Raw genomic sequence first — 72,089 nt, 5'->3', positions numbered from 1 at the left:
GTGGATTTTGCTAATATTCATTCTTTACCACCTTGATAACCAATCACTAAGACATTCCTCATTGGAATTCTCTTCCATAACAGTTGTAACATAATACCTTATTCATACACAACATATTCATATAACTGAATTTAACAAGTTCTCAAACAACAATAGAAACCTCATGCAAGACCGAACACCCTGTGAATGTTGGAGACCAAACGAAACCTCGCTACCCAAGAGATAGACCGCACAGTCAATGATGGGTACGACTTAGGAGATAACCGAACACTATTAAGGATTGACCACTAGAGAATACCGAATACTAATGTAGACCGAACCCTAGTAGATGGCCGAGAACTAGTATAAGACCGAGTGCTAGTACAAGACCGAGCACTACTAAGAGACCGAGTGCTAGTATAAGACCGAGAACTACTAAGAGACTGAGTGATAGTACAAGACCGAGCACTACTANGAGCACTACTAAGAGACCGAGTGCTAGTATAAGACCGAGAACTACTAAGAGACTGAGTGATAGTACAAGACCGAGCACTACTAAGAGACCGAGTGTTAGTACAAGACCGAACACTACTAAGAGATCGAGTGCTAGTACAAGACCGAACACTACTAAGACCACCCACCACCCAAGACCGAACGATCATGAATGGGTAAGACTCTAAAGAGAATGAACCCAGTTAATGACCGAGTACCTGGACATGACCGAGCGGTCAATAGTGCATGCTCAACTTTCTACATAATTCTGTAGAATTTTTGCAGAATGATGAACACGCTAGACTTTACCATAACTAAACATTTTTCCCAACTTTTAATCCTCCATACATTAATCATATACCACTTTACATATATCCAAGGGTACATAAACCTCTCTAACATCATTCCAAATAATCCCATACCAGATTTCACTCCAAATTTTGCATAATCAACAACTCATTGACCAAAAATCCATTTTCCTACTTTTTACACATTTTAGAGCGACCTAAAGGTTCTAATAGGTCCAATTACGCTTGCTCAAAATCTCCCTAATGACCAATTTCACTCCCAACCCTAAACTCTCATTTTCACTTACTCACTTCCTCAAGACCAGAATAGACCGAACACTTATAGAGAGAAACCCCAACTAGTTCACAGGTTCCGGCACTCACCAATTCAACACAATTCAATCAAACATTCAAGTTAACACATGCAACCATCCAAAAACAGTAATTTAATATATGAAAAAATCACAATTAAATTAACCAGCTTCCCTTACCTTACCTCTTAGCCGAACTGAACAACTCTACCCTTTCAGAAATTTGATCACAACTCCAGAAAATCCTAAGAACACCTATGGACCACTGATTTATGAAAAGAGAACAACCATAGCACCAAAATGAACTCAGAAAGAGGAAAGGAAGATTGTTGAACACATGCAAACAGAGATGTTCTTGCATAAAATTATCAGTGTAATGGAAAGCTCTTGACACCAGGATTGCTTAGACACTTTCATATTGTTGAACAAATGAATTGAGATTGAAGGAATATAGAGAGAAGGGAAAACAAGAGTAGGAAACAAAGGTTTTAGAGAGATAGACAGTTTAAAAATAATGAACCAAGTGTTATAATTTCTATTTATACGGCTAGCTTATTTTAACACAAGTGTTTAGTCTCATTATTTTAATACATTTATTTGTTCTTAACCGTCTATTTTTTTATTTCTTACACATTGTTTCATGCAAGAAAAATGTGTGTTGGGTTTTACGGTTTTGAAGTTCAAAAATGATTTTGCTCTGTTTTTCAGTATTCTATTGCGGACAAGATTTAGGATTTTAGGATTTTTACTTCAAAAGTAGGAGGTGTATAAAATTAAAAGCATGCATGTAGATTAGAATTAGGTCCTGGTGTAATTGTGGTTTCTCTGGAAAAGTTCAGTCTTTTTTTTCATTATTCTAAAATGGAATCATTAAAATTAACAGTGTATCCAATGTTAAATTTTGAATGGTACCTTATATAACCATCAAAGTTGTTTTTGATGCAGGAAAAACTAGAGATAGTTAAGGTCTGTGACGTAGTGAAGAATCAATTGGTGATGTCAATTGGTGAAAATTAGTGAAAATTGGTGATGTCAATTGGTGAAGAATCAATTTTCTAGGCTGATTCTCTTAATATGGTCATTTGACATTGATTTATGTACTCTGAAACGTTATTATAAAATTAGAAAAATGATTTTTTGATAAATATATTCATTTAACATTGTTATTTTTTTATAAAATAAAAAAACTTCATTTCTTATGACCATTATTGTATTATGTATCAAATAAATATAAAAATATTTTACTTTATTATTACTCTTATAATTAATATCAAGAAATGTAATCATATGTTGCTTTTTTTACAACACATGTATATTTTTTTATTGAATTTAGAATAAGTGAGTACAATAATAAATAAATAATAAATTAATAAGAAAATAATTATATCAAAATATTAAAAAAAATTGTGTTAAAATATTATTTTTTTCATCCAAAAAAGATTTAGATAAATTTGATATAGGATGAGTCATGTGGATGTCTGTTTTTTTATTTAGTTATAAAGTGATGCTTGTTACAGTGTTTTATCTAAAAATATCATAAACGTAAAATAAAAAAGTAATATATAAAATTAAATGTCACAATTTACACGAATTTTATCTTCGTTTATATTTTGTAATTGCATTGCGTTACGACATCTCTCAAATTAATTTATATAGGAAGAATATTAAACAATGAAAACAATTTTTTCGATAATATAAATAGGAAAAATTTTATAAAAAAATGTTAATTTTATTAGCCAATGAATATCTAAACTCTATTCCTAATTTTTCTATTTTGTTTTATCAATTTAAAATTTATCTTTTAAGAAAAACCTCGCAGAATTACACTTTGTTATAGTGTAGTTACTCAATTATTATTTGGAAACTACTATACCTCATTTCCTATTAAAAATTGCTGTATAAGTATAAAAAGAAAAGTAAAATTTATACAATTTCGCAAAACCTAGAAAACAATTAGTGTAATTTGTTCAATACAAACAATTATTATTTTTTCATTAATGTAGTTAATTTAATTTGACATGCATGTATAAAAAATAATACTTATAGTCACAGCACATAAACAAACTAAATTAATATGAATAAACATTATCAGAAAAGCTTATCATTATATGAATATGTTTTAAACATGGAGGAATTTATTTATGCATCATAAACATTACATTCACGTCAGTAATGGCGGTTAGTGGTGAGAAGAAAGACGAAGACATTCTGACAACCTCAGTATTGAAGTGTGGAAGTTGCGTGGAGAAGATCTAACTGGTGGAAGAAACAAGGAAGGTGCAGTGTCAACTCTAACACTAACCTCACGCACTTCAATTCATATTCGGTGGGTCTCTGTCAAATTCAAACCTTACTTCTTACTTTTTTTTCTTTCCAGCTTCTTCTAAACTTTTCAATCTTGATTCATGTGATGTTGCTTGGAAGTAGATTCGTTCAAGTCAACTTCAATTAAATTAACTAAAAATGGAAAGAAAAAAATCACAAACTTTTAAGTAATGGTTGAAAGTCATACATCGATTAAAGATAAAGTTAAGTTATAGTATATAAGTAGGTGTAAATCTCATTTTACAAACTAATTTTATGAAGTTGAGTTAAGTTTAAAATTCATTTCTAACATCATATCAGAGTCATCATTAAAGTCTATCAAAGAATTATTATTATATAAATAAAATAATAAAAATGAAGTTGTTAGGCTAAATTAATCTGAAAGGTATGGTATATTTCAAAGATTTTAATGTGATTCTATTTTTTTTTTTTAATTGGGTCCTTAAATTGGTAGTTGTTTTAAAATTAGGTGTTTTTGGTTCATTGTGATTACCAATATTAGTTATGCAAGTTAGTTACGAGGTTGAAAGAGGGAAAATATTAAAATATTTTGAGTATCTTAGATGATCTAGAATTGTTTTATATTTTATTTTTCTTTTCTTATTTAATTGGAATATTTATAGTATATAGAAATATGTTAAAATATGAGACATATTATGTTATGTATTTAGTATCATTATTTTATATAAAATATGGAGTCGAAGTGTTGTCTATAGAGACAGTTTTGAATATTGTGAAAAGAATATCACGAGATAATAAAAGAATTTGTTTGAATGTGAAAATGCATGATAGAAACTCGTATTACATTACAAGAAACATAATTTAAAAAGATAATTATTTAGTTGTTTTTCTGTTCCTGTGTTACACTATGCTGTAATAACATAAGGGCTAGTTCTCTTCTATTCATGGGAGTCATCTTTTCTTCTTTTCGTTGAAGTCATTTTCTCTTCTCCCCGTAAATTAAAATCAAATTTGTAGTGTGTTAGGTTTTGGGGTTAATTTTTTCGTAACAAAATTAGACAAAAAAAAAACTCAATTAAAAAAAAAATAAAACTTTAAAGTTGTAATTGAAAAACATTTCAAAGATCATACTAAAATTGTCAAAATTGATAGAAACTAAATAATTCTAGTTATCTAGAATCAAAAGTTTTACGCGGTTACAAATTGATTTTCTTGAACTTTATATCTAGGTCTTGATAAAAAATGGGTAGTATGTCATATTAATTAGAAACTTGATTTATACATGCTTGGTTGGAAAGAATATGAATGAGAAACATCCATCATTTTAGATTTGATTAGGAATGGTGGTAAAAATGAATTTTTATTGAAAGATAAATGTTAGAGGGATGAAGAATAAAAACATCATAAATAGATATGTTACATGTTTACTTTTTTTATTATAATTAAAATTTTGTTTCTTTAATAATAATTTTTCCTTCGAACACTTGTTAAGTTTATAGAAAATTTTGACTATTGCTTTGTTGTCAGAATGTAATGTTCAGAAGGTATTCATATAAGTAGTAAAGTAAAACAATCAAAAGTATAATATTTGAAGTGGTTCAATTCTTATACAAGATTATGCATGTTTTTTTTTTATTGTCTTTGGGTGGCTAGGTAAAGGAAAATGATGTTGTAGAGATTAAAAGTTTGGATAGTTTATCTCAAAATTTGTGGATTTTTAAAGATGTTCGAAGAAACTTCCGTTCATAAACATGTTTCTAAGTAAACAGAATTAATATTTGCATCTAATCAAGGTAATGAGTTAATGAGTCTTTCATCTTTATATGCGGTTTTATTTTCTCATTTCTATCCAATGTATGATTTTAACTTACTTGGATTCTCAACAATATGTAGTGTAAATTTTATTATTGTGAGAGATTATATATATATATATATATATATATATATATATATATATATATATGTATATATATAACTTTGATTGTGATTTTTTGATATAGTGAAGTGTAGGAGTTGTCAAAGAATTGGAAGTTTATAAATAATGTTTTGAATGCAATGGAGTAGGATTTGAATGATATTTTAATGGTTGTTTTTTTCATAAAATTGTAAATTTGCTTTTGGATGAAATGGATCAAGAAACAATTTTAAAGACATTGTCGATTAACATAAAGTGTGACACATTGATAGCTATTAAGTAATTTTTACGCTAAGAGGTAGTTTTTATTTTTGAAATATTAACTGTCATTTAATATTATAAATAAATAGGACATCGTGGACACTTTGAAAGACAATAATATATTTGTAAGACATTCACTTCTATAAGAAAAACCTTGATGTTATGGCTATCAAGGAAATGAATTGTCTTGAAATCTCTTCAACCTTCTATTCCTTCTCTCTCTACATAAGGTTCTCTCTTTCTTTTTAATTTTCTTTATTCTCTCCCTTCGTTACTACTCATTTCTATTAATTATATTACATATAATAAAAGTTTAATTTTACATAACACTTTTCATTATAAAATGTGTTTGTTATTTATAATTTTAATTAGAGATCAAATTATTTATGTCAATACGAGTGTAACATATTGAATATACAAATAATATATATATATTATTTTGAGGACTTTATGTCTATGATTGTGTAATCTATACAATATAAAAATATTAGTATATGTGTGTGTGTTTTGATATTACTGACATTTAGATGAATAGTAGTAAATCAGGACATTATAATGGAAAGACTTTAGTATAAAGGCCTCATTCCTTTTCATTCTTTTATTTTTTTCTCTTATTTCATTTTTCTCTCATGCTCTCTACACCATTTTCGTTACCTATTCTCTTTGTTTAAGTTATTTCTCATGTTTTCCATCGATGCATCTTACCTAAGGTAGTTGAATACAAAACGTTTTTATTTGATCACGGTTAAATTTAGAGTAAATTCTTTTTTATAACTTTTCCTTATCATTACTATTTTAGCTCTATTTATGACTTTCTCGTAATTTCATCAGTTATTACTTGTGAGTGTTTTGGCAATGTTCTTTTAGTTCCAAGACATTTGGTATTTTTTGTGCTTTTTTTTACTATTGCTTGGGACCATAAACATCATCTAAGTAAACGGAGCTAATTAAATTACATTTACTTATTTATGTATTAAATTTGTTTTGTTAAAATACATTTTACATAAAGCTGATTATAAGTATAAATGAAATGATTTAGTTCATGTAGAAGTTAACATGTCAAGCATATTGCTTTGAGTATTTGAAATAAGATTAGAATTAGTAAAAATTAATTGTTGAATCTATTTTGCTTTATTACAAATTTTAATAGTTTACATTTTTTTCCAAGCAAAACATTATGGCTTTATCTAGAGAGATGTTGAAGTAATTCTCTTTCATTTGGAGTTTATTTCGGATAAGAGGATACTAAAGCACATAATTCTTTTCTTGTTTAGATAAAATAAGTAGCTCAAGTGAGTGACATGTGAGCGGGTCGGCTGAAGGCCCAAGCAAGTAAAACTATTGCTTTAGGCCTTCACGGAAAAAAGCCTTACAAAAAATACTACTAATATATCTTTATTAAATTAATTATAAAACTATGCATGAGAATAAAATTTTATTAAATTATTATGAGTGTTTGTATGTGTGTGTGTCTTTATGTTTGTGTATTTTTGTTTGTGTGTGTGTGGGCGGGTAGGTGTGTGTGTCTATCTTTATCTCTGTGTTTGTGTGTGTGTGTCTTTTTCTGTGTCTATGTGTGTGTCTGTTTGTGTGTTTACATGTGTGAGTACGTGTGTGCATGTATATGTGTTTGTGTTCCTCTGTGTTTGTGTTTGTGTTTATGTATGTGTGTGAATGTTTATGTGTATGTGTTTGTCTGTGTCTGTGTGTTTGTGTGTGTGTGTGTGCTTTTGTTTGTGTTTGTGTGTGTGTCTCTATGTGTGTGTGTGTGTGTGTGTGATTATTTGACTATGTTTGTCTGTGTGTGTGTGTCTTTGTGTGTGTATGTGTGTGTTTTGTGTATGTGTCTGTGCATGGGCATGTCTCTGTGTGTATCTATGTATGTGTTTGTTTCTATGTGTGTGTCTCTATCTATATCGGTATGTGTGTTTACGTCTATCTGCGTGTGTGTTTATTTGTTTGTGTGTTTGATTGTGCTATGTGTGTGTTTATTTGTTTGTGTGTTTGATTGTGCATATATGTGTGTGTGTGTGTGTGTGTGTGTGTTTTTGGAAATGTTCTCTTAGTTCCGCGACATTTGATACTTTTGTGCTTGTTTTTTTTACTATTTCCTGGGACATAAACATCATCTAGGTAAACGGAGCAAATTAAATTACATTTACTTATTTGTGTATTAAATTTGTTTTGTTAGAACACATTTTATATAAAGTTTATTATAAGTATAAATGAAATTATTTAGTTCATGTAGTAGTTAACATGTCAAGCATATTGATTTGAGTATTTGAAATAAGATTAGAATTAGTAAAAATTAATTGTTGAATCTATTTTGCTTCGTTACAAATTTTAATATTTTACATTTTTTCCCAAGCAAAACATTATGGTTTTATCTAGAGAGATATTGAAGTAATTCTCTTTCATTTGGAGTTTATTTAGGACAAGAGGATACTAAATCACAAAATTCTTTCCTTGTTTAGATAAAATAAGTAGCTCAAGTGAGTAACATGTGAGTGGGTTGACTCAAGGCCTAAGCAAGTAAAACTATTGCTTCAGGCCTTCATGGAAAAAAGCCCTACAAAAAAGTAGTACTAATATATCTTTATTAAATTAATTATAAAACTATGTATGAGAAGAAAATTATATTAAATTATTATGAATGTTTGTATGTGTGTGTGTGTGTCTCTGTCTGTGTGCGTTTGTATATGTGTGTCTGTATGTGTGTGTATGTTTGTTGGTGTGTGTGTGTGGATGTTTGTATTTGTGTGGGTGCGGGTAGGTGGGTGGGTTTGTGTGTAGGTGTCTATGTTTGTCTTTGTGTTTGTGTGTGTGTGTCTTTTTATATGTCTATGTGTGTGTTTGCTTATGTGTTTATGTGTGTGTACGTGTGTGCATGTATATGTGTTTGTGTTTCTGTGTGTCTGTGTTAATGTCTATGTATGTGTGTGTGTGTCTGTCTGTGTTTGTGTGTTTCTCTGTGTTTGTATGTGTATGTGTGTGTGTATGTTTGTGTGTGTGTGTGTTTGTTTGTGTTTGTGTGTGTCTCTCTCTCTATGTGTGTGTGTGTGTGATTATGTGTTTATGTTTGTCTTCGTGTGTGCGTGTGTGTGTTTTTGTGGATGTGTCTGTGCATGGGCGTGTCTCTATGTGTGTCTATGTTTGTATGTGTCTCTATCTATATTAGTATGTGTGTTTATGTCTATCTGCGTGTGTTTGTTTATTTGTGTATGTCTGTGTGTTTGTGTATGCGTAATGATACCAGTTGAATTTATCATTATGTGTGATGTAATTTTGATACTAAATCAACTCTCTGTGACTTAGAAACTTGTTTAAACTCTTGTTTTTAGCTTAATTTTGTGATTAAGTGAATAGAGGTTATACTTAATTATTTTATCATTAAATTCCCTCAATTTTATAGGTTATGGGTGTGTTTTGGAAGGGAAGCAAAAGTATAAAGGACTCAGAACTAAAGAGGGATAGCAAAAGCATCAAAGAAGAAGGCTGAGAAGGTGCAAGGCGCCTGATTGCCCTTTTCTGGGGCCCTCAGTGCCACTGGTCATGCATGGGCGCCTGCTTGCCCTCTAAGGGGCGCCTACTTACCTTCTAAGGGGCACTGAGCGCTAGAAGTTACACTACACCACGCCTTCTTTCCCTCCAAGTGCTCTGAGCGCCAGCAAAAAGGATCGCAGTTTGCCTGCTTGGCCCCACTTAGGGCGCTAAGCGCTGGCGGTTAAGGTTTTTTTGTTGATTTTTTCTATTTAAACCTAATTGTGAAGGGTTAAGGTCTTTGGTTGTTTAGAGATGTGATTTTACTCAGAGGAGAGCTTGGAGGGCCTAGGGTTGTGGGAAACCTCCCTTCTTCCTCTTTGGGTTCTTCGTCTTCTTCCATGGTCATTTTGTAAGCTTTAATGCTCTCCATGATAGTGGAGAGCCAAACCCATCCTGTTGGGATTAGTTGTAACCTCTAAACTTTCATCTATTTGAATATGATTTGAATTATTTTATGCTTCTTTCATTAATTGTTAGTGATTTTCTTCTTTACTCAATGTTTGTTATGTTTTGATCACTTATAGCATGATGTTTTGGATTTCTTTGTTATTGGGAAATACCAAAGAACCATGATCTGGAGAATTTCAGCCAAAAGAAATATTGCTTAGGGATAGGGATATGATGTTTGGTTGTCTTAATGATGGCAAATCCCCTAGCCATGGTCAAGAACTTTCAAGAGAGTGGAAGTCATCCATGAAGATGACATTAACTCTACCTTATGGACCACCTTTGGAGCCACCATGGAGCATGGATTGAAGAGTAGTGTAGGTTTATTTAGGCCTTGTATTTGGCCATGTAGTGTAGGTTTGATTAAGGCTTGTATTAAGGCCTAAAGAGCATATGATTAAGGCTATGTCGTGTAGTTTTGATTAAAGTTAGACATCCAAACAAAGTGAAAAGTATGTCCCATGTGTCATGCTTTCATTGGAGAGGATTTACTTTTTAAAAGGTAGCCACATGGCACTCTAGGAATGGAGAGGATTGTGTTTTGTGAGTGGCCACATGTCCTCCCATCATTGAAGAGGTTAGAAGACCTCATTTTTGGCCAATGAGAGCAAAGGTGGGAGATCATGGTTTTAGGGTTAGAAGGAGACACCCTTGGCCTATAAACAGAGGTGTCTTCACCCTTGTATTTCATCTTTGATGTTGAGTAATGTTATGCTGCCCATTTTTGGCCATACTACTCATCTTTGATCAAGACTAAAGTAACCCATGAGGCCCCTTTAGTCACCTTCCTCCTTGAGTTGGCCTAACCTCTCTTAGAGAACCATTAAATACATTTTCCCTCACCATACAACTCACCAAAAACATGAGCTATCTACACCTTTCACCACCACCAAATTCCGCAATCTTCATCCATGAACTTATGGCTTGTCCTAGCTAGAGCACTATTTGGTATCAAGAGCTTTGGTTCTTCAAGAGTTAAGTCTTTTGGTCCTTATCTATCCTTTATTGTTCCATATTGTTGATGCTATTTCCCTACTTCTCTTGTTGTGTTTTGTTTTCCATCTATCATTTGTTCTAGCAGGAAACTGTGACGATTTTGAAACTAAAACTGCATCTAGCTCAGTTGTCCAAAAAATACCTAAAAATATTCAAATGAAATCCCTTTGAGTCTAATTTCCAACAAAAAAAAAAGAATCACTTTATTTGGAGTTCTGTTCAGAAAGTTATAAGTAAAACACTCAGCAAAGGTCAAAGTTGTCAGGATGTTGTCATTAGAGTTTTTCAAGTTCATTTTTGGTAGTTTTTGCTACTTTTTTGTGCTATTTCTTTTTTTCGATTCATTCCTTACTGTTTTATTTGGTCAATATATGTTTTCTTGAGTCATTTTAAGTTTGAAATCAATCTATGTTGTCTAGAGTCATGTTTAGTCCTTTTGATGTCTCTATTTCCTAGTTGAAACTTTGAAAAATCATCAAAATTATATGTTGAGGTCACCTCTAAAATCTGATTTGTATTTGTGTCTTTGAGTGCTTTTTATTTTCAGATTTGAGTTCATACTAGTTGTTAGATCATCAACAAGTTCTTAGAGTTAGGTTTCCATTATGTCCCTTTTTGTGTTTCATGTTATATTTGATTCTAGTAGGTTTTCTTCATTTTTGTGCTATAAGCTTGTATGAACATGAAACTCCTTGTAACATTCCATATTTGAGATCTGATTTGGTGTGTGTTTGTGCTAAAAATTTCAAAAAAAAAGAAGAGACAAAAGGTACAAAAGAAAAACTAGACAAAAAGTACAAAAAGCAAAAGCAAAAAGTAAAAATAAAAGCACATGCATGTACCATCTTTAACAAACTTTGTGTGAGCACTTTGATGTTGATTTGGAGCTGATTTTTATGTCCCCAAGTTTCTGTTCCAGCAGCCATGATGATCTAAAAAAGGTTGCCTTAGTGCACCATTTGATCTAGCTTGCTAAAGGACAAAAGCACCTTATGATTTTTAGTAGTTTTTTTTTGTGATCTATTCTAGTGCCTTTCTTTAGGTAACTCCTTTTGTTGTGCTAACCTTTCTTTCTTACCATTTAATTGTTTGATTTTCTTCTAAACATTCATGGTTTTTTCAAAGTAAAACTCCTTTTGAAGAGCATTTGTTCATTTTAGACCCTTTCTTGCTTTTTCCTTGTACTCCTTTTGGTTTTAGTGGTGTTAACTTGTGGTGTAGCTCTTTGAATGGTTAAAAACGTGAGAATAATTGGGATAACAGCCCAAAACAGTGAGTAACATCCAAAGGTGAAGGAAGCCTTGAAGGGAAGCTTGAAGTCTTGGTCTAAAACACAAAAAAGGAGAGTATACACTTGGTGAGAAAGAGAAATTTGTGTGTATTTCTTTGAATTGTAAAATTGTAGTTGTTTTCTCTTTTTGGACTTGTATTTTTGGCTTGTTAGGAGTTTGTCCTAACAAGAACATTGGACATTTATTATTTAAGCGAAATTTGTAGTTGGTAAGTGTGAGGGAACCAAAGTTCCTTCTAACTTCACCATTAGGCCGCATAGACTAGCTTTAATTGTGATAGTCTAGTGTGTGTCAACTTTTATTTCAAGTTTAAATCCCTTTGAGAAGTTTGGTACAAGAGAACTTGAGGTAAGCTTTGGCTAGGAAAGACTTGGTTTTTAAGAAATCCATAGTGATTCACTTCTCTTTCCTGGAAGTGAACTTAAGCTTCTCTTGTCTCCTTAACTCTCTTAAGGAATTTTATTTGAAATACAAAGTTTGTTTGCATAAGCCATTTTGAAAATCTTAAAAATGTATAGCATTATTTATGAAAATTGTTTTTCAAAATTCTTTTAAAACAAATGAGTTTTTATAGTAACTTGCATTTAAGTCATGGTGAGGATGAGCTACATTATAAAGTTAAGAGTGACCTTCCATTCTTTGGTGAGAACACTAGTGCATTATCATACCTAGCATGGGAGAAAATAATAGAAGAACTTCATCCATTCCTAGTTAGGCATGGTAATTATCATATACTTAGTTTATNCATCTCTAGGCTTGTAGGACATGCAAGTAAATGGTGGAATCAAAGACAATCTAAGGTTGAGAAAGGTAGAAAATCTCCAATTAAAGATTGGTGTGACTTGAGAGCATGCATGAGATGAAAATTTGTTCCTTCTTCCCTTGTAATAAACCAAGAGCAAATATGTGAGATGAGAGAGATAGAAAAGAAAGAAAGAGTTGAAAGAAAACAATATCTTGCTACCTTAGAAGAAGAACTTAGAATCCTTAATGAAAAACAAGAAAAAGTCCAAAAGGATTTAAGGAAGATTAAGAGAAGAAGAGAGGAAGAAAAAAGAAGGAAGAAACAACAAATAGAGAATGAGGAGAATCACAAAAGAGAGAAAGAACAAAGAGAGAAAAAGGAGGATGTAAGAAGAGAGAAAAAGGAGGAGGAAAGAAGAAGAGAGTACAAAGAGAAAGAGGTAAAAGAATGGATGAGAAAGAAAAAAGAGTAAAAGAAGAGATTGAGATGAGACAAGAAGAGGAAAAGTTACTTGAGCCCCCTACCACTCCCACAATTAAGATGGAGACTAAGATGATGAAGGGAGTTTTCCAATCCTTGAACTTTTCTCAATACATCCAACCATCTTTCATAACTCCAACTTTTACTTTTGAAAAATTTTCAACTTCTTTTTCACCTCCCACTATTTTTAACTCCTCGAATTTTTCCAAATCAAACTTTGAGTTGATGTTACCTTTTAGGATACAATTAACTCAAAGTAAAGACAAACAATTTTGTGGAGTAGAGCTTCATAAATTTCAAGTAAATTCTTTTAAAATTAGCATAAGGTCTTCTTTAAATATTTCATCTCGATACATGTTGTTTGTGGCTCATAAGATTATTGGTGTTGTGTTTGATGACACTTGCATATGGATCTTTGATCCTGGTGGAAAGATACATAAATTAACCAATAATAAGAAAAATGTTTTTGTCATAAAAGAACAAGAAGATTTGAGGACAAATCCTTTTCAAAAGGGAGGGTATGATGGCATGCCCCTAAAAATTAACTCTTGTGTTGGAATGAATAGTCTTTCAAAAATATACATCCAACATAAGGCAAATAAAAACTTCAAAGATGCTCTTACTCTTCAAGACCTTGATCATTCATTTGATTTAAGGTGTATCATTGTATGGAGCTATATTCTTCATTTACTCACTATTATAACATTTGTTCTAACTTGTGTTATAAAATGGGTATTTGACCTTGGTGGAGAAGAACAAAAAAACTCCATAGAAGATAAGAAAGTTTGCCTCGTTCCATGTTAAAGATTTGAGGGCAAATCCTTTTCAAGAGGGAGGGAATGATGGCAAATCCCCTATCCATGGTCAAACACTTTCAAGAGAGTGGAAGCCATCCATGAAGATGACATCAACTCTACCTTATGGACCACCTTTGGAGCCATTATGGAGCATAGATTGAACGGTAGTGTAGGTTTATTTAGGCCTTGTATTTGGCCATGTAGTGTAGGTTTGATTAAGGCTTGTGTTAAGGCCTAAGTAGCATATGATTTTCCTTAAAGTTAGACATCCAAACCAAGTGAAAAGTGTGTGCCATGTGTCATGCTTCCATTGGAGAGGATTTACTTTTTAAAAGGTAGCCACATGGCACCTTAGGAGTGGAGAGTTTTTGCTTTTAGTAGTGCCCACATGGCACTCTTGGAATGGAGAGGATTGTGTTTTGTGAGTGGCCACATGTCCTCCCATCATTGGAGAGGTTAGAAGGCCTCATTTTCGGCCAATGAGAGCAAAGATGGGAGATCATGCTTTTATGGTTAGAAGGAGACACCATTGGCCTATAAATAGAGGTGTCTCCACCCTTGTATTTCATCTTTGATGTTGAGTAATGTTATGCTGCCCACTTTTGGCCATACTACTTATCTTAGATCAAGACTAGAGCAACCCATAAGGCCCCTCTAGTCACTTTCCTCCTTGAGTTGGCCTAACCTCTCTTGGAGCCACCAAACACTACACCACCACCATCATATCTCCTAGAGGCTTTGAGCTTCTACACCATTCACACATTAGCTCATCATCCTTGGACCATTTACCACCACATTTCCACACCATTCATTAAGGGAAACACCCCTCCATGCACATCTCCTAGCTTTGGCCCAACCTAGCCAAGGAGGTTGCCATCACTTAAGCTTTTAATCTTACCATATTATATTACTTGAACGATTCGGTACACTTGTCGAGAACTTAACACGTATGTGTGTGTCTCTATGTTTGGGTGTATGTTTGGGTGTCTATTTTTGTGTGTGTGTGTGTGTGTGTGTGTTTGTGTGTGTGTGTGTATGTGTGTGTGTGTGTATGTTTGTGTGCGTGTGTATGTGTATGTGCGTTTCTATGTGTACGAATTCTAGACCCATTAGGAAGTGTCTAATGAAGATTGATGAAGGATTAAGAGGATTAAGCACATAAAAGGAAACTCTAAAACGAAAAACACCTATGAATTTTAGACCTATTAGAAATAATGGTTCACTAATAAGGAGGTATAACATCTATCGAATTATTACAGAATTTATTGTTTGAGGTATTGCTAACTTAAGCATCAATGTGACTTTGCATGTTTGCCAACTGAAAACTCTCTAAATCAATATTTATAAATATATTCATATAAAAGGACACAAAGATACATCAAATAGAAAGGAACAAGCTGAAGATAATGGACACATGTGAAGCACGAGCAAATCTTGATCGTACATCTAAAAATATTTATGGTTAAATTTTTCAAAATATAATCATAAAAAATAATTATAATTATAGGAGGATCGTTGTAATAATGATTTCATTTAAAGGAATTAATAGTCTATATGTTAGAGAAGTGGGGCTTTGATAACGGAAGTTAAGAACACTGCCTTCAACCTAATACCTATTGAATAACACCCTTATTCAGTTTTTTTTTTTTTTCACACTATAATTAGAAACTCAAACCAAAATAACATGTGTTTTCTATATTGTAGTCAAAAGAGATGTCTACCCTATCATTAGTGTTACTTATGTAATGTAACAAAAGTGAACGTCTTTGATAACGAATTATACCTTCAACCTAACACCTCTTCAATGACCCTTATTCATTTTGTTCATACTATAATTAGAAACTCAAACCACAATACGAATGCATGTGTTTTCTATATTTTAACCAAAGCAAAAAATGTCTAATTAATTTCATTACATGTTACTTAAGACTAAGATATGATCTAGAAAGTATGATAAATAATACTATGAATAATTCAAGGTGAATAATATAGCAATATGATTCACACACTCAAAAAAAAATATAGTTTATGATAATTTTATTTTACCAATGTGAAATGCATTATAGATTTCATATTGAATATATATATATATATATATATATATATATATATATATATATATATATATATATATATATATTTTGCATACATAAATACTCGCCAAAAATTTTATTAAAAAAAATCGCACGAAACATTGATGTAACAACAACATCATAATATATATCACTTTATCCATTGAAAATGAAGCAAATTTGAAGTTAATTCAAACCACTTGGAAGATTAGTGGCAAATTTCAATTGTCCTTGACGGAATCTAGTTTTAAGCCAAGATAACACTTATGATTAGTGTAAACACCATATTTAAATTAATAGTTATGCTTCCTTTGCCTGTACGATAAAGACATAACACTAATAGAAAATATTAAGGGTATAAAGTCTAAGTCTGTAATGAATATTAATGATGTGCAAGTGGAGAGTAGTCACTGTTTGAAATTTAAGTTTAGGTTAATAATTAGTATCAACATGCTAATTAAGAGTTCCATTTATATGCTATTTGACTAAGAACTAAAGTATTAGGTGAAGATTTAGAAAGATTTGTGACTATTGATAACGATTATTCTTTCCAATCTCCTTACTCATAATAGACTGTTCATTTCAAAGGCACATTCCATGTTTACCAGCCAAAACATTAACTACTTCTATAATAACAACACTATAAAAATAGTACTGATAATAAAACATGTTGCTGAGGTAACAATGATATTATAACTTTTCAATATAATATATATATATATATTACTGAATGAATGAGAAAAAAGGGAGACAACAAAAGAAATTCAAAAAAAAAAGAGAGAAGATTCATGAAAGATAGTTATGTACCAAATGGAAAAAATTGAGCATTTTAGTTTTACTATAGCTCATTTCGTCAAAAATTACATATATAAAAGTTTTCGTTGACAAAATAATTAACAACTATGTAATTAATGCATGATTGCAAGTTTATGTGATGTGGTGACAAATTTTCAATAAATATTTTGAGATTATTAAATTTTTTATATAGATGTATAAAAAAATTGAGTGCCAAACATATAAAATATTTTAAAAATAATTAAAGTTTTAAGAAAATGTATTTTAAATTATATACTAATTTATATATATATATATATATATATATATATATATATATATATATATATAATTAATTAATTTGAGGGAGTTAGTCAACTAAGGTTTGTTATATATATTAAGCATAATTGTCATGAAGATGTTATTAAAATATAAAAAATAAAAATATTGAAAGTTCACAAATCCATGATAAGATTACATCGTATAAATAAATAAAAAAAATCTATTGTGAAAAAAACTAATAGATAATAGTAAACCCGTTATTTTTAAAAAAATTATGACATATTTTAAACTTATATATAAGAAAAAAGACATTCTTTATAATTTTAAAAAATTTTATCAGTATTCAATTCTCATTCCAAAAAATAGTTCCTTCTTTAAAAGATTTAATATTTTTTTCTTATCCGTACTAGGTTTTATTATAGTTTAAACTGGATCATCTTTTTCTTCGTATTAAAATCTTTCTCTTACCAAATATATTAGCTCATTTAGAAGTTATTTTTAATTCTTCTGCCAAATAAGCTTAATTAGACATCAAAGAATTAGGAATTTCCTTAAAACTATTATGAGTTGAATCTAATTGTTATAAATCCTACAATCTATTTACAATGAGAGTGACATCCTTCAAAAAGATATATCAGCCAAGGAATCAAATTCCATTAGCACACCACTATCTAGATTCTTAACAAGAGAAAAGATTCATTCACAACACAAAGATTATCATGATTAACTACAATTGGCTCAGGCTGTGATTGAACAACAAGTTGTACCACAACATGTTGCACCACAAAAGACTAAACCATAAATTCGACCACAAGCTCTACCACTTGAGCTAAAGAGTCATTAGCCTCATCCTATGTACCAACCACCTTAGGATAATAATTTTGTTGTATTTTTGGGAGAACTATTTTCTCCTCACCTGATATAACATTGATATCATGTTGTAAGTGTCTACAATTAGATAGATTATGACTAAGAATTTTGCAATTTGAATAAAATAAAGGCCATTTCTCATACTCTGCATCAACAATAAACACAAATAATGGCATTTCCACCAAAATTTAATTAGGCAAATCAGATAACAAATCAACATTAACCATAACACGTGCAAAGAAATCTCAAGACTTATTTTTAATAGAATAATCTAAAGATAAAGTTGTGTCAATTCCATGTGCTATTTAAGAAATTGCTTTTAGTTGCTAATGCAAACTCAACATTGATTTTTCATAAGTTTCATTGAAATGGGGACAAAATCTTTTGTCCCAGAAAAATCATGAAGAATACCATGAGATAAATTCCAAGTTCCAAAAGCCAAAACCTTTTGTATGTTTTTAAAGAAGAAAAAGCAAATTCATAGAATCCTTTGCCTAGTGGAATTACCTTCCATTTACCTAAATTCTTCCAACACATAAAGTTTTTTATAAGGTCTAAATGTGTAACTCGCTTATCTCCTTTTGTTAATAATGCTCATACAAATGATTTTTACACTCCTTCAAACCAACAAGATAAACTTCTTTGAGAATCTACACATATACCATATATCCCTTTATACAAGGAGAAGGTAATTAAGCAAATGAATATCACACACATTATAAAGATATAGACAAATTTATGTTTTTGTGACCACACATTTGAAGAAGAATTAGAGAAAGATAATTTTTATTAGTCTTGATCCTATAAACAATCCTAAGGAATACAAAATCTCTAAGAAAAAGTCATATATATGCCTCACCAAGCGACAATTTTAAATCTAGCCAGCCACCTACACCAAAAGTACCAAATTTGCACGTTGTTCTAGCCATATAAGAGAACTTGTTCCAATTATCCTCAAGCCACATATGTAGACATGAAAGAAATGCTCATTTGATGCTTGATTAAACTAATACACCAATTTATAAAAATATATTTAATTAAGATTGATTTTTTCTTGTATAATTACATTAAATATTATAGTTTATAAATTATTTTATCATAAGTATAAAATGATATAATGGATAAGTATATATGTAGTTTTTATATCTTTAACTTTAGGTTATTAGAAATTATAAATTCTTTTTATCCCAAGTCAATCAAGATTCCTTTTAAGGCTAGATCATCGTCATGGTTTTATATTTATAAGGTGCCTTAGAGGGTATAAGGAAAAAAGAGTATTTAAACTGCCCATGGTTCATCTTTAAAACATAGTTTTCGACCCCACAATAGGCATCAATGTTTCTATCACATGTTCGTATAGACATCTTTAAGGTCAATCATCACGTTCCTAAGGTATCACCGCGTTCTTGAGGTATTGTCTGCTTTGGTAACTTTAAGCATGGAAGGAGTATGTAAATTTTGTTTGATCTTGACTCTTAAATTATGTGAGACTATTGGGTGTACCAAAACAAGTCCCTCAATTAAGGGCAATGAGAGCTTTCGTCCCTATAGGCAACATCTACAAAAAAGAAGGGATTTACCCACGACCTAAATCCCTCGGTAATGACAAAAAGTCGTCGGTAATTACCATTTACCGACGACCTTGTGACGGCTAAAAAGTCGTCAATAATATCGTTGTCAAAAACATTACCGACAGCTTTTTGGCCTTCGATACTACCGATGAGCAGAAAGCCCTCAGTAATACCGATGGCCAAAAAGCTCTCGGTAATACCGAAGGCCATAAATCTGTTGGTATTACCGAGGGGCAAAAGCTCTCGGTAATGCAGGGCGAAAGTGGAAGGCATTAGAAATGGCTTTGGCCATTGGTAAGGCCATCTGTAATGTACATTGTATTTTCCAGTGCAGTTGTTTTGTGCATTATACCCAATAAAAGGAAAGATGCAAATAAGCAATAATCCCAAACATCAATTCAGCCAGCCAATTCATCTAGGCAATTCATCAAATGCAATCATTCAACATTCATCAAGAATACTTCAATGTTTTTAAATATAATTCTAAGTTCAATGGTCTTCAAAAGTTCCTAAATGAAAACAAAGTTTGAAAATAAAAAACCTAAGTTCAATATTTGAAAATATAATTCTAAGTTCTATTGTCTTGAAAAGTTCCTAATGGCAAAACAAAGTTTGAAAATAAAAAACCTAACTTCAATGTTTTCAAAAGTTCTTAAATGTATAATAATCATCATAATCATTAGAATCATCATGATCTTCTTCTTGCACAGGTGTGGTTTGGGAAGGCTACTGAGGTGGGCATGGCTGCTTGGATGATGATAGGGCAGACTGTCCTTACTGAGGTATCAATGTCCTGACCAGATTTTCAAGATTGTCAAATCTGGCTAGAAGTGAATCAGAAGCCTCTTTACTAATGACATTGTTGTGGTCAAATGTGCCGGATGTAGATGGTTGATGTCTCAATATCCCTCATCTTCCAATATTGTAATTGGAGGCAAGTTCCTACCCCCATACAGTTGTCCTTTCTTCTTCCCCCCGACGACCTTAACTCGGCATTAGGTCCTGATGATTTCATCGTCAGTATTTACTCTAGAGTCAGCATCAGGAGCAGATCCCACCTTTGATCTCGCCTGTGTCAATCTCGCAAAAAAGTCTTCCTGTTAAATAAGATAAAAAAAACTTCAGTAACATGAATTTGAAGTGTGAAACAAAAAAAAAAGTACAAAATTGAATGTTGTTAAAAAGTTTACTTATAATGGTCTTGCAGACCTCTCATCAACATATGTGTCAGTCCCCTTGTGAAGATGAGTTTGTGTAAACACCTCATCAACATGAATAGCCCATCCAAGCTCTACTACCTGTAAAATTTCAAAACATACGAATGACATATATATTAATTTCAAAGTACACAATGTTATAGAGTTATTGATAATAAATGACTGAAGATTTTTACCATACGAATCACATGCTCATGTGTAGTGATTGATCCTCTAGTATGCAGTACACCACCTTTTTCTGAAGCCCTATTTTTCTAGGCGATAACACATTTAATGTGGTACTGTGGTGAATTCCAATGTGCCAGCAATGGATTCCATATGTGCTCCACCACCTAATAAGGGTGTTGTCCTGCGATCCTTGCATCTCTAAACATTTTTGACAGTCGGTGAGATGCTTTCATGTTAAAGTTTTTTCTTAATTTGAGCTTCATGCTCAACTGCCCACTACACCTTTTGCTATTACAATAGATAATGTTAAAATAAATCAGATGAAATTCCTATTTGAAATTAATAAAAGATGATTAAGTAACATGATATTTTACCTTAAACCTTTGCCAAAACAGTTCTTTGTCGTCTTTAGGGATTACTACCCATGATGCCCAAGGCTGAAGAAATTGTTGCTTAATAGACCTAGTGATGGCCTGTGAAGCAATTCTAGAAGGAAGAAACCTAAAATATGAATGTAAGAATGTTATGAATCTAAAACCATAGTAGGACCAACAATTTAATGCAAAATACTCACGGATTACTGTGAAAGACCAACTTTATTACCTAAGTCTTTCCACTACTTTGCTTTTATTTATTTATTTGGATCTGATATGATTCACTGCATCATTTTTTTTTACTTTATAAAGAAAACAAACATTTACTTGTCAACAACAATTATCCACACCTAACCAATACCTTATGATCCCATGATGTGATACTACAATCAAGGGTCATCTACTTTTATATTAGGTATATTTTGGTTTCACAGTAGTCTTTCTTATCTCAATTTTTTTCTTTTTTATTTATCTATCAGAAAAAAAAAATATTACAAGGTACTAGATGTATGGAAAAATATAACTTTACTGGTTAGGTTTGACCTGTCATGCAATCAACTTGAAGGGCTTATTCCAACTTCTTTGGGAAGTATGACTTGTCTAATTGTACTTGATTTGTCACATAATCAACTTGCTAATAAAAACAGACTACACAAAAATTACAAGAAATGAAATTTACAAAACTGCACAATTTACATTACTGTTTCAGCATATAACTAAGATGAAAAGCAAAAAATCAGTCCAAATTATCAAAATTCAAGTCAGTTCCACATAATCACAGTCACCATCATCAAACAGCAGGCATTCTATATCAAGTTTGCAACTAGGAAAAACTGTGTGCACTCTCCTCTCATGTATCTTGGATTCAATGTGTAGCTCTCAACGTGACAGAACAACACTACCATAGGCTTGGGAAGCTTCTAATCATCATCATCAATTTACAGTTTCCATTATTAAACTCACCAGAAAGAACAGGGGAATCAACTTACCTCGATAGCCAAATGCTTGACGATGCCACACTCTGCAGACCACCACCCCTACGAACTTAACAACCCCACTTCACCCCAACATCTTCATCAAGCCAACCTCCACGACCCACCACCACTGCCGCAAACGCCATCTACAACGACCCACCACCTTGCTGCAAACACCACGAAGGCTAGCCACCCAAATCGCAAACCAACAGCCATCAACGAACACACCTCACCGTCAAACAGAACAGTTACATGAGAATGCCTTATGGCAAGCAAATTGGTACTCCCAAAACCCATGCAACTTCTGATATTTGGCTTAGGGAAAGTGCGAGCAAGACGAGGGTAGGGGATTTTTGAAATTAGGGGTGGGGGATTTCTGAAATTTGGGGAAGGAAACCCAAATTTTTTACTTAAATCCATCGTGAACATTACTAAGGGCCAACAACCCTCGGTAAATTATGTCACCAATTCATTACCGAAGGACTACAAGTCGTCGGTAAATGATCGTCGGTAATAAGTGTGTTTACTGTAGTAATGTTCCGATCTCAAGTCCATCAAGACATCGTTAAGGTAAATCACTACTTTTCTGAGGTATTATCTGCTTCAAAAATTATAGTTTCACCATAATTTTGTCTTTAAAAGGCGTCTAAGAGAGTGGAAGGAAGTAAAAATATTTAAATTACGCTTGATCTCAACTCCTAAATAATGTCAAACTATTAGGTGTACTGAAAGAATAACATTCCAACTTTCCATGTTTATATTAGTCAACATAAATACTAGCAAACATACATATGTATAAAATATATATAAAAAATTAATTTTGAAAATAATATTTACATATAATAGAAAAAGAATACATAAATAATCATTTACTTAGTAAACTTGTCAATATCACATATAGTATTATTTGTTATTGTATCATGTATTATAACAGGTGACTATAACAAAATATAAGAGTGGTCTAAATGAAAATAAAATTTGTATATACATATAAATATGTCAAGGATTATCTATGCATACAAGATATTCATAGATATATTATTATCAAACACACACATACGCTTCACGTCTCTCATATATATATATATATATATGGGTTTGTTAATGTGCGTATGCCTATTTTTCAGTTGGTACATTTTAATAATGTGTACCGGATTATAGTAAACAAAAATATCCTCATATATTATGGATTCTAAGTTTTAAAGTTAAAGATATTTAAATAATTTTCATTCTCAAAACTAAAAAAAAAAAAATTCAAACCCTTACTCACCTCTCTCATTCCTTTCAACCCTTTCTCTTTCATCTCTCTCACTCCAACATTTTCTCTATCATCCTATGGTAGATCCAACTGAAAAAAAAAATAGAAATATTCGTCGTTAAACAATTTACCTTTGTAAAGAATTGAGTCATTGGCATATTTGCCTTCAGGCAAAGATTCATTCAAGATCTCTTCAATTTCATCATCTTCACTAACCTCTCTAATTTCATCATCTGCAGTGTTGAATCATCATCTCTTAAAAAACCTTCAGGCCAATTACCAATTCCTTCTGATGTCATTATACTTGTGAAAATTAGATAAAATTAGATAAGACAAAAATTATAAAATGAAAACTCATTATAAAATCATTTTTTTGTAAGAAATTGTTTAATAGCGAGTTTTTCTGATTTTTTCCAAGCGAATTACCGATTCCTTCATATGTCATTATGTTTGTGAAAATTAGATAAAATTAGATAAGACAAAAATTATAAAATGAAAACTCATTATAAAATAATTTTTTTGTAAAAAATTGCTTAATAGTCAATATTATGTACCAACTCAAAAACAACTGTAGACACATTAATAAACCATATATATATATATATATATATATATATATATATATATATATATATATATATATATATATAAATTAGTCATCTTTTATAAATAGTTCAAACAATGATTTAATGTCCTATAGTTAGAATATGAAAGTAAGAATATTTTTATATTGAGATTATTTTAGTCTAGCCAAGAACAGGCTGTATCTGCTATCATTTTGTCATGCCACAATTCCATTTGATGCTGATTCATCAACAATAAAAGCATTCTGTCTTTGTACTCTATAACAAAGCATTTCGTACAGTATTTGTTTGATAGAAAATAACAAAAATGGCTTAAATTAGCTATGAATTATTCAAAATTTGTTCAATGATGATACTATTTTCTTAATGTAAATCTCAGATTTGATTTTGACCTTACTTATATAAATAAAATAGATTAAAAAATTGCAACATTGACATTAAATGATTTTAAACAACTTGTATTATAGTATATACAATTATTTAAAATATTAATTTTAAATATAAAAAGTCACATCTTTAGAAACTTATGATTTATGATTATTATATATTTGTTATGCTAAAATATTTTTATTCTAAGTTTTCCTCACCTTCATCTCACGTTTTAAGATTAGAACGTTAATTAATCTGAACTAATAAATTTTTACAAAATTGAAAAATATTTTCAATAAATAAAATAAATTATCAAATTATAGATCAGTTACATTGAAATATTATGCCTTCTCAACAAATCAAGTTAGAGTTTAAATATGACTCATCGAATAATTACAATAAAGAAGTACAAACTTAAACTACATTTTATGCAAGATATTTAAATGTTTAATTTGCAACCCCTAACAATATAAAAATATTTATTAAAAACATGTTATAAATTTACATTATATTGGTATTTTTTTCAGACCTTTAAAAAATACGCTAAGTTAGGACGGAGAAAAGATATATGACGAGCTATATATAATAAAAAGAGACAAAAATGCAAATTTGCGTATACAAAAGAAATTTAAAATAAAAATATAAAAAACTAAATCAATCTACTTATTCCTTAAATAAAGGGAGTTTTAATAAGTAACATGTTTTGAAAGTTTAAAATTGAGTCCCTAAATTTTATATCAATTTTAATTGTGTTCATGATTGATTTTTGTAGAATTCCTTTGCGTTTACTTAATCGTTTAGAAATAGGATTGTTAGATTGGTTAATGTAGTTATTTAAGCTAGTAAAGTTTTTAATGTAATGCTTTATAGTACTGTATAAAAATATGATTAGAAATCTAATTAAAACTATTTATAAGTTTAAGGATTTGAAAAATAAAATCAAAATACAAAAACTTATTTAGAAAATTTTTGGATAGTATTTATTTTTAATCCTTCACAAATAAATTAAATTATTTTAATTTTTTATTATTAATAAGGACTAAATTAAATACAAGAATTGTATGCGGATGTGAGATCAATACTATCATGTGACATTAACACCGTAACATCCTATCTTAATAGTGTATAACTACTAAAATAGACATCACATATAAACAATTGAAAGACAGATTACTCCAAAAGAGTATGTATAAAAAGTTATTAGAGTTATCTAATACCTAACTATATAATAGTAAATATACATACATACCAAGAACTTGTACCACCAAGAGTTATATTACACTAAAACCAAAAGCATAATACTAGAGTTTTACAAAAGCGTATACACTGAAACTAACATCTTACTCTATGCTTCAGTACCATCACCAACCAACACCTGATCAATGGAGACATCTTCCTCTACTCACACCATTAAAGTGATCATCGCAAACAAGAAGAAACAACCAGACAGACAAACTGAGAAAAAAGGGTAAGCTAGTGTACCAAAAGAGTTTTCATAACATTTATATAGATTTTAACACATAAATATCCATATCAATGAATCTAGACACATGCAATGATATTTACTAGACTTGACCATTCAGATACATATATTGATGTCAGACTATGGTGAATTATGCACTTGTAGTGACAAAACAACTTGCCCACTCAAGCTACCACACAAGGTTAGTTTTTCTACCATCTATGGCCAAGGAATCAAACCATAAACTAGGACCTCAAACTAGTCCTCATGACATAACCTCATTTCTCTACTTGAAATAGGATATTTATTGGAGTGTTAGGATAATCTACAAGACTAAGTCCATACATCAATACATTACACTACTGAACGTCACCATAAAATCTCTCCACGAGATTCATGGAATTACACCAAACACATAACTATTGAACGCCACCATAAAATTTATTCACAAGATTCATGGAATTATGCCAAACACATATATCATACACATAATCTCTGACAACTCATCATTATCATAATATCATACATGAACAAGCATTATACATGTTTACAATTATACTTTAATCATACTTACATTCATATTTAAAATTAACAAAGCATCAACAATCCCCTTCAATTATATACATAGAATCAGTATTACTAAACTCAACTCAATTAAGTGTATGAAAAACACAAAAAACCAAAAACATAACTTGCAACAAGGTGGGCTTAGTAGTATAGGACCACCGCTCAATACCCTACGTCTAAAGGCCACTGGAAGGCCAACGCTCAACGGTACAAAATTACCACTCAATGTCACACGTCCAAAGGCAAAACCCATGCCACTAGAAAGTTAAAGCTTAACGTTATATCAATGGTCCTCAACGCTGCATGAGAAACCAGAAATTTCAAATCTTTTGCACTCAAGACCTATCCAAATGACCAAATTGATATTCTTGGCATTGTGATTGATTCGAAAACATGTTATCAAATTGAATACTAATTTACTCAATTGGCCCACATTAGATCAAACCAATAGCAACTACATCCTAAAGCACAAACTTAGCATATCAAAATACTAGATTTCAGCAAAACAAAAAGCTAACCAAGTTTGGAATGATACAAACACAGACTCCTAACATCAAACTCACTCAAAGAATAATCCCTATAGGATTTCACCTATCAAACCACCAATACTAGACCAATTTCTAACTAGCATTATAACTTATTACCATACCATAATTCGACACCCATTGCAACCAAATCAAGCAATTCAAACAACACACCATCATAATAACAAGAATAGATTTCAGTATTGATTCAATAAACTAAAACAACATTTTAAATCATTCACAGACCATCAAAACAAGAACTCATACAATAAACAACCACACAAGAATTTCCCAAACTTGACTACCAATCTCAGATTCAACACGCATAACAATTTATCAAAGCATCAATAACATCAAAAGTGGTAGCTAGTTTCCTTACCTAATAAACAACCAAACCACTATAGAAAACCTAAAGCAACTCAAAAGACACAAGAAGCTCTATCTGCTCTACGAATAACTAAAACATGATCAGGGTACATCGTTATAAACACTGATCAACAAATACTCAAACTGATTACTCAAATGACGCATGCAAGCTGAACATGACATACATGGAACATTTATAAGAAAAGACTATAGAAAAGGGGTTGGAACTCAACTTACTTAAATGGAGAAATTGATCTGTTCAAATTGAAGAGCTTACCGCAAAAATCAATTTTACTGTCTCAAATTTTCAATCAGGAGAACAGAAGATAAGAATTCCTAGAGAGAGTTAAAGAACTCTAAAAAAGTAGTTTTAAGATTAATGATTTATTTTAAAATAATAAAACTCAATCATAAGAAAACTACTTTTATTAAAATCTTTTAATGTTAAAATAGTCCAGTCTTACTAATTTTAAACTACTAGTCACTTTTAAAATATCAATTTCTAAATCTTTACAAATAGTGTTGTAGTACTATGAATATCATATATATATATATATATATATATATATATATATATATATATATATATAAATATATAATAGTAATAATAAAAACTTCAAATAAAAAAAAATTAAGAAGAGAGAGAAAATATTATGTATTGACATAGACAAATACATTAACAATAATTTAACCGAAAATACTTAATTAAATTTTTTTAACAAAAATAAAACTTAATTAAAGAACAAAAATGAAAATAAGATGATCAATTCAAATAATTAAAACTAAAGTTGGGTGAGAAATGATTTTAGTGTTTATAAAAATGATCCAAATACGTCTCTTTTTAATTTCTAAAAGCAAGGATAGTTTTATAAAATAATTAGTAGAATAATAAATGATTTTTTAAAAGTAAAAGAAATTAACCTACTTAAAAATTTGTAAAAAAAAATGTTTAAATAGTATTTTCATAAAGAATATTAAGATATCTTTGTTTACAAAATGTAATATCTCTACAGTAAAAAAAGCTATAATAAAATAAAATAAAATATTTGTCTTCAAATGCAGAAATAATATATATATATATATATATATATATATATATATATATATATATATATATATATATATATATATAAAATCCTCCAGATATACATGTAGATCTTTTCATGCTCCGCTCAGCACCAGGTCGGATTGGTGTATAATTTTTAAATACACTATGGCACTTTGTTAGAATAAATTAACATATATTTTAAACCAAACTAATTAAAAATTCTTAATAAAAACAAGTACATATATTACTTTAAAATATAAGATATTTTTTTTTAAAAAAAAAGTGATGTTAATAAAAAAAATGATGTCTTTAATCAAGTTTAATAAATGAACTAAAGATATTCATTAATGTTGATAAAGAATTCTGTGACGTTATGGTTTTAATATCAAAATATTAATGTGCAGGTAAGAGAGACTCTTCTAATTGACATTTGATTTTTATATAGCAATAACATTCATGCTTGTGGCAGCTAAGAGTTTCAAGATCTCGAACCATTTTCAATGCAAAAACCCGTTATAAAAGGCCAACAAACAGAGTGAGAAAAACAGAGAGAGAATACAGAGCTTCCTCTTAGAGGCCATTGCTCTTGCAAAAAATAAAAACAAAAACAAAGAACTCTCTCTCTCTCTCTCTCCTGTTCTTCTTCATTCTTATGTTTTTCATCTTTCCTTTTAATTTTTTTTAGGCTCTCACGTAATAATAATGATCAGTGTTCTGCTCGTGGAAAACAAAGTGGCATGCAATTACTAAACTAGCATCACCAACGCCATAACTTCCTCCAAACCTAAAAGTTCAGTGCTCAGAGATCCAGAAGGAGAGCAACTGATTAACAAGGTTCATTTTTTCAGCTTCCTTTTTGCGTGAGCTTGAAGCAAAACATATACAGCAACTACCCAGAAGAAAAGATGCTGTTTTTTCAGAAAAGATGGCTGATTTTGTGAAATCCATTTCATGGGGTTTGCTTGTTTTTGTGTTGGTTTTCAGATGGAAGCGTTTCAAGGGATGACGAGGGGTGACATTTCATCCCAAGTGGGTCAGGTTTGGAGCCAAGTGAAGGAGCCAGTGATTGTGCCACTGCTGAGAGTGGCAGTGATTCTGTGCTTGGGCATGTCGTTGATGATGTTAGTGGAGAGAGTGTACATGGGCCTTGTGATTTGCTTGGTGAAGCTGTTCGGAAGGAGACCTGAGAAGCGTTACAAATGGGAGCCTCTGAAGGAGGACGTTGAGCTGGGAAACTCTACCTATCCCATGGTTCTGGTTCAAGTCCCAATGTACAACGAAAGAGAGGTAGCATAGCAGATTTTCTTTCTCCATCTGTTTTTGGACACACTTTTTCACATTTCTGAATGCAGGTTTATCAGCTCTCGATCGGTGCTGCTTGTGGGCTTTCTTGGCCTGCGGACAGGATCATTATACAAGTTCTTGATGATTCTACTGACCCATCAATAAAGGTATGCATGTTATTTATGATGAGAATATTTTGGAGTGAAAGTTAAAGAAGGCATTTTTGACAAATGCAGGAAATGGTGCAAATGGAATGTAGCAGATGGGCAAGCAAAGGAGTGAACATAAAGTACGAAGTGAGGGACAACAGAAATGGGTACAAAGCAGGGGCTCTGAAAGAAGGGATGAAACGTAGCTACGTGAAGCAATGTGACTATGTTGCCATTTTTGACGCAGATTTTCAACCGGAATCTGATTTCCTCTGGCGAACTGTCCCATTCCTCGTCAACAACCCTGAACTTGGTCTTGTTCAGGCACGCTGGAAGTTTGGTACATTATCTTCTCTTTCACACAACACACATCCTTTTTTTTCTTTTTCTTCATCTCCAACTCTACTTTTTAATAACTTTTTTTAGAAAGAAGTGATTCATCCGTTTTAAATATTTTCTTAACATAAATTCAAATAAGTTAATAAATTGATTATACATTTCCAAATTGTAAAAAAAAAAGTTGTAAAAAATATTGTCAAATATCATCAACCTTCATTTTAGTTCTATCAAACTAGGTATTATTATTATTATTATTATTACATGGTTTATATGATAATAATTATAAAAGTTAAGAAAGTTATTATGTAAGATTTTATATAAGATCAGTTAGACTTAATGCTTTTTTATAAATTTTTAACAAAAATAAAATAAAATTTTGTAAGAATGAAATTAATTAATACATAAGTTAATTGTGAATAGGCAGAAGTGATTTCATTTAACTTCATTAAATTTTTATTTTCTAATTTTTTAATGAACTAATTTTAGCTTATATTAAAATTAATTTAAATTTATGAAAAAATTATTTAATTTTATTTTTTGTTTTACTCGTAAAATTTTTATCGAGGAACTTTTACAAAATAATAGTTTATAATTTAATAATAATGTTTTTACTCTAGTTTTTTCTATTATTTGTAAATTTATGATTTTTTATTAATTGACTCATGCTAATAATTATGGAAATCCAACTAGTTTCATGGGTTATATTGCATTGAAAGTAAGAAGTAAATTAAAAGTCATACTAATTTTTTATGGGTTAAATATGTTTTTTTGTAATTAGTTTTTCTTCAAAATTTTGGCCTAATTTAGTTCCTCAACTTTAACTTTAAAAATGTATGAATTTAATCCTTTTAACTAAATTTTCTTAGGTTTAAGAAACATCAAATAAACCTAAGAAAATTTAGTTAAAAGGATTAAGTTTATACATTTTTAAAGTTGAGGGACTAAATTAAGCTAAAGTTTTGAGAAGAGGCTAATTCCAATTTTCATTCAAAGTTAAGGGACCAAAAACATATTTAACCCATTTTTAATTATCTTATTAATAAAAAAAAAAATACAGCATTGTCTTGCGTTTTGGTTCTAAGCTTTTGGCGGCTTTGGCTTTCTTTCTTATTTTTTTTTTTTTGTTTTCTTGGATTAACCATTTAACCTTATTCTGTGCTCATGGTTCGGAAAATACAACTTTGCCAATAAAAAACTGTCGGCGGGTCTTGTTTGTTTCGAAAATGCTATATAAATAGAATAACTTTTATTTAGAAATAATTTTACTAAAATAAATTACATTTAAATTACTTTTTAACATAAAATAATAAAATAACAAGTAAAGCTGTTTACATTTAAATTCTATTATTCGTTTTTAATTTTATATTTTCAGTATATAAAATAATATTAATTATCATTTGCAAATTACCTTTACGATGATGAGATAAAATTAAACTCATCTTCCAAAAGGTTCTATCTTTGTTTCTGCATGACCCTCTGCGTGTTACATGTGTACACAACTCTAGCCACTGCTCTGTTCCTACTTTGTTGGTTTGGGTTCACTTGTCTTCTTCTAAATTCTGAAAAAGTGGTAGTGGTTACAAAGCAAAGTCTCATTTTTCTGCTTTCAAATTTTGAATAGAGTCTGCCATGAGAAGTCACCGTCATGAATAAACTGAAAGATGATTAAACATGATACAACAATAATGTTGCAGGCGCTATGAGTGTGCTTAAGGTTCATTTAATGGGAGAATGGGGTCAGTTTTCTGTGGCCGAAAAGTGAGATAACTGATAGACCACAGTAGAAGAAAAAAAAGAATAGTTAGTGTGGGTGTTTATAGGCACAGCAACTCAATGAATAAACTGGAATTGGTACGCAAAATCATCATAAATTTTCTTAGATTCATTAGATAAGATGGTGGTTCGTTAATTATTATTTTTTAAAGATCATGTAACTTTATGTTAGAGATGTAGTTAGAGTCATTTACATCTTCACCTAATAATTAGGTCATCATAATAGCAACCCACTAGATTTGTACGTATACGAGGCAGAACAGAAGCATTATTATAATCTACATCAGTAAGCAAGCATGATCTTTTTGGAAAGATGAAGTGTAACACTGTCATTAATACATCAAAATTAAAGAACATTGGTAAGTATAACTTGAACAAGTAAAGTTGTTTACATAAATAAAAATGAAAATAATTACAATTGTTGTAAGTGGCTATAATTTATCTAGCAATCTGCGTGATCAATTATGATGTTCTGTAGGCCTGTTAATTATTCTTGGCTATTTGAGTGGTGCTGTTCTTTATGATTCTACCAAATTCCTATGCTATAATTAGGTTAAAGAAATGATGATGTATGAAACAAAAATTGCACCCATTGAATTACGCTTTGCTGCATATACGTTTAAAAGGCATAAGGAATAATTCGTATTCCAACAAAGGAAAATATGATAGAATCTGTTATGTGTTCTGTGTTCTTTGAACGTTTGCCAATTTAGAAGGACATTGTACTAATCCAAGAAAAGACTTGAGCATGTGCAGTAGCATTTTACCCAAAACTTAGACTCAACTTTTGAAGCTTTTAACTTTTATATTTCTATCAAGAAAGTTGCAATTTTGGTTGAACTATTCTTAAAGTCCGGAACATAATTATGGTAGATTGTTGTGACCGCAAAAGAGGGCAGTACTTTGAAATTAATCTGCATGCGTAGGGGTGCCTATGTTTTACGGAGACACCAATGTTGTTGTTGGTATAATTATGGTTGTTAACCTCATAATTGTTCATAAGATGTTTTTTCTTTTTCATCTGCTTTCTTCCATTTTTATTTTCTCTAGTTAGTTGTACTGTATTTCTGCACATATTTTTTGTTTTTGTTATTAATCTTAGAAAACACTCATTCACCAAAGAAAATATTCACCACTATTGCATCCGGCAGCTGCATGTGCAATTTTAATGGTGGACCATCATTTCCATATCACTGTCTAAATCTGTTGCCAAAAGGCAGCTGAATTGATATCGCACTCTCATTCTAAATCATTCACAATAACACGATGAAATCGTTGATTTCGTTGCAGCAAATTTATGGAATTAACAATGCATTCTTTTTTTTTTTTTAATTTTGTTTTGCAGTGAATTCCAATGAATGTTTGATGACCAGGATGCAAGAGATGTCACTGGATTACCATTTTACTGTGGAACAAGAAGTGGGGTCTTCCACTTACGCCTTCTTTGGCTTCAATGGTAATCATCTATAGAAGAAAATAGTTTCTTTCCTTAAAGTATAAAAAAAGAATAATCGATTTTAAGTGCAACAGTGGAAAATGGAAATGTTTTCTTGTGATTGTAGACTTATAGCATGGTGAATTTACAACCATTTTTTGTGCTGTCGTAAATGATACAGGAACTGCGGGTGTGTGGAGAATTACGGCGCTGAATGAGGCTGGGGGATGGAAGGATAGAACCACAGTGGAAGACATGGACCTGGCTGTTCGAGCCAGTCTCAAAGGATGGAAATTCTTATACCTGGCCAATTTAAAGGTTAAATTTGCTTAATTCTGTTTTTTCTGATAAAAGTGGTAATTGAAGAGTGTCCGTATACTATTTGATGAAATGTCAATGACATGATAGGACTATTAGTAAATACTAGCCTAAAATAGTAGTACATATGCTTAAACAGCACAAACAGTTTCATTCAGTCGTAATTACTCAACTAGTCACTGAACATTCGGAGATTTCCATGCAGGAAGTTCTCTACCAAAGAAGATTTTAGTAACTTCAGGAAATAGATTTACATAATTCAATATCAGTCAATGTTGTAATCTTTTAACCTATTACCGAAAATGTAATGTGTGTGAGTGTATGTTCAGACTTAGGACTTAGGAGTGTTAATTGGTTGGTTTGTTTTTATTATGTGGGGTTGCTGACAGTGATGAATTAGTATGACATGAGTTTATTACTTGGAAAACAGGTGAAAAATGAACTACCAAGTACTCTGAAGGCCTACCGGTACCAACAGCACAGGTGGTCTTGTGGACCAGCCAATCTTTTCCGGAAAATGGTGATGGAGATAATGAGGAACAAGGTAAGGTTGCCCCATCGAATTGGCAGGACAACAAGTATTGGCTATTTATGACCAAAATTCTTGTGTGTCCATTGCAGAAAGTATCCTTGTGGAAGAAGATATATGTGGTTTACAGTTTCTTCTTCGTCCGGAAGGTCGTGGCCCACATAAACACTTTCGTGTTCTATTGCATCGTCTTACCTGCAACAGTTGTGGTGCCTGAGGTGGTGGTACCCAAGTGGGGTGCTGTTTATATCCCTTCCATCATCACACTCCTAAATGCTGTTGGAACTCCAAGGTCTTCATTTTCTCTACTTTTTCCTTTCTTCTAAAATCTAGTTACCTCTACTACTATCAAATAACAAATACATGTGTATATATAATATTTGTTGACTATTATATAATATCTCAAAAATCATGCCATGATTGGTTGACAATGTAAAAGAAATTACATTAACATTGCATATAAATTAAACTCCCAACTTAGATAATCCATAGAGTGCATAATAAACACATCAAATATGATTCTTATGCACAGCACATATAGGACTGGTCATAAACTATGTAAATGTAACGAGGAATGAGCAAGCACTCCGTGGTTCTCTAGTGGTAAAGAAAAAGATTTAAAACTTTAAAAGATAATGAATATGTTTTACAAGTATAACCTTGTTGACTAAAGGTGCATTTTTCAGGTCACTCCACTTACTGGTCTTCTGGATTCTCTTTGAGAATACCATGTCTCTGCATCGAACAAAGGCTACAATTATTGGTCTACTAGAGGCTAGTCGAGTGAATGAATGGATTGTCACTGAAAAACTTGGAGATGCTCTTAAGGGTAAAGGTGGGGGTAAAGCACCCAAGAAGATTCGATTCAGGATTGGAGACAGGTATAATAGTGGAGTATTGTTAATTTCTTATTCTTGGTTTTGTTTATCATATAACAATAGCATTCACTTGTTCAAATTTTATATTATATCCCAGTCCTTACCAATCTATATTTGCTGTCTTTGTGTTCAATATCATTAGAATTCACATGTTGGAACTTCTTGTTGGATTCTACCTTTTCTTCTGTGGCTGCTATGATGTTATGTTCGGGAAAAACCGGTTCTATATATTCCTATACATTCAATCAATTGCTTTCTTCATCATGGCATTTGGATATGTTGGCACTATCGTTCCCAACTCCTAAAAGGACTTCAGAACACTTCATTCAGATATTTACATATTGTAATAGTGTTCATTCACAGTATAATCTGTGACATTAAATTAAAGCTTGTGTTATGGGTGGTCATTCTTCAAGGTTCTGCATAATCAGAGTCGTGGCTCGAACAGTCTTTGTGAATATTCAAAACAGATACATAAGAAAATTACAGAAGTTATTCCTTTGGATATGAAGTATACAGAAAATTATTACAGCACTCTTCAGGCAACAATCTTCCCAGGGCAGACATCTTTGATTGGACATATGGCTATAAGATTTTGTAGTTCTTTTTCTTTTTCAATTTTATCAATCATTTCCTTCTTTACTTGAATTTGTTCGAAGAAATAATAAACATCTTCAATAAATGGGATAGATTACAGAGTTTCGTGTTGAATCTCCTTTTTGTCTTACTCTATAGTAAAAGTTATACAAATAGTGATTTGGTAACTAATATGTATGTAAAAGATCACGTTTGAAATTGTTGACTTCAAAGTAAACCTGAAAAAATCATCAGAAATATGAAACATGACCTTCATCTGTACCATTATATATTATATAAAGAAGATTCGTCTTTGTGTGATTCTTCTTTTCAATTTTACCAAGTGACCAGTTTTTAAATTTAACCATTTTCTTTGAATTTAATCGTTTTTTAAATTAAATAAATAAAAATGATCTACAAAATAAATAAAAATTATTTATTTTTAATTTTATAATTACAATTTTATTATTTAATATGATTATAAAAAATAATACACATTCTTGCATATGTTAGTCCCTTGATAATAGCCATTGAAAAAAAAAAATTGACTTGATCTCTGACTAAAGAGTTCCAACCACCAACATTGGTATTCATCACAAGGAAACCAAGGAAAGTTGTCTCTATTTCCTTTTCTTTGTATTTGTTGCTAGTACCAAAACAGAGTTCACTTTGGCAACAGACGCAGAATCTTAAGTAGACCAAATCAGTCTTTTTCCTGAATCTGAGAAGGGTAAAAACATGCCAAAAGCATTTATTACTGTCAGCTCTAAGTTTGTTTTCCATTAATAATCCAGCAGCATGTCTGAATCCTTTCATCATTCTGTTCAAACAAGGAAATATGAGGTCGCGGAATATGCTGTTGTCACAATCCCTGTTTTATGTCAAGCTTTTTAAAAAGAAAAAAAAAAATGTGAATGTTATTCATAAATGTACTGTATGACTGTCTAGTTAGCCATTGACGGAGCGATCTAGGACAACAACATACTAAAGCTCAAATCAAGCAACCGTTAGACTAAATATCAGAGATGATCAAACAATCATCAACACTTAAAAACTTTAAGTACCACTTATAATCAAGTTTCCAGATAAAGTATGCTCACAACGTATTGGATCATGATTAAGTCTATAATAATTATGAGTCTATCTCGAAACCTATAAATACGAATTTGAGGTAAGGAAATAGATGATTGTATTTATTACGAATTTAAGATTTTACTATGCTAACTGAATTGTCATAATACTAACTTGGACGTTGGAATACCTTTGAAAAGTACACCTCTGTACGAGTTATTGAGAACTAGGAAGAACTTTGTAATCAAAACGAAAGATAAAGTTTAGAGACTTGGAGGAAAGTGTGAAGGGGTGTTTTGATTCTGATCCCTAACCCCACATCCGAAACAATAATCAATGTTACAATAATTAATTATGGATGTAAGATATCTCTCCTCAACTAAAGATAAGACAAATTTACAATATATAAGTCAATACAAACCTTACTTTACAAGTTAGTTTTTTGATATTGAGTTAAACTTAAAACTCACTTTTTAATATAACATCATAGTCACAAGTTTAAGTCATTATAATGATATTTATTGTTTATCTAAGTATAAAGGTGTGTTGGAGATCCTTCACAGATTCATTAGTTAGAAATAAAATTAATTTACAAAATATATATATATATATATATATATATATATATATATATATATATATAAAAGTGGAAATATCATCTTATAACCTTGTTTTATGAGATTGAATTAAACTTAAACTCCACTTCTTAACAATAGAATTAAAAATATTTTAACTTTTAAACTTATATATAAAATTTGAATTTGTGTATTTATCAAACTTTGATACATTTTGCTTTTTAAACATAAAAAAAAAATACAATTCTTATAATTCATATTTAATCTTGGAATATAAATATATTTAACCTTTAATTATATAAAACAAACCTTTTTGAATGAAAAAAGTACATTTTAGATAGTAGAAAAGAATGGAATGAGAGAAAGAATGTAGAAAATGAAGTTGTCAGCAAAGAAGGGATTTACCCACGACCTAAATCTCTCAATAAGGACAAAAAGTCGTCAGTAAGTGCAAGTTATCGACGGTCTTACGATGGTCAAAAAGTCGTCGGTAATATAGTTGTCGGAAACATTACCGATGGCTTTTTGGCCTTCGGTATTACCAACAGGCGCAAAGTCGTCGATAATAGCAAAGGTCAAAATGCCGTCAGTAATACTGAAGGCCAAAAAACAGTCGTCGGTATTACCGAGGGGCAAAAGCCCTCAGTAATGCAAGGCGAAACTAGGTGGCATTAGTGATGACTTTAGGTCGTCGGTAACGTGCATTGATTTTTTCAATGCAATTGTTTTCTGCAGTATACCCAATAAAATGAAAATGAAACCTACAAATAAACAATCAATAGTCCCAAACATCAATTCAGCCATTCAATTCATCTAGGCAATTCATCAAATGCAATCATTCAATATTCGTCAAGAATACTTCGATCAATCTAAGTTTCAAAAGTTCTTAAATGCAAAACAAAGTTTGAAAATAAATCCTAACTTCAATATTTCGAAATATAATTCTAAGTACTATGGTCTTGAAAAGTTCCTAATGACAAAACAAAGTTTGAAAATAAAAAGCCTAGCTTTAATGTTTTCAAAATGTTCCTAAATGTCTAATAATCATCGTAATCATCAGAATCATCATGGTCTTCTTCTTGCACAGGTGTGGTCTGGAAAGGTTGCTAAGGTGACACAAACTAATCAAAGGGTTGAGAATCTACAGAAGGAATTAACTAAACTCTTGAGACGAAAACCAAAGGTTGAAAAGGAAATTTATGAGCTTCCCCAGGACATATTTCTTAATTGCCCTTCAAGCTTGGAGGTTGATAGGAGAATCATTAATGTGTTATGCAGTGAATCAAATGACGAAGAAGAAGATATCGAGAAGACATTGATTGTGATAATTGAAAAATGCAAAGACATATGTGCAGATAACCAAAAAGAAAATGATTGGTAAGAAATCTATTTCTTTCCTTCTAAAGAAGATATTTGTTTGTAGAAGTGGATTTGCTCCCACACTTAGCCTTAGAGATACCCTTCAAGAGTTAAGAATGGAGAAGGTAACCCTTTGTTTTGTTCATAATCTTTCACTTCCCAATTAGGTGGAGAGATCATTACATGGTCTCATATAATAAACAAGTTTTTCAATGAAAGAGTTAACAAAACCTTGTTATGTAATAACACACAGAAATTGATTGGAATTATAAACAAATGGTGTAATGAGATCTTAGATTAATTTCTAACCTGTGATGAAATATACAACTTTTGAGGATAATGCTTCACAAGAAAATTTACACCTAAAATTGTTCTCGGACATCATTCATGGCAAAGTGCATAGAGGGGAAGAAGATGACAAGGAAAAGGAGTGATGATGAATCAGATGAGAGAAGTGGTAATGGCAGTAAATGGGTGAAGACTAATTCTGAATGTAAGTTGCATTTTGTGATATAAATTTGGTGAATAATGTGTCTCACTTTTAATTTTGTATAATTAATATATAATGTCCTTTTGTTTGATGCAGATATTGTGCTGGAGATATAATAAATGTGCTTGTATTTTTAGAAGGTGTGTTAGTAGCTATTGAAGTAAAGATGAGTTAATGTATAATATATATATATATATATATATATATATATATATATATATATATATATATATATATATATATATATATATATAAAAGAAGTAGATTTGATATTAGATTATGGGTAGAAGTACTTTTGTTTTTTGAGGACGGATTGAATGAAAAAGAGAGAGCGATATATGTATGTATATGATGCAGAATTCAAAACACAAATTACATAAGCAAGTTTGATATATGATTAAGAACTAATTTGATAAGATAACTCAAGCAGAATTTAAATTACTCACAAAGGCAATGTTCCAAACCCAATTTTACTTCAAATATTCAACTCAACCATCCAAATTTTGATTCAAAAATTGAAATAGGTTGCAAACCATGTATTTAAATCAAAGATACCACTCAAAAATTGCTCAAACAAGCAGAATCACAGTATAGATGGCTAGCAATGGTATAAATGCTACAACCAAAATTTTAACACAAAAACGAGATTGAGCAAATATAAACCAAATCTCCCGATTGTTATACCAACAATTTTGATCTATTTCTCAAGTTGCAACCAAGTTCTTGCTTTAGAAAATCATAGCATAAATGGTACACACTTAGTAATGGCTCAAATCAGAGTGAAGAAATCAACTCTACTGTGACTAACTAGATATGTTTATAATAACTTATGGGATGAACCAGGAAGGTGATTTTCATGATGCAAATTAGGCATTCTTTGCTCTGTATAAACATATCATTGCTCATTTTGGTGTGCTTAATATCTATCAATCAGTTAGATGCACCAAAAGAAAATTTCACTTAGCAAAATACTTCGAATAAGAACTAAACAAGTAATATAACATGAATTTTGACAAAGTTGGGCAGATTTCAAAATAAAATGACTCAAATCAGAATGAACCGAGTAAAAATAAGGAAACCAAAGCAAATCAAGGTTTGCACACAAGAATAAACATAATTAAAACCTAAGAAATCAAAATTCCATGGTGCAATGATGAACAAAAGTAATGAAACAGTGAAGGAAACAAAATTGACAGATTCCAAAATAGAAGAACTAGACACTTAGTAGGACTAAGTAGCTCCATGGCTCTGAATACAACATGATGAAATGTCTAGTCAAAGATCCTTGGGTGCAAGGCTTCATAGATGACAACTCTTATTGATTGTGCATGACTTTATAAGTGATGGGCCCATGGTTGTTTATTGTGCTTGAGCCAGAGTCATCAGTTTTTGGAGAACTTGTGTAGAGAATTTACGGAATTCATCAAATGTTTCTCCCTTTACAAATGGATTAAAAAAAAGATGAGGTAACACTTATGGTAGAAAAGATGGGTAAGAACTCAACTTTGGTGTTGTGACATGTGTGGAGGGGATTTGTATAAGCTCTAGTAAGGAGAGTAGTTCAAATAAAGGGTAGTTTAATTGATATACACAAAGGGAGAAGATAGAAAATTATAGGTAAAACAATTGAGAAGGATTTAACAACCAATGATGCTTACAAAAATTCTTAGAATTGGGGTCTATGCCTAGTTCAACCCACAAAATTGACTTATAACATCATTTTATTATATATCATCTTTTCCTCACTTATATATATATATATATATATATATATATATATATATATATATATATATATATATATATATATTTTTTTTCACACATATATATATATATATATATATATATATATATATATATATATATATATATATATATATCATTTTATTATATTTCTAGTATGAAATCTTAAATACACCTCTTTTTGCTAAGATCTAGGTATCTTGAGTGTGGGATTAGATATTTTAAAAGTGGTTCAATATTAGTTTGATAGCAAGTAATATGATAGACCCAATAATAGTTGCAAAGATAGCCTTTTATACTATCTTAAAATGTAAGTTTGGGACTTAATCAATTCCAGAAAACTTGCTTGTATAGGATTGCTCTTCACTTATATATTATAATTTGATATCTCTCTTATTCATCAAGGATCTCTAATACACATGATGTATGGTAAATCATTATGTTGTTTGTTCCAATAAGCAAGATCACCTACTGGAAGAAGGCACACATGGTTTCTTATCAAACTACTGTTATGTTGCAATAGGTGAAGTCACCAACAATACCACAATTGCCAAGATAGAAAGAGCTAATCTCTTCTTTACCTCTGATTTACCTCTTTCAAAAAGGTGATCGAGTTGTACACTCCACACACCACACACCACACAAACACAGATAGATTTGATTACATCAATAGTTGTAAGCACTATAACACAATGAGGCAAAAAACCACAAGAATTTCTGCCACAAACCGACTACTTCAAAAACTCTAAGGTTACACAAAAAGAACACAATTTCTTCCACACACAATGATAGAGACAAAACAACATGAAAACGAAAAAAAAAAAAAAAAAAAAGCAAGCATCATTCAAGTACAATTTCTTCTCGAGAACCATTCAATTTTGAAAACAAAACTTACCTAGAAAGTAAAATGGACACGATGCCAGCCTCTGTGGACCACGACCACGAACTTAACAAGCCCACTTCACCCCAATGTCGCATTAAGCCAACCTCGATGACCCACCACCACTGCCGCAAACGCCAACTAGCATGACCCACCACCCTATCGGAAACACCCCGCCACCAACGACCACAACTCTATGGGAGAAGGCCTTAGGGTGACCAAAAATGGACCTCCACCTTTTGATGTTTGGCTTAGGGCAAGCACTAGACGAAATTTGGGTAATTTGTGGAGAGAGGGATTTATGAAATTTAGGCTAGGAGAGGAAGATTAGGGCTTTGGTAGCGTTAGAGGAGCAAAGGGGAAGGGTTTTGGAGGGAAGGTTTTTGGACAACGAAGAATAGGGTTGGTGGGAAATGAATTACAGAGAGGGAATAACTTGATTTTGGCCAAAATTCTTCGAAGACATTACTGAGGGCCTCTAAGCCGTCAGTATTTTATTTCACTACTGCATTACTAAGGGCTGCTAGGCTGTGGGTAAAAAGCTGCCGAAAAAACGCACATTTCCTATAGTGGGTGAGCATTTAGTTTTCAAGTTAACAATTTCATACGTTGATTAAAACAAACATATGAACAATGTCTTCGTTTGGTTTTGAATGATGTATATATTATACAATATAAGGGAGTCAATTTCATTTTCTTGTTTCATGCTAATGTTGATGATATTTTACTTGTTATAAATAATAAAGATGTGTTATGTAAGGGAAAATAGTTTGTCTACAATAACTTTTATGTGAAAAATATAAATATCGATCTTAAGATCACGCGATATTTTGGTTTTATCTCTAGAGACTTATATAAAAAAATTTAATAATAATAAATATTTTGATTTTATCTCAAGAGACATATATAAAAAAAGTTTAATAATAAAGATTGTCATAGAGTGTGACTTTTTATTGTGAAGGGTGCACTAGTACAAAATAGTAAGTCTAGACAGTATTGGATTTTTTATAACGATTCCAAAATTGATATAGAAATTTCATTTTTTAAATCCATTACCAAACCGATATATAAATTTTATTTTTTATATCAATTACCAAATCGATATAGAAAGTCTATTTTCAATACCAAGACCCATTCATCATCATTATCATCAATTTTCCATCTTCTCAATAAAATTCTACACAAAAATCATAGACATGTTTCATCCTTCCCCAATGTCCTTTTCCAACCACCAACATATTCATTCATTACCATCATAGAAATCCATTACAAATTTATTAAGAACCAATTTGGTATTACCATTAACAGATTCATCAATCATCATCTTCTTTCCTCACAATCCTATAAGAGAACATAATGGCCATCATTTTTCAAAATCCATCAAGACAAAAAAATAGAACCCATAATATGATGAAACGATTTATAGAGGAGGCAAACTCTTGCACAGAGGAGAGAAATCAACAAAGAAAGGAAGGCATATTCCACGTTGGCGAAGCGTGCCTATGGTGGGTGTTGTGACGATCTATAGTGGCCAAATACATTGGGGAAAAAGAAACCCCTCTCACTCTGGAAAAAAAGATGAAGCCTCAATGGTTGATGAAGAAGAACCTCTCTAGATCGCTCCATGGCATCATTAGTGGCGGAGTAACGAGAACATAACAGTTAGCAATGATTCGCAATGTTGGCCATAAAGAATCTTGCTTTGGAGGAGAAGAAACTCTTGCGTGATTCTCGTAAAAAGAAGATGGCGTTGACGGCTATGGTCCATGTGAACGGTGACAACCTCAACAAATGGGGGAGGAGAAAACCCTTGCATGTGTGGAAGAGAAAGAATAAGAGCTTAGGGTTTTTGTTTTTGAAGGAAAGATGAAAACAAATGAAACTGAGAAACATGGGAAAAAGCAAGTCTACTTAATAACAAGTTTGTCACCATGCATCTTTCTAATCGGTTCTGAATATAACCGATATATAAAGACATTGAAAATATTATAGTTTTGCCCTCACATCATTTTCTATACATGTTCTAACTCCAATCGATATAGAAAAAACTTCTCATATTTATGAAATTGTCATTGTGCCTCTCTCAACACCTGATGAATTATAATCGATATAAAAAAAATTGATGTAGTTAAAGTGTTTTTTGTACTAGTGGTGATAAACTTGAATTGATTCAATGTCTGAAAAATTGACCTTGAATGAGAATATATGGAAAATATTCCATGTGATTCAACTACTGAAAGTTTTATGTATATATATTTAGATTTGTGTCAAACCTTACATCACATTTATAATTGAAATTGTGAGATGATATAAGAGTATCATAAATCATGAGAAAGTTGCAAAGAAGGTAATAATTTAAAAAATAAAGAATTACATGCTCATTTTTATATATATATATATATATATATATATATATATATATATATATATATATATATATATATATATATAGACTGACTAATAATTCAGAGATAATATGTTACTTTGATTTAGATTTTGTTTGTTTTGAAATTTATATCTAGTTACGTTTTTATGCTAGCTTATAAAAATGTATCTTAGAAAAATAGAAAACACACCTTGAGTGCTAGTTACAAAATGGAGTCAAAATTGTATCTTGCTTTGAATCTATATAACATGATGTATGGTTAAAATGTTTTATATATGAGCTATGAGCTTGTAGTGGTGGACTGAGTTACTAAACTATTGAAGTTGTGACCAAGAATAATAAGAATAGAAATCACAGTCATAAAAACATCTTTTAATAGTAAGATAAAGATTGTCAATCCTTTAACGAAACACAATACACTAAAAAAAAAATTTAAAGATCATATAAAATAATTAGAACTTAGTTTCTTTATGTGGCCATCAATGGAAGTGTTTTTATATTTAAAAGTTGTATTCAATTTAATATTTTTTCATCTATTTGGTGTAGATATTTGATTATTTTTTAGAAAACTCATTTAATAATAAAATTTAGAATAAATATATTGTCTATTCATTAAAACTAAGAGTTTATAAGATATTTAATATATGAAAGATAATATTCATTATTTAAAGATCTATATTTAATTTTTTATTGTGATTGATAATCGGATAATATTCGTGAATTAAAGCAAATTTCCATGAATTAATATCTTTGTTCTATTTTTTGAAAATGGGTATATACATTTCATGTTTTCGTCTTGAAACTACTATTATGAATATGATCAATTTATTAATATTTTATTCAATCCATACTCAAATATATTAAAAATTGTTTGGCATGTGATTTCCATATTGTTTCTAAAAAAGTCAAGACTCTTTTATGAGCAAAGTTCTATAAATTAGATAGATGATCTGCGCTAACAAAAGCTTGGAAATAAGAAGGAAAAGCATTATTAGCAAGGAATTGATTCTTTAACTTCCACAATTTATAGATGGCATAAATGTATTTTAAGATGCTTATTTATCACATTTAAATCATTAAAAAAATTATTTTGTATAATTCGTTGATACAAACTTTTTAAAAAAATTAATCATAAAGTGTTGGATAACTCTCCAAATTTTTAATAAGCAACTTCACTAGTAAATATTTTTAGATTCAGTGGTTGAGCTAATGACATGTAATTTATTTATAGGATAATTAATAAAGAGAAAACTAATCAATAAAAATGGAATAAAGCTATCACCATCGTTGCTTTAATTTTATGAAATGTCTTATTTTTATAATAAAAGTATCTAAATATAAATAATTACGTTCTAAAATCAATTTTAATCAAAATCACCTCAATTAATTATCATTCAAGTTTAAAAGAAAAAAAAAGGAAAATGGAAAAGCCAGGAAGATTTTTGCCAAACTAATATACAATGAAACGAATCCAAAACCAGATATCTTAGAACATTGTGAATGGAAATATATCTGAATTTGACAACTGAACAAATGCAATAACCCTGATTTAACCTGATTTTGACTTGATGGTAAATTTTAAACTTAACTCAATCTCAAAAACTTGTATTATAAAATAAGATTTATATTTCATTTATATACTATAAATTGGTCTTAGTTCTAATTCTAACACTACCAAACAAGGATGATGCTCCAAGTGAAAAGTGGTTATGCTCACACACACCATTTTCCCAACAATTAATTATCCATGTTTCTTCTAAATCTACTTACATTGGTGGCTAAACAGAATTTTAATGGACAGAATTTCCAAGATAAAAAGTTAAAATTAAATGTCTTCGAACACACTTTTGAGTAGAATAAATTTGTGTCTATTTTTTCTTAAGAGTAATACGTTATATATGCTTCGATGTTAGACCAAACATTACATGTAATCATCTTTCGCTATTTATGTTACAAATTTGTCGGATAAAATTATCCATTCTTAGACAATAATCACGTTTAAAGATAAAGTTGCAAATGTTAGAAGTTTTCATATTTGTTTAACTATTGGATTAATTTCTATATTGTTACCTGACAAAAAACTTCTATATTATTAAATAATTTCAATAATTATAATAGATATGTTATTTTTTTTTAGAAAGTGAAGAATATTATTTGAGTTAGACTTTCACCTTTTATGTTCCTAACGTGTACACATTCATATTTTTTTATGTTAGTTCAATATTGAACCAACATGGATTCATCATCTTTTTAAGTTGGTCATGAATAGACAGTATTTTTACGAAAATATTCTTTTTTATCAAATTTACTGATATTGACATTTTTTTTTTTAAAATTATAGAAAGGAATAAGTCCCGTCTAAATAACACGATTGCAAAATTGTTTCCGACGCAAGACTTCAAATTACCCAAATGAATCACGTTATTTAATTTTTCTTTCTTTATATACAAGTGGTGTTTTATACATACGACTTCAATTCTTTATATTTTTTATAGAAGTTTAATATTTTACTAATTAATGACATCTACTTTAATTTACTTTTTATTTAATTATATATATATATATATATATATATATATATATATATGAGGTTTGTTAACGTGTGTATGTCTGTCTTTTGTTGGTACGTATTAATAATGTGTACCGGATTATAGTAGACAAAAATACCCTCATATATTATGGATTCAAAGTTTTAAAGTCAAGGATATTTAAATAATTTTCATTCTCAAAACTAAAAAAAAACAAAGAAACCCCCAAGTCTTTACTCACCTCTCTTATTCCTCTCATTTCTCTCTCCTCTCTCTCGTTCCAACCTTTTCTCTGTCATATGTAGTCCCAATTAAAAAAAATCACAAAAAACTGACTCTAAAAAAAAAAACCCCAAACCCTTACTCACCTCTCTCATTCCTCTCAATCCCTCTTTCATCTCTCACTCCAACCTTTTCTCTATCATCTCTACTGTAGTCCCAATTAAAAATAATAAAAAACACTGGCTGTTAAGCAATTTCTTACAAAATAATGATTTTATAATGAGTTTTGATTTTATAATTTTTGTCTTATCTAATTTTATCTAATTTTCACAAGCATAATAACATATGAAGAATTGGTAATTCGCCTGCAAAAAAAATCAGAAACGCTATTAAACAATTTCTTACAAAAACAAAAAATGATTTTATAATGAGTTTTCATTTTATAATTTTTGTCTTATCTAATTTTATCTAATTTTCAAAAGCATAATGACATCAGAAGGAATAGGTAATTGGCCTGAAGTTTTTTTAAGAGATGACGATTCAACATCTGCAGATGATGAAATTAGAGAGGTTAGTGAAGATGATGAAATTGAAGAGATCTTGAATGAACCTTTGCCTGAAGGCGAATATGAATGACTCAACTCTTTACAAAGGTAAATTGTTTAACGACGAGTATTTCTAATTTTTTTTTCAGTTGGATCTACCATAGAATGACAGAGAAAAGGTTGGAGCGAGAGAAATCAAAGAGAAAGGATACGAGAGAGGTGAGTAAGCGTGTTTGGGTTTTTTTTTTTTTAGTTTTGAGAATGAAAATTATTTAAATATCCTTGACTTTAAAACTTAAAATCCATAATATATGAAAGTATTTTTGTCTCCTATAATTCGGTATACATTATTAAAACGTACCAACTGAAAAACAGGCATACATTAACAAACCTATAAATATATATATATATATATATATATATATATATATATATAATTTTATCTTTTAGAAGTCGGCTAATATAGCTTTATATATAAATTTTTATTTTTGTTTTAAAATATTTTTTAACATTATAGTTAATGATTTTTTAACTATTAAATATTGCGTTTTAAATTTTATATAAAATATTTTGAAATTTTGAAATTTTTGGATAATTTTATTATTAAAACTATATATGTAAAATTTATTTATTAATATTTCTAAATAAAATGTAAAACTATACATCGCAATATTTTAATATATATATATATATATATATATATATATATAATAAATTTTAAATATATAATTTCAATAAATTATCAAAAAAATTCAAAAAAAAAATGTTTATATAAAATTTATAAAGCATAACAAATTTAAAAGAGTAAAAGAAATTTAAAGCACTATTTTTAATTCATTAATTAAATTATATCAAAAAGTAAAAATAAAGTCAAAATATATGCTCACAGAAAAATTGAAGAGGACATAAAATTTTTAAAAGCTCACTAATTATACTATTAAGAAATATATTAACATTAAAAAGACAAGTTTAAATAAAAATTTTAAAGAAAAAAACTAAAACAAAAATTGAATAGTAAAGGAAAAGGATCAGTCGTGTTCTATCAGTAGACTTTTAAAAGGTAATATATATATATATATACATATATATAAACTTACGTTCATTTTTCTTATTTTTTTGTAAAAAAAATAGTAGAAAATTATAATAAATTGTAAGAAAAATAAAAGAAAAAACTAATAAAAATTATTGGTTTTTGTTATGGGTCAATTTATCTTCAATTTGACTTTAATTTGTAAGTTAAGTAAGTTAGATCCAATTTAACTCATATTTTAAAAAAAAATAAACATGTGATGTGATGAATCAAATTGATTTACGTGTTAGAAGTTTCACACCTATAATAGATATGATTAATAAATGAAAGAAAACAAAAGGTATGTAAATTAAAATGTAAAAGGTCATGGCTTCGTGTTAGAATTGTAAAAGACAAATAAATATCTCATTGTAAAAGACTGATGGTAGCCACTGTACTTATATCTCACAACAAATTGCACATTTTAATATATTTTTACATCATTTGACTGAGAAATTTGTGTTTAAATATACATATCAAACTACATTAAATTGTTGAACAAGACATATAATTACATATTCTTTGTGAAAGTCAACAGGAGTTACCATAGTAGACATTATTTTGATATTAGAAAAACCAATCAAACACACTAATTCATAATACAATCAGTGACAAATCATTGTGATGGCCGAGAGGAATTTTTTCAACATATAATATTTTTTTAATAATTTTAATATATTTTATATATTTGATATCTCTAAAAAAATTGTATACACCTATATAAAAAAATTTATATCTCAAAATATTTTTATCATTGTATATACAACTTCCTCTTTTGAAGTTGTTAACGATGATGCCATTACTGACTTAATTTTGAGTTAAAATATTCCAAAAGGACAATTTTTAAGCAATTTTTAAGCAATGCCAGTTGCATTCTATCCTCTCTATATATAACTATCACTTCATTTCTGTTAACAATCACAATTCTCCCCAAGAATCAAACTCAAAGATTTTAGAACTTTTTTCTAAATTTGGCTTTTCTACAGTGTGTTCCATTCCTTCTTTTCTTAGGGTTACTGCATCATCATTTTCCCACTTCTGTCATAAGGTAATATTCTTTAATCAGTGCTTATATTTGAGAACAAAACATAATTATATGTTTATATCTGTTCATGCCTCTTCATAATATGGACATTACATTATTAGTTGAGAGGAAGAATAATGTTAAAACAAAATAATTACTTGTTCTAGTAGATGGGACTTTTCTATTTTATTTTAGTTTGATTTTTGTATACAAAGTTGTTGTAATATAAATAAATCATTTAAGATTATATATAATATTGAAAATGTTGAAGTAAACAAATATTAAAAAAATAGTGAAATTGTTTATCCTCTTGTATAACGTAAACTCTCTGCTGGATAAAAAAAAAATTAAATCAAATAGGAATATTCTTAGAAAAGATATAATTAAAACTCTACTACAATCCCGTATACAATTCACTAGTGAAAAAATTATGATTTCATGATAATTTATGTGTTGGTTTTAATCCAGCAACATGGTAATATTTTTATTATAAATACAAAATACACTATAAAGGTTATAAATTCATCCATTACAATAAGTGATTTGATGATATTTTTATAATAAATTACAAAACATATTATAATAAATTTAAATTTATTTATCATAGTAAGTGATGCGATAATTTTTTTGTGATAAATGTTTACATTCATTTTTCCTAATAAATGATACAATTACATTTCTTTTTATGTTTGATGGATGAACCTTTTTTTATCGTTGTGGATAATCTTAACTAATAGTTTCATACAAACAAATTCACTAAATAAACATAATACATCACTAGTAAAACTTAAGTTTTGACTCACATAAGAAATCAATATCATTTTTAACATAATTTCATTTATACTTAATATGAAATTAAAATTCACACTTAAATCCCAAACAAATCATGTATTAAGGTAATCTTATTTATGATTAATATGTATTCAGTAAATTAAATTAAATGATTTTAATTAATATTTCAATCATATATGTTATTTTTTACTGGAAATGTATATTTTATGTTATACTTCTTATATAATGACATATTGTCCTATTTTTCTTTTTGTGCGAAGGATTCGAAGTGATCTCACAGAGCACCCCCTCATAAACCCAAACACTGTATTACTACGAAATTCCAGTATAAAAATACAAATGTACGTATGTCATTACCAATATCTAAAAGATTTATTATATTTATGTTATTAGGTATTTATGGTGATATTTATTTAAGCATTTCTTTCATTTTAGTGTATTGCATAAAATCTTTTTTGAATTTAATGAATTGAATTAAATAATTTTCCTATCAATAACTTCATATATTAGTTTAAAAGTATCTACTATAAAAATATCAGACTTTAAATCAGATGAATGATTGAGTGTATATATATACTTTTATTGAATAGATAACTTTTAAAATTTATTAAGAGAAATTGAAGTTAGTTGAAAATGAGCATAAAAGTGTTACTTTTTTTTTTATAAGAGTAAAAGTGATCCTCATTCTCCTCTCCTTTCACCTCCAACCCAAACGGAAGATTTACCCAATCAACAGGAAGATTCAGACCCTTCTAAGTAAGTTATAAATAACTCAAATATTAATTATTATTAAAAAATTATTAACTTTTTTTTATAGAAAAAAAAAATGATAATACTTCAACTCCATCGTCAACACAAACAAATAAGAATCAGTCAACTTCAAAACAAACAAAAGTATTAATAACTCAAATATCAACTAGATATAAAAAAAATTATTAACCATTTTCAATATGTAGGACCCGAAGTCACTCCATTTGGTATCATCAACTCAAGAAGATTCAAGTACTTCAAATCCTAAAGTGAATAAGTAAGTTGTTCATAACTTAAATATTAGTTTTATTACAAAATTATTGACATTTTTTTAAAGCCCATGAAAAATATTTATCTTAATTAATAATATTAATTTTCTCTTAATATTATTATTATTAGTAATAATTTTATGGGGAAAAAATATGACTAATAAGAAAATTATAGTAAGTAAAATAAAAATTTATGATAAATAAGTAGAAAAATGGGTTCAAAATTTTTAGAACCTATTTCTATAACTTATAGAAGGGCTTTGTAAAAAAAAAAAAAATTAGTATAAATGGATAAGTAATCCATGTTAGAATGAATAATGGAAGAATAAGATATTTTCAAGTAGTGATTAAAATATTAATATAATAAAATAATATTAAAAAATTATTAAATAGTAGAAATTTTTGGCCTATAAATAGTTATGGGGAAGGTTATTATGCACAAAAAGAGGAAGAATCAAGTGAGAAATCTTGAAAATAGAGAAGAAAGAGTTAGGAAGAAATTTTTTAGTTACAAGAAGAGTAGAGGTTCTGAAAGGTTTTTGGGAACAACTTCTGAGCAAGAAACTAAGTCTGGTAAAGAGGTAAGGGGAGCTAACATTTCTAGGTTTTTATGTTAATTATATAATACTAAAGACCTTGAATTTATGAGTTAATATTGTTAATGAAAAACTATGTTTGCTATTTTGAATTTGTGAATAAGAAATTTGTTAAAAACTAATTAAGGAACACTTTGGCTAGGAAAGACCTGATACTTAAGTTATCCATTGAGACAAACCTCTCTTTCCTAGAAGTCTACTCGACATGTTTTTAACTTAATTTTTATTAAACATATTATGTTATGCTAATTTTATTTTGTAATATACTCAATTGATACCAAATTTGTGGTGAATGTATTTTATTATGTTGGATGTGAATTTATGAATGTATTTTATTACTTTACACATTTATATTAAAGGTCCTGATGGGAGGTTATCCTGATACTTTAGTAACTTTCTAGTCTCAAGTAGAGAAGGAATATTTATGTGGTGAGAGGGGCGGGATGTCCTAGTCTATGTGCTGATTTTGGACATAGGTGTTAATGGCTAACCTTGTGGTCACACTGATGAGTCGATATTTTATTGATTTCACTTAGTTTATTGTGCTAGAAATAATCAGGGAATTGTGCTTAATTGTCCGGTATTTTCCCGTTTCTGCTAATTGTGCTTAATTTGACCGGAAATTCTAATTTTAATTAATTTGAATATTCTGAGCTAATTAATTGCATTTTTAATTGCAGAGAAAATTTTGGAGTTATATTTTAGAGCATTGGGATGGAGACAAATTAATTCAAGACTCTCCAATTAGACATTTTAAAATTAATTGTATTGTAATTTTAATTGTTTAAACTTTTTTGACAAACTTTTGCATATTGGGCCATTGTTAAAAAATTATGAGGGGCCCAAAATTGTAGGACACTTGGCACATGACCTAGGGTTTTTAAATGGGTGGACCCCACCCCATTTTAGAGTCACACGACCTTAGCTTTAAAGGGTCCAGCCGTCATTCACATTTTGATAGGCTGCAACAACGTTTTATTAAAAACAATGTTGGTGCTATTTTTGGATTTTGGCTGAAATGAAAGAGATGCTCGGTAGGAATGAAAACACTTTCAGTTTTTTTTTTTCTTTGCTTGGATTCAAGTAATTTACTTTAGGGGAGCATTCATCACATGGCATTTGATATTTTAGGTTCCAGCCGCCACACAAAAAAAAAAAAAAGAAAAAGTTTGCTGCTTGGTCTTTAATGTTTTGGAGGAGAGAGTCGTGACTGGGGTTTGGGAATTTGTTTTTATGGAGCTTTTGGATTTGGAACCATGTCTCAAGTGTTTGATTATGGATGAATGAAGAAGCATTTGTCCAGTTTTTTTTTTTTTTTTATTTTCTTACGGTGCTCTTTGCTTTAATATAAAAAGTGTTGATTTTTTTTCTTGGTTGAGAGAAGGAAGCTGGTGGTGTCACAGCGGGATTGCTTTTATTTTGGCTTCTAGAAGTGGTGCAGATTGGTTATAGTATAATGTATTTTATTTAGCATTCAGCTTTCATTTAGAAAGGGGCGTGCATTCTTGAAGCTGGACGTGTCACGGTTTGGAAGCACACAACTGATTCAATTGATTTGAAATTCACGGTCATTCACAATGCGTTAATTTCATTTGGAGAAATGCAAGCACTTGGTCACGGAAGTTAATTCTCTTTTTTTTTAATTCGGTTCAGCATTTTATTTTTTTAATATTTTAATTAAAAGTTGCATCATGCATTCGGTGAATAGCTGACGCGTTGTCTTATTAATTAAAGTAGATGAATTTTAGATTTCTTTATTGCATTTTAATTAGTTCACACATTTTGTTTTAGAATTGTTCGGTTTATTGTTTCCATTTACTTTAATGTTGTCTGCTCTGATCGATTTTCATAATTTAATTGTGATGTGTTTAATTATCTATTTGCATCAGTGTTTTGATTTTATTTATCCGCATTCACAAACCTTTCAACAACCCCCCCACTACGTGTTTGACCTAATTCTTGAACCACATTTGCTCCTTGAGAGACGACCTAGGAGTCACTTCCTAGCACTATACTGCATTCTTTTACGCACATTAAATTTTGCATGGGGTGCGACACCCATCAGAATTTTGGCGCCGCTGCCGAGGACCAACGGTTCGATTTTTGGACTTTGTTGTGTTAGTGTGTGTTGTTTTGTCTTGTGTTGTGAGTGTGATGTTTTTTTTTTGTTTGTGGTGTAATGTGTGTTGCATTTAGGTACCTTTAGTTGCATATTTTCATTGAGTTCTTCTTAACCCTCCCCCCCTCCCTTCTACATGTCTACCTATTTTGGTTGTGTGAGTAATGCTTATTTTTCCTATGATTATGATTCTCCTTCTACATCTAACTCTGATATTGCTTCTCATGCATATTCTGCTGATTTTTATGTTGAAAACAATATGACTCATCCTCCTATTCCTGAGAGTGCTCCTAGGGAGCCAACTTCACTTAATGAGGATGATGTTTATTGCGTTCTCACCTTTGGACTGATGCATTTGCTGCCTAAGTTTCATGGTTTTGCAGGTGAATGCCTACATAAACATTTGGAGGAGTTCCACATCATTTGCTCTTCAATGAAGCCTCCACATGTCCCGGTTGATCACATGTTCTTAAGGGCATTCCCATACTCATTACAAGAAGCAGCAAGGGATTGACTGTATTGTTTTCCTCCAGGATCCATCACTTCTTGGGAAGATCTTAAGCATATGTTCTTGGATGAATTCTTCCCTGCTCAGTATGGTTACAATAACGATCCTGGATGGAATGACCCCAGCTTGGGATGGTATGACGCTCCACAACAGTATCAACCATCTTAGAATACTTCTATGCCTCCACCAGTCCAGCAATACCAGAGTCAGTAGTATGATGCTCCTACCCAAATAGCTCCTCAACCTTCTACTTCTGAGCCTACATTGGAGGAGTTACTTAGGCAAATGGCGATGCAGAACATTCAGTTTATGCAAGAGACCAGAGCGTTAATTCAGAGTTTGAGCAACCAGATAGGGCAGACGACCACTCAGTTCATTAAGGAGCAGTCTCAAGATTCAGAGTTACATTCTCAGACTGTTCAGAATCTGGAAAATGATGTTAGTGTCGTTGACCTAGGAGATGAGAACCATAGTCTTGTGCTCATTGTGCCACCTACTTTCCCACCTTCAGATGTCCCTACTCTTGCACCTGAGGAGACTGATAAAGATTTTGAGGACCAGGCAGATATGAGCAGATATTTTAAGCCAGGTGGACTTTCTTCGTCTTCCTTGACTAAAGGTGATTTACCGATGAATCATCCCTTCCTTGATCCGGTTGTGGAAGACATTTCTCTTCTGGATCATATTTGGCGGATGAAGTCCTTCCTCAACACTTCATTTCTTGGTCCAGTTATGGAAGACACTTCTCTGAATGTCCAAAATTGGCAACTGCCACCATGACTAGGGGAGTTTTCTTTTCCTTTCTTCTCCTTTCCCACTTTTATTACACTTGTCCATGATCTGTTCATTGTTCTGATTTTTGATCTTATGCTTATGACACATTGAGGACACTGTAGTTTAAGTGTGGTCTATTGGGGGAGATTTTCACTTTTTCTTTGTTTTAGTTTATGTTTTCTGCGTTAAGTTTTTTTCTTTTCTAGGTAGTTTTTGTTGTGTTTTGTGTACAGTTTTGCATGTTTCTCTTGATTTCTGGACTTTGTTTAGGTTGTCAGTTTTTCCTTCACTTCATTGATACTCTGATTAGCTTGAAATCCTTGCTTTACTCTGATTGGAAGATCATTATGATGTTTGAGAGGTTGAATTGATTGTGACAGAAATACCTTGTGTGAGATTTGAACCACTTGATATTCTTTCTTGTGTGTGATATGTCTCTTGATTGCTTGCACATATGCCTTGGCTTGACTCTTTTTGATGTTTCTTGATTGATATGCATGTTTGGGAGTGATAAAGGCAGTTTTGTTGTTGAGCCTCTCTAGCCAAATGAGTCTACCCTGTTTTGATCCTTTGATAGCCCCTTTGAGCCTATTCTTTCCCCATTTCTTTGTTTTGAAGCTTATACACTAGCCCTAAGTGAAAAACCATGTTTACCTTAACCTTAGGGAATTTTGGAGCTTTGGAATTGTTTTGGGAATAAGTGTGGTCTCCTGGGAGATTATGATGAATTGTTTGTGTTTGCTTTCTTGAGTGCATTGAGTTGACATTGTTTATCCTAGGCACTTGAGAGAAACACTATTAGTGTGCATCTGTGAGGTTCTGTGCTTTTGATTCACCTCTTGAACTGATTGATCATTTGTCATGCTTTGAACTGCTTGGATGATTTCATAAGTATCTGCTTTCCTTGACTCTGTGTGGGATACTGTCCACATTCTTTCATCGTCCAAATTTCTTGAGAATTGTGTAATTCTGTTTGTTTCTTTCCTCATGAGTCCTTGTTTCTGTGTGATGAGTCTGTGTCAATTCCCTGATGTTCGTTGATCTGTTCCCTGATTTGTGTCTTGATTTTGCCCAAGAGTGCAAAAGACTAAGTGTGGTTTATTTTGATGAGTCGATATTTTTATTGATTTCACTTAGTTTATTGTGCTAGAAATAATCAAGGAATTGTGCTTAATTGTCCGGTATTTTCGCGTTTCTGCTAATTGTGCTTAATTTGACCGAAAATTCTATTTTTAATTAATTTGAATATTCTGAGCTAATTAATTGCATTTTTAATTGCAGGGAAAATTTTGAAGATATATTTTGGAGCATTGGGATGGAGACAAATTAATTCAAGACTCTCCAATTATAAATTTTAAAATTAATTGTATTGTAATTTTAATTGTTTAAACTTTTTGGACAAACTTTTACACATTGGGTCATCGTTAAAAAATTATGAGGGGCCTAAAATTGTAGGAGACTTGGCACATGACCTAGGGTTTTTAAATGGGTGGACCCCACCCACTTTTTTGCCACACGACCTTAGCTTTAAAGGGTCCAACCGTCACACACATTTTGATAGGTTGCAGCAACGTTTTATTAAAAACAATGTTGATGCTATTTTTGGATTTTGGCTGAAATGAAAGAGATGCTCGGTAGGAATGAAAGCACTTTCAGTTTTTTTTTTCTTGCTTGGATTCAAGTAATTCACTTTAGGAGAGCATTCATCACATGGCATTTGATATTTTAGGTTGCAGCCGCCACACACAAAAAAGAAGAAAAAGTTTGCTGCTTGTTCTTTAATGTTTTAGAGGAGAGAGCCGTGACTGGGTTTTGGGAATTTTTTTATATGGAGCTTTTGGATTTGGAACCATGTCTCAAGTGTTTGATTATGGATGAATGAATAAGCATTTGTCCAGTTTTTTTTTTATTTTCTTACGGTGCTCTTTGCTTTAATATAAAAAGTGTTGATTTTTTTTCTTGGTTGAGAGAAGGAAGCTGGTGGTGTCACAACGAGATTGCTTTTATTTTGGCTTCTAGAAGTGGTGCAGATTGGTTACGGTATAATGGATTTTATTTAGCATTCAGCTTTCATTTAGAAAGGGGCGTGCATGCTTGAAGCTGGAGGTGTCACGATTTGGAAGCACACAGCTGATTCAATTGATTTAAAATACACGGTCATTCACAGTGCGTTAATTTCATTTGGAGAAATGCAAGCACTTGGTCACGGAAGTTAATTCTCATTTTTTTAATTCAACATTTTGTTTTTTTAATATTTTAATTAAAAGTTGCATCATGCATTCAGTCAATAGCTGACACGTTGTCTTTTTAATTAAAGTAGATGAATTTTAGATTTCTTTATTGCATTTTAATTAGTTTACACATTTTGTTTTAGAACTGTTCAATTTATTGTTTCCATTTACTTTAATGTTGTCTGTTCTGATCGATTTTGATAATTTAATTGTGATGTTAGCTTAGGTTAGTTGGTTGGTCTTTAGTGATATTGTAATGTTTCCTTGAGATTTCTTGGACTGTCTTTATGTTTATTCTGTTCTGCCTGGCACTCTACGAAATCTGACTGTGCTTGCAATGCGTATACACTTAGTTGCCCAATTGGTGATTGTATCTTCGCTTAGTTGATCAATTTGTATAGAACACATAGGATGGAATAGGTGTATTGCGTTCGCTTAGTTCGTAATTATGATAGTATGATTAACCTTCGCTTAGTCGGTTAGTTGTGTTGGATTAGAGGTTAAAGTAGTTTATTCATGAGACTCTTGCACATTAATTGCCATACTGCTACTTTGATTCTGCTCAATATTTAATCTGTTGTCTGCCTGCGATTAGGTATACGCTTAGTTGCCTAATCGATGTCAATTCTTCGCTTAGTTGATTAGACTGTATGATGGATGACTGATTAAATTTGTGCATTGCATTCGCTTAGTTTGTAATTTTGAAGACCGAATTAACTTTCACTTAGTTGGGTGGTTCGTGTCAGATTTGGATTAGAGTATTGTGTGCTTGTCATTGATCTAGGATAGGAAGCATAGTAATTGAGTCAATGACCAACCGTTTCCATTCTGTCTTTGAAACCGTTTTATATATGTGTTTAATTATCCGTTTGCGTCAGTGTTTTGATTTTATTTATCCGCATTCACAAACCTTTCAACAACCCCCCCACTACGTGTTTGACCTAATTCTTGAACCACATTTGGTCCTTGAGAGACGACCTAGGAGTCACTTCCTAGCACTATACTGCATTCTTTTATGCACATTAAATTTTGCATGGGGTGCGACACCCATCACACACGGCAGAGTGTATTTATCCATGATTTTGTTATACAGGGAGTGAAGGTCACTCACTACAAGTGCATGACCACCCGAGACTTCCGTCAATGTTTTATCCGGATAATAGAGTCTAGTATAATCATTGGTGTCTTATATGAATTTTATTAAAAATGAAGTATGTGTAGTAATTAGTGTTATGCCTCATTTTAATATTCTTTCGCATGGTAGCTCACTTTTACTTAATTGTGTTTGTGTCGAAAAATCATATTTGTGAGATATCCATATAATGTTGGTGTTATGTGGGAGCAGATGAAGGAATGAAGTCTAAGCCAATACAAGTGAAGTGGGAGGCAGCAGATTAATAAAGAATAGTTTGGTAGAAATTTTATGAGTGTTTTACATGAGGTTTGAAAGAATTATGTATTTTCAATGTGAACTCCTTTATACTCCTTGATGGATGGCTGTAAAATTGTACGATATTTATATCACCTATGAAATGCCAAGTGTAAGGATTTGGGGTGTTACATTTTTAAAAGGAAAAAAAATGATAATACTTCAACATCATCATCATCACAAAAAAGATTGCAAACGTTTCACTTTTCTTATAGGAGTAAAAGTGATCCTCATTCTTCTCCCCCTCCACCCCAAACTCAAAGACAGGATTCATCAAATCAAATGGAAGATTCAAATATTAGGTATTATTAAAAAATTATTAACCTTTTTTTATAGGAAAAAAATGATTATAGTTCAACCTCATAATCAATACAAGAAAATAAGAATCCATCAACTTCAAAAGTGGCACAAGTAAGTTATTAATAATTCAAATATCAATTATATATAAAAAAAATGTTGATAAGGGGAGTGATGGATGTCGTACCCCATGCAAAATTTAATGTGTATTAAAGAATGCAGTATAGACTAGGAAGTGACTCCTAGGTCGTCTCTCAAGGACCAAATGTGGTTCGAGAATTAGGTCAAACACGAAGTGGGGGGGTTGTGAAAGGTTTATGAATGCAGATGAATCAAATTAAAACACAGATGCAACAGAAATGTAAAAATAGAATTGCAAACACAGATGTAAAAATGGAATCAAATGCAAAATTAAAACGGTTGGTCATTAACTCAATTACTATGCTTACAATCACAGATCAACGACAAGTACACACTACTCTAATCCAAATCCGACACGAATCACCCAACTAAGCGAAGGCTAATTCGGTCTTCAAAATTACAGACTAAGCAAATGCAAAGCACAAATTTAATCCGTCATCCACCATACAGTCTAATCAACTAAGCGAAGATTAAACACCGATTAGGCAACTAAGCGTATACCTATTCGTAGGCAGACTACAAATTAAATATTAAGCATAATCAAAGCAGCAGTATGGCAATTAAAGTGCAAGAGTCTCATGAATAAACTGCTCTAGCCTCTAATCCAGCATAACTAACCGATTAAGCGAAGGTTAATCATGTTATCATAATTGCGTACTAAGCGAACGCAATACACCTATTCCATCAGATGTGTTCTATACAGATATATCAACTAAGCGAAGATACAATCACCAATTGGGCAACTAAGCGTATACCCATTGCAAGAACACAGTCAGGTTTCATAGAGTGCCAGACAGAGTAGAACAAACATAAAGAAAATCCAAGAAATCTCAAGGAAACAATGTGATATTATTAATGCCCAACATACTAACCTAAGCTAACATAACAATTAAATTATCACAATCGAACATAGCAGACAACATGGTGAATTGAAACAATAATCTGAACATAACAGACAACATGAAAACAATAAATTGGACAGTCATAAAGTGAGACGTGTACGGAGTAAAATGCAATGGTAATAATAAAAAGAACGTTTGGCTAAAAACGAAATGCACATTATCGCTTAGAACAAAATGAAATGCAACACTTAAACTAATAAAAATTGAAAATAAAATGCTGGAATCAATTTCAAGGCAATGAGGTATATGTCCGGCAGTTGACACCCTATACTAACTCCCATCTAATCACCTTGCTACTTCTTTCTAAAATAAAAGGAATTAAAAGGTTAACATCCAGCTGCGAAAATATTTTTACATGTCCCATCCTTTCTCTTCAAATGAATACAACTAAAACGTTCAAAGAGAGAACTTAATTCGCGCCTACCTAAATGGAAATAAATGAGTACTTCTACAATTTCAATAAAAACTAAAAAGAACACACAAAATGAAATTAACTACAAATATTATAAAATAGACTTTAATGAAGATAAAGAAAAAAACAAAAATCTACCGACGTTCTGCATTGTGACAGTGACCTGTGTTGCTTCATTCATCAAATTAAATCAATACTTTTTCTACAAGAAAGTAAGTCATTTTCCTACATCTTCAGCTACCCATACCCTTCCATATGTTATGTTGTGTCCTATGTCTGGCGGCTACTCATCCTAGGAATCTTTTTTCTAGGGTTACGTGTCTTAAATGAAAATCTGTTGCTGCCTTTCCAAGTCTCTCTGTCTTTGCTCACATGGGCTGCTTATGCTGGATTTCCAATTTTCTTCGCGTGACACCCTTCTCAGTTTTTCTTTAGCTTCCGTAATGTGCTGCTTGATGGATGTGTAACCCCACATACTCTTTTCCCTTTTGGACGTGCCAACAACAACTCCATTTTTCCTTTGGGTCGTGTGCATTTCACTCATTCCATCTTCCAGCCCATGAGGTGCTTACTAGACTGCTGCTGTCTTCAAAACTTGTTGGACCGGAGTTGCTCCAAAGTTGCTGAACGTGCTTATAAAAATTTCTCCAAGCACCTCCCATTCCTCACAGGCTTTGCTACCAGCATGATGCTTCACATGAGCTGCTGGGTTGCTTCCATATGTGCTGCAGCGTGGAGATTGGATGCTGGAATAAAGGTTGTTGAACCCGTGAAGACTGGACCTGCTTGGATGTGTGAAGCTGCAGCTGTATGCGTGGAGAGCTGAACTTCTCGTGCTGCAGCCCTCAAATGATGATTAAAAGAATGCTATGGGTTGTTGCTTCTCTTTTTACCATTGCAAATGAGTGCAGGCCGTGACACATCCTCAAGCTGCTGGATCCTCCTAATGTGGGTCGTGTTGAAGCTCTAACCACTGCTTGCACATTCTTGAGGTGAATGCAGGTTGTTGGGCTGTGTATAAAGTGTTGCTAGATGGAGAAATGGAAGCAGCTATTGTTGCATCTGGACGTGTACAATGTGGGCTGCAACACTCTTCCGTGTGCACCCCCATCACATGCATGAAACCTGCCTTCACGTGCTCCATATTCAATCAGCCTTCCAAGCCCAAGCTGCTGGACGTGTGACGGTGCTGCATGGGATGTGGAAATAGATGGGCTGCAGCTAGCTGGCCGTGTGCTTGTAATTGATCCACCGCACAACTCTTCAAGCACACACCTCTCCTATTTCATGATGCACATGGGCTGTTGTGATGCTCGTCTTGAAGTTGCTAACGCACCCTACAGAGCTAGATGTTGTTGGATGCTTCTTCTTGTTGTGCACAGGTACTGCTGTTTGGATGTTGATCTGCTGGACCAGAAGTTGGAAGCTTGGTCGTGGCATATGCTGGACGTTGTAGTGTTGAAGAGCTGCAGGGAATTTCTGTCCCCACCAAGGGTTGCGTGTTGATGTCTTACTGGATTCATGATAGTGGTGCTTTGATGCTGGGCCTTCAGCTGCTCAAGACTGTGTGTTACAGTTCAAATCTGGATGTGAAGTTGGTGTTGGGCCGTCATCGTGAATGAAGAATTGAACCCCTCCGATTCACGTGCTGCACCATTTCCTCCTGCACGCTGCTGGATGTGTCTTCTGGATCAGGACCAGGCCGTGAAATCAAGTTGGTTGAATGTTGGACGTTCCCAAGCTGTTGGGTCGTGTTGTTGCCCTTCCTCTCTTTTTGTTGAAGTGTGTACCTTTTACTAGGACATGGTGTATGAAGAAAATGAATAACTCGATGTTGGGTTCTCCTACTAAAGCGTGATGCAACCTTTTTGTTATAATTCCCATTGCTAGACCTTTCTTTGGGCGTGGCATGCTACAGTTGGCTTCATCATATTTTTCACAAGCCCGTGAGTGCCTCTTTCATTCATTCCAGCAAATATCACCGTGTAACACTTCTTCCACCCGAAAAACATCAATTCTATCAAAAGAAAATTAAATTGAAGCAATGTGTGTGATGGGACAATGCTTTCCATGTGCACCCCCAAGTTCAATGTGTTGCACCCTCTTCTCATAAGCCCAAAGAGTAAAATTATCATAATATCCTCCTTCTTGTGTACACTTCTTTTGCAAAAAGTTTTGAATAATTTGACAACCCTCCAATGTCCCAAATTGTATTTCCAAAATTTTCCCTGAAAATAATAATGCAAATAATTAGCTGAGAAAATTCAAATTAATTAAAATTAGAATTTCCGGTCAAATTAAGCACAATTAGGAAAAACGAGAAAATACCGGACAATTAAGCACAATTCCATGATTAATTCTAGCACAATAAACTAAGTGAAATCAAGAAAATATTGACTCATCAAAATAGACCACACTTAGTCTTTTGCACTCTTGGGAAAAATCAAGTTGCAAATCAGGGAATAGATCAAAAGACATTAGGGAAGTGACACAGACTCAACAGCCATAAAATAAAGACTCACAATAAAAGAAACAAAATTACACAGTTCTCAAGAAATCTGGACCAAGAAATAGAAGTAGACAACATCCAACACAAAATCAAAGAAAGTAGATACTCACAGAAATCATCCAAGCAGTTCAAGACATGGCAAAATGATCAATCAGTTAGATAGGTGAATCAAAAGCACAGAACCTCACAGATGCACACTATCAGTGTTTCTCTCAAGTGTCTAGGGTAAATAGTTTCAACTCAATGCACTCAAGAAAGCAAACAATAAACATACTTGGCAAGTCTCTAATATCAACACTCGAAAACATATGCATGTTCAAATCAAAAGGTCTTTTATGGATGTAATGGAGCCAAGGACAAAGGAGGATAAATATGGATGAGAAGCTACAAACCAAAGGAAATAGAGGAGCAATGGGGAACAAGTGAAACACAATCAAATCACACCCAAAACCCTCTAATTCAATCCTTTCCTAGACTCCATTATTCACGCAATTTTTTTTTCTCATTTTTCTGTATTTTATTTTCATCTTGTATCTTTTCTTTTCTCTCTTTTCAAACCCAACTGTAAAAGACAAGATACACAACATATTTACAAAACAAAACAAGAAGAGGAGCCTATTAGCCAAATCATCAAAATCTCCCAAGAGACCACACTTATTCCCAAAACAATTCCAAAGCTCCAAAATTCCCTAAGGTTAAGGTAATCATGGTTTTTTTTTTTTTTACATAAGGTTAGTGTTAGGGCAAGTGTATGAGCTTCAAAACAAAGAAATGGGGGGAAAGTATAGGCTCAAAGGGGCTATCAAAGGATCGCAACAAGGTAGGCTCATCTGGCTANAGAGGCTCAACAACAAAACTGCCTTTATCACTTCCAAACATGCATATCAATCAAGAATCACCAACAAGAGTCAAGCCAAGGCATATGTGCAAGCAATCAAGAGACATATCACACAAGAAAGAACATTAAGTGGCTCAAATCTCACACAGGGTAATTGTCATAATAAAATCATCCTCTCAAACATCATAATCATCTTCCAAGCAGAGAAAAGCAAGGATTTCCAAGCAAATCAGAGTATCAATAAAATGAAAGACACATCTACAACCTAAACAAAGTCCAGAAGTCAAGAGAAACATGTAAAACTGTAAACAAGACAAAACAAAATCTACCTAGAAAACAAAGAATTTAACAACTAGAAGAGAAAAAATTTAATGCAGAAAACTAAAACTAACAAAGAAAAATCAGAATCTCCCCCAATAGACCACACTTAAACTACACAGTGTCCTCAATGTGTCACAAGCATAAGATCAGCAGTCAAAACAGTCAATATATCAAGGACAAGTGTAATTCAAGTGGGAAAAGGGGGAGAAGGGAAAGAAGAAAACTCCCCTGATAATGGTGGCAGTTGCCAATTTTGGACTTTCAGGGATATCTATTCCACCACCGGGTCCAACAAAGAAGTCTTGAGGATGAATTGCTTCAGTCTCCAGATTTGATCGAGCAGGGAGATGTCCTCCACAGCTGGATCTAAGAAGCAGTAATTGTTGATGAGTGGGTTCAGCTGATGCCCATTGATATTCAAACTTTTGTGTACACTGGCACTCTTGTCTTCCACTGTGGGTGTTTGTTGATCAAATTCATATGTACCTCCTGCAACATGGTTAGTGCAGTATGGTTCCACAAAAATAACATGAAGGGGTATAACACCCAATCCCAGTGTAACAGGCTGAACCTCAGATAAACCCTCAAAACATGAATGATTTTCAAATGTAGAAACAATGTCAATAACAGGCTCAGATTCATGTTCAGTGCATGGAGAACAAACATTCATATGTGATGGCAAAAGGTGGTTCTTATCATGCAAAGATAGAGAATTAGAAGCATGCTCATCAATAATACAATCATCAACATACCTATCACTAGTATCATCATCAACAACAGAATCAATCATAAGTATGTTTCCTCCACTTTGCTGAAGATTGGTAGAGTGGTGGAAGGTGAAGATGGTTTACCTATCTCAAAAGTGGTACTTACATCTGCCTGTTCCTCAACATTTTTATCAGACTCACAATTAGTATCACCAATCATAAGTTGGAAGCTGGTTGTATCACAGAATTGATTTCAACACAAATAGAGCAAGAACCAACTTCACAACTACATTTAAAATTTTCAGAAAACTGTGAAAGATCAAAATTTAATCCTAAGTCTGAAACATCTTCAGTTTTCACAGTTTCAATGTCAAAATCAACACTAACATGTGAATTCTCAGCAGAATCAAGAATATGTGAATGCATAAACAACTCAAACAAAGCAAGTGGGAATTCAAGTTTAGAGAAAACCTGTGTTGATTCATGATTCATCTCACCATTAACAGCAGAATGAGCAACTGCGTCCTCAAGTGCAAGAGGGTAGGCATATGAGGGTGGGGAAGTAGATGGCGCAGTAGTAAGCTCGTGGCTCTGCTCCCCATCTCCTATGTGGATGGCACTGACATCATCAAGAATTGGAACAGTCTCAAATGGTGATCCCTCTAAAAATCGAGACTGTTCCTCGGTGCACTGCGCGGCCATCTGCCCCTACAACTCATTCAATGTAGGCTCAGAAGAAGTAGAAGATTTGGCAGGTGCCTTTTGTTGTTGTTGTTTCCTCTGATTTTTCTACTCTGGTTGCCTGTTATTGTAGATGTTGGTAGCATAAGCTTAAGGCTCATCATGAGCAACAAGATGCTGCAAAGAAGGACATGCATCTGTATAGTGGTCACTGGAAGGACATATAGCACACAACTGTGCAACAGATGCAGATGGAGATGCTGGTCTCTGGTTGGATGCCAGCTGTTCACCAAACTCACAAGAGAATCAAGCTTGCTTTCCAATTTCCTACCAACAGGTGATGAAGAATGGGCAGGCTCATGAAACTGCAGCTGCTGTGGTTCCTGAACAGGTGGAGAAGGCATACAAGAATTCAGAAATGGTTGATATTGCTATGGAGCATCATACCATCCCAAGCTAGGGTTATTCCATCCAGGATTGTTATTGTGACCAAGCTGAGCAGGGAAGAATTTATCCAAGAACGTCTGCTTAAGATCTTCCCAAGAAGTGATGGATCCTAGAGGAAGACAATACAACCAATACCTTGTTGCTTCGTGTAACGAGTACTCAAATGCCCTTAAGAACATGTCCTCATCCGGGACATCTGGTGGTTTCATTGAAGAGCATATGGTGTAAAACTCCTCCAAATGTCTATATGGGCATTCACTTGCAAAACCATGAAACTTAGGCAACCAATGTATCAGTCCAGTGTTGAAAACACAACGAATATCCTCCTCATCAGTGTTGAAAGCACTCTCATGAGATGGAGGAGGAACCGTACTGTTCTCAACATAGACATCAGAAGAATATGCATGAGAAGCAATATCAGAGTCAGATGCAGGAGGAGAATCAAAGTCATAGGCAGAAGAAGCAGTATCCACAAAACCAAAATAGGTAGACATGGGAAAGAAGGGNGAAAAGAAGAATGCAATGAAAATATGCAACTAAAGCTACCTAAATGCAACACACAATGACGAACACACAAAACAGAACATCACACTCACAACACAAGACAAGACAACACACCTTAACACAACAAAAGACCTAAAACCGAACCATTCGTCCCCGGCAGTGGTGCCAAAATTTTGATGGATGTCGCACCCCATGCAAAATTTAATGTGCATTAAAGAATGCAGTATAGACTAGGAAGTGACTCCTAGGTCGTCTCTCAAGGACCAAATGTGGTTCGAGAATTAGGTCAAACACGAAGTAGGGGGAGTTGTGAAAGGTTTGTGAATGCGAATGAATCAAATTAAAACACAAATGCAACAGAAATGTAAAAATAGAATTTCAAACACAGATGTAAAAATGGAATCAAATGCAGAATTAAAGCGGTTGGTCATTAACTCAATTACTATGCTTACAATCACAGATCAACAACAAGTACACACTTCTCTAATCCAAATCCGACACGAATCACCCAATTAAGCGAAGGCTAATTCGGTCTTCAAAATTACAGACTAAGCGAATGCAAAGCACAAATTTAATCAGTCATCCACCATAGAGTCTAATCAACTAAGCGAAGATTAAACACCGATTAGGCAACTAAGCGTATACCTATTTGTAGGCAGACAACAAATTAAATATTGAGCAAAATCAAAGCAGCAGTATGGCAATTAAAGTGCAAGAGTCTCATGAATAAACTACTCTAGCCTCTAATCCAGCATAGCTAACCGACTAAGCGAAGGTTAATCATGCTATCATAATTGCGTATTAAGCGAACGCAATACACCTATTCCATCATATGTGTTCTATACATATTGATCAACTAAGCGAAGATACAATCACCAATTGGGCAACTAAGCGTATACCCATTGCAACAATACAGTCAGATTTCACAGAGTGCCAGACAGAGCAGAATAAACGTAAAGACAGTCCAAGAAATCTCAAGGAAACAATGTAATATTATTAGTGACCAACCTACTAACCTAAGCTAACATCATAATTAAATTATCACAATCAAACAGAGCAGACAACATGGTGAATTGAAACAATAATCTGAACATAACAGACAACACGAAAACAGTAAATTGGACAGTCATAAAGCGAGACGTGTACGGAGTAAAATGCAATGGTAATAATAAAAAGAACGTTTGGCTAATAACGAAATGCACATTACCGCTTAGAACAAAATGAAATGCAACACTTAAACTAATAAAAATTGAAAATAAAATGCTGGAATCAATTTCAACGCAATGAGGTATGTGTCCGGCAGCTGACACCCTAAACCAACTCCCATCTAATCACCTTGCTACTTCTTTCTAAAATAAAAGGAATTAAAATGTTAACATCCAGCTGCGAAAAGCTTTTTACACGTACCATCCTTTCTCTTCAAATGAATACAACTAAAACGTTCAAAGAGAGAACTTAATCCTTGCCTTCCTAAATGGAAATAAATGAGTACTTCTACAATTTCAATGAAAACTAAAAAGAACATAAAATGAAATTCATTAAAAATATTATAAAATAGACTTTAATGAAGATAAAAAAAAAAACAAAAATCTACCGAAGTTCTACATTGCGACAGTGACTTGTGTTTCTTCATTCATCACATTAAATCAATACTTTTTCTACAAGAAAGTAAGTCATTTTCCTGCACCTTCAGCTACCCATACCCTTCCATATGTTATGATGTGTCCTATGTCTGGCGGCTACTCATCCTAGGAATCTTTTTTCTAGGGTTGCGTGTCTTAAATGAAAATCTGTTGTTGCCTTTCCAAGTCTCTCTGTCTTTGCTCACATGGGCTGCTTAAGCTGGATTTCCAATTTTCTTCGCGTCATACCTTTCTCGGTTTTTCTTTAGCTTCCGTAATGTGGTGCTTGATTGATGTGTAACACCACATACTCTTTTCCCTTTTGGACGTGCCAGCAGTAGCTCCATTTTTCCTTTGGGTTGTGTGCATTTCACTCATTCCATCTTCCAGCCCGTGAGGTGCTTACTAGAACGATGTTGTCTTCAAAACTTATTGGACGTGAGCTGCTCCAAAGTTGATGAACATGCTTATAAAACTTTCTCCAAGCACCTTCAATTCCTCACGGGCTTTGCTGTTAGTGTGATGCTTCACATCGGCTGCTGGGTTGCTTCCAAATGTGCTGTAGTGTAGAGATTGGATGCTGGAATAAAGGTTTTTGCACCCGTGAAGACTAGACCTGCTTGGATGTGTGAAGCTGCAGCTGTGTGCGTGGAGAGCTGGACTTCTCGTGCTGCAGCCCTCAAATGATGATTAAAAGAATGCTATGGGTTGTTGCTTCTCTTTTTACCATTGCAAATGAGTGTAGGCCATGACACATCCTCAAGCTGCTGGATCCTCCTAATGTGGGCCATGTTGAAGCTCAACCTGTTGCTTGCACATTCTTGACGTGAATGCAGGTTACTGGGCCGTATATAAAGTGTTGCTAGATGGAGAAATTGAAGCAGTTGTTGTTGCATCTGGACATGTACAATGTGGGCTGCAACACTCTTCCGTGTGCACCTCCATCACATGCATGAAACCTGCCTTCACGTGCTCCATATTCAATCAGCCTTCCAAGCCCAAGTTGCTGAACGTGTTACGGTGCTGTATGGGATGTGGAAATAGATGGGCTGCAGCTAGCTAGCCGTGTGCTTGTAATTGATCCACTACACAACTCTTCAAGCACACACCTCTCCCATTTCGTGATGCACATGCGTTGTACTACTCGTCTTGAATTTGCTAGACGCACCCTACAGAGCTAGATGTTGTTGGATGCTTCTTCTTGTTGTGTGCAGGTGCTGCTGTTTGGATGTTGATCTGCTGGACCTGAAGTAGGAATCTAGGCCGTTGCATATGCTGGACGTTGTAGTGTTGATGAGCTACAGCGAATTTCTGTCCCTACCAAGGGTTGCATGTTGATGTCATACTGGATTCATGATAGTGGTGCTTTGATGCTGGGCTTGCAGCTGCTCAAGACCATGTGTTACAGTTCAAAGCTGGACATGAAGTTGGTGTTGAGCCGTGATCGTGAATGAAGAATTGAACCCCTGCAATTCACGAGTTGCACCATTTCCTCCTAGACTCTGCTGGATGTGTCTTCTGGATCAGGACCAGGCTGTGAAATCAAGTTGGTTGAACGTTAGACGTTCCCAAGCTGCTGGGCCGTGTTGTTGCCCTTCCTCTCTTTTTGTTGGAGTGTGCACCTTTTACTAGGATGTGGTGTATGAAGAAAATGAATAACCCGATGTTGGGTTCTCCTACTAAAGCGTGATGCAACCTTCTTTGTTATAATTCCCATTGTTGGACCTTTCTTTGGGTTTGTGGCATGTTATTGCTGGCTTCATCATTTTTTTCACAAGCCCATGAGTGCCTCTTTCATTCATTCCAGCAAAGATCACCGTGTAACACTTCTTCCACCCGGAAAACATCAATTCTATCAAAAGAAAATTAAATTGAAGCAACGTGTGTGATGGGACAATACTTTCCATGTGCACCCCCAATTTCAATGTGTTGCACCCTCTTCTCATAAGCCCAAAGAGTAAAATNANCATAATATCCTCNTTCTTGTGTACACTTCTTTTGCAAAAAGTTTTGAATAATTTGACAACCCTCCAAATGTCCCAAATTGTATTTCCAAAATTTTCCCTGAAAATAATAATGCAAATAATTAGCTCAGGAAATTCAAATTAATTCAAATTAGAATTTCCGGTCAAATTAAGCACAATTAGGAAAAATGGGAAAATACTGGACAATTAAGCACAATTCCCTGATTAATTCTAGCACAATAAACTAAGTGAAATCAAGAAAATATTGACTCATAAGGGAGTTATGTGAAAGCTAAACCCAAGTTAAACCCTTGTGTGTTTTTAATGTGACAACAACAAAAATGTTTTAATTGTTTCTTGCACAACAACTGAAATGTTTAGTTGTGCTTATATGCTTGATTGTGCTTGAACTGCTTGGTTTGCATACTTACTATGATCATACATAAGTTTATATTTGTGGTAAGCATGATCATTGCTTTGTATGATGAAACACTTTGTACAATGCACATTTGTATGAAGTAATCGATTACAGTGTTTATGTAATCAATTGGATTCATCAGATATCAGCAACTGCTTAACTGTAGCAAGCTGCAAGTTTTAACCGGTTACATTATATGGATCATCGATTAAAACTCGTGTCTTGGCTAACACTTCATTGTTGAGTGCATTGATGTGTTTTTGACTGTAAATGTTTTCATATTTGCTTAAGTGTAATACTTAACTGGTTACATTGTTTTGTTAATCGATTAAATCTATGCATACTAAAAATTGTTTTCTTATTAAGTCTTAACTACCATAGTGGTCATATTTTGAATTGTTTTGACTAACATTAATTGTGCAATCGATTACATTAATTGTGTAATCTGTTAGATGTGTTTTGATGTAATTCTGGTACAGTAGTGAAAATTGCTTAATTGATTACATTAATATGGTAATTGATTAAAGTGCGTCAGACTTGAGAAAACTATATATTGACGAATAACTCTCTGCATAAAAAAACTTTTAATCTTTCATCTGTTTAGATCCGAAAAGGTTTGTTGAGATAAGAAATTGCAGGGGTGTTCTTTCTCCAAGAATCAAGAAGCGTTTAGTTTGGAAGATTTAAAGGATTCTTGAAGGAATTATTGTGTGCTTTCATTGGTTGATCATCATCCGCACTTTGAGGTGTTCTGAACCAAGATCACTGTTAAATTTTTCAATCTGTGGATTGTGGTTTCCCTGTTGCCAGTGGCCAGGAAGAGAATGTGAGGTTCTAGTTTCTTTGAGGGGTATCTCAAAGGGTTTATGCATAAAGGGGATTGTTCTTTTTGTGTTGTTGTTTTCTATATTAGATTTGGAGTTAGAGAGGAAATTTCATTGAGAGAGGGTCTCTGTAATTCTTGTTGTATAACTCAATCTATATAGTGAAGTGACTTTCAATCTCAGGTTGATTGAAAGGTAACCGAATGTAGACATTGAGGCCAAACCAGTATAAAAACTTGGTGTTTGTCTTTCTATCCTTTATCTCTTTTATTGCAATATATTCTTTATTTGCTTGCATTTCAAGAAAGTGCTAAAGATTTTCCAAAGGTTTAGAAAAGAATAAATTTTTGAATACAAAGTAATACTATGGGCTTGGAGCTGACCGATCAGGTACGATGGCGACATGTTGGGAGAAGAGGCCAAACGGTTGACATGCAAGAAAATGTCTCATGACCGTTCGGCCCCGACAACCGTTGAGCAGAATTAAGGAATAATTAATGTCATTACGGCTACGGTCAAGCGGTTAAGGTTTTCATTAATGATCATTAAA

General features: G+C 32.1%; 1 protein-coding gene and 1 pseudogene across 1 annotated transcript; both read left to right on the top strand.

Moving 5' to 3' along the window:
• The first annotated feature begins 28,818 nt into the window (after positions 1–28,818).
• Positions 28,819–35,718, top strand: LOC106772636 (glucomannan 4-beta-mannosyltransferase 9). Its single transcript, XM_014659166.2, has 10 exons — positions 28,819–29,145; positions 29,296–29,598; positions 29,664–29,762; positions 29,832–30,084; positions 33,202–33,312; positions 33,473–33,609; positions 34,040–34,153; positions 34,231–34,430; positions 34,825–35,019; positions 35,159–35,718. The coding sequence occupies exons 2-10, from the start codon at positions 29,296–29,298 to the stop codon at positions 35,319–35,321; spliced, it is 1,575 nt and encodes a 524-aa protein (XP_014514652.1). The 5' UTR covers positions 28,819–29,145; the 3' UTR covers positions 35,322–35,718.
• Positions 35,719–38,271: 2,553 nt separating this feature from the next.
• LOC111242268 lies at positions 38,272–39,203 on the top strand (annotated as a pseudogene).
• Positions 39,204–72,089: the final 32,886 nt, after the last annotated feature.

Source organism: Vigna radiata, chromosome 8 (genome assembly GCF_000741045.1).
Source record: "Vigna radiata var. radiata cultivar VC1973A chromosome 8, Vradiata_ver6, whole genome shotgun sequence".
Taxonomy (NCBI): Eukaryota; Viridiplantae; Streptophyta; class Magnoliopsida; order Fabales; family Fabaceae; genus Vigna; species Vigna radiata.
This window is presented reverse-complemented; position numbering and strand designations above follow the sequence as displayed.

Bases quoted from the DNA above. Each gene is read 5' to 3' on its own strand.
- LOC106772636 (XM_014659166.2), top strand. From the start codon at position 29,296: ATGGAAGCGTTTCAAGGGATGACGAGGGGTGACATTTCATCCCAAGTG. The intron at 33,313-33,472 runs GTAATCATCTAT...TAAATGATACAG, and splicing joins CGCCTTCTTTGGCTTCAATG to GAACTGCGGGTGTGTGGAGA. The intron at 34,154-34,230 runs GTAAGGTTGCCC...TGTCCATTGCAG, and splicing joins TGGAGATAATGAGGAACAAG to AAAGTATCCTTGTGGAAGAA.